Here is a 72,089-nt window from a genome sequence, read left to right as displayed (position 1 = left end):
TAGATATGTACTCAGCAGTGTGATTGCTGGATTGTATGGCAGTTCTATTTTATTTTTTGAGAAACCTCCACATTGTTTTCTATAATGGTTGTACTAATTTTCATTCCCACCAACAATGTCTAAGAATTCTCTTTTCTACGCATCCTTACCAGCACTGATTTTCTGTATTTTTTATAATAGACCTTCTAACTAGGGTAAGCTGATGCCTCATTGTGATTTTGATTGGCGTTTCCCTGATGATTAGTGATGCTGGACATTGTTCATACATTTGTTAGCCATTTGTATGTATTCTTCTAAGAAATATCTATTCAGATCCTTTGCCCACATTTTAATCAAATTACTTGTTTTCATTTTTGTTTTTGCTGTTGAGGTTGTTTGAGTTATTTGTATATTCTGGATATTAGTCCCTTTTGGATAAATAGTTTGCAAGTATTCTCTACCGTTCTACAGGTTGTCTCTTCACTCTCATAATTGTTTCCTTTGCTGTGCAGCTTTTTAGTTTAATACAGTCCCATTTCTTTTTGTTGTTGTTGTCTGTGCTTTTATTTATTTATTTATTTGTTTATTTATTTTGAGATAGGGTCTCACCCTGCTGCACAGGCTGGAGTGCAGTGGTGTGATTATAGCTCACTGCAACCTCTACCTCCTGGGCTCAAGTGATCCTTCTGCCTCAGCCTCCCGAGCAGCTGGGATTACAGACGCCCACCACCATGCCTGGCTAAATTTTATATCTTTAGTAGTGATGGGGTTTCACCATGTTGCCCAGGCTTGTCTTGAACTGCTATACTCAAGAATCTGCCCACCTCACCCTCCCAAAGTGCTAAGATTACAAGTGTATGCCACTGTGCCTGGCCTGTCTGTGCTTTTTTTTTTTTTTTTTTTTTTTTTTAGATGGAATTTTGCTCTGTTGCCAGATTGGAGTGGATCGGCACAAACTCAGCTCAGTGCAATCTCCGCCTCCGAGGTTCAATCAATTCTCCTGCCTCAGCCTCCCTAGTAGCTGGGATTACAGGTGTGCACCACCATGCCCAGCTAATTTGTGTGTGTGTGTGTGTGTGTGTGTGTGTATTTTTAGTAGAGACAGGGTTTCACCATGTTGGCCTCAATCTCCTGACCTCGTGATCCGCCCACCTCAGCCTCCCAAAGGGCTGGGAGTGAGTCACCACGCCTGGCCCTGTCTGTGCTTTTTTTGGGGGGTGGGGTCAGGATGGAGCCTAGCTCAGTTGCCCAGCCTGGAGTGCAGAGGCTCAATCTCGGTTCACTGCAAGCTCCTCCTCCTGGGTTCACTCCATTCTCCTGCATCACCCTCCTGAGTAGCTGGGACTACAGGTACTCGCCACTACGCCTGGCTAATTTTTTTGTATTTTTAGTAGAGACAGGGTTTCACCATGTTAGCCAGGATAGTCTTGATCTCTTGACCTCGTGATCCACCCGTCTTGGCCTCCCAAAGTGCTGGGATTACAGGCATGAGCCACCGCACCCAGCCCCTGTCTGTGCTTTTTAAGTCTTAGTCATAAAATTTTTGCCTAGACCAATGCCCTGAAGAGTTTTCTTTAGGTTTTCTTCCAGTATGTTTACAGTTTTGGTCTTATGTTCAAGTCTTTAATCCATTTTGAGTTGATTTTTATATATGGTGACAGGTAGGGATCAAGTTTTGTTTTTCTGCAAATGGATATCCAGTTTTCCCAGCACAATTTATTGAACAGGGGGCCTTTTACACAATGTATGTTCTTGGCAAGAACCTCATTTTAATTAAACTTTAAAGGACTTATAATATTGTAATTCCACTTATATGATTTTATAATAATAAAATAAATTATTGTTGATATATGTGCAAGTATGTTTACATCAATCAGGATTCAAATGGTAAAAGAGAGATCACTCAAGTATTACAACTGAGAGAATTTGATGAAGATTATTTAAAGCAGTTGTTTTAATGGTAAAAATGAACACTGAGCTAACACAGGATGACAACATCGGGTAGCAGCTACCTGTCTGGGGCTGGGAAACAATGGAAAAGATTAAGGTCCTCAGAACCCAGAAACTCACCAGAGTGGTCCCAGAGAGCTAGAATTAGACAGACAGTGGAGGCAGGGGCAGTGCCAGGATCACACTGGTACCTCACGTATTCAGAGAAGAGCTTTGCAGAACTGGAATTCAGACCTTCAGAAGGGTGCTGTCCAGTTCCTATCTCGACTTTTAGAAAGGCATATTGAGGCACATTGTGTTCACCTCTGAGAGTCCTTACTGTCCAGCTGGTGCTGGTAGCCAGAGTGGGATCAATGTGGAGAGTTCTGGGAGAGCTAAAAGAAGCTGGAGGGTGATCAAAATGTTCTGGAATTAGATAGTGGTGATGGTTGTGCAACTTTGTGACTATAATTATTATTGAATTACACACTTTTAAGAGAGTAAATTTTGTATGTAAATTTTATCCCAATTTTACAAATACTTTTTTTCTGAGACGGAGTCTAACTCTGTCACTAGGCTGAAGCACAGTGGCATGATCTTCACTCCCTCCAACCTCCACTGAAGAAGGAATTCATGAATTTTACAAGTATAATCAAAGACTACCAAGAAATTTTTACTTTTTCCTTCAAAAGTTAAGTGTAGTGTAGCACCCACCCCCGTAGTCTAAGTTAGAGAAGAATACTAACTGCCTGTTTTCCTTCTGTGCTCAGCACACCTTATCTGTACTTACCAGTTTCACATTCCTTGAGGCTCAGCGAGTTCCTGCGTCACCTCCCTAGCGCAGCTGCAAAGTTACAAGGTTGATAAGCACATGTTACAGAAACATAGTTTCCCAAGGATGTGGAAAATGTAGTATAGATAAATGTAAAAGACTGGTCAACTGCCTTTGTTCTCACTTCTGTAAGTATACTTCCCACATCACATAGCTCCCAGCCACTGACTGCTTAAAAGGTGGCTGCATTCTTTGTCTGGGCTCAGACTTTCCTGGACGCCAGTCCTACTGAGCCAGGTGATCACCTTAATAAAGGCTTTCCTGAATTCTATTCAGTCTCTCCCATCTCTGATTGTCCCATAACATATCTGGGCGCCTCTCTGGGATTGGAGATGGCAGGTTTCTGTCTCCTTTGCCTGTGGGCTAGAGACACAGGACACAGGAGATTTAGGGCCCTTGGTGCCACTAGGTAAGACTTAGCCCAGAAGGAGAACGGCTCTCCCATGCATTGGAGCTTCCCCTGACAGCGCAAACGGAACCAACTCAGGAGTTGCAGGACAGTCACAGGAGCAGCGTGCAGGCAGACTGCTGAACCGCGGTAAGGTTGGGCCCTGGAAAAGCCCATCCCATAAGGATGGAAGGGGAGCTTGATCACGACTACTTATCCAACCCAGAGTGGCTGGTGGGGCAGGAGTGGCCTGCCAATTTGGATGAACCTTGTGTCCCCACTAACAAGTGAAAGTAGTTCACTGGATCTGCAGACAGAAACTGGGAGTGCGTGGGTGTGTGTGAACCTACCTGGGACATGAGAAAGGCTATTTTCATCTGATGAGGAGTCTTGGGGTAGGAGTGGTGTGTGCATGTGTGTGAATGTGGAAGCCTAACTAGGCTTACCCAGGACACAAAAGAGGCTCATTTCATCTGATGAGGAGTCCTGGGGCAGGGGAGGTGTGTAAAAGTGTGCGAAAGAGACGGTCTCAGGAGAGGCCAACACAGGGAGTGAAGTAGGGAGGTGCAGATCTCTTAGTGCAGACTGTGCCCTCCAAGGTGAGTGTGGGACAAGCCAGACCTAGGTCACTGCATAAAACCTACAAGATTCACTTCCTAGCTTCACAGCAGTAGTTGGCTGTGACCTGGTCAAGCAGCATCCAAACCTCCCGTAATAGGACCCCGTCTGGTTAATCTGAGCGCGAAAGTGAGAGTGAAAGTGTGCCATGAGGGAGGAAATAGGAGGAAAAGTCTTGAAGCCAACTCCATTAGAATGTATGTTGAAGAATTTTAAGAAAGGCTTTGATGGTGATTATGGAATGAAGTTAACACTGCTAAGTCTAAGAACCCTTTGTGAAATTGACTGCCTCTCCTTTAAGTAGGGTGCCACCCGAGGGAACCACAGATAGGAAAATAATTGGCCAAGTGTCTTGGGTGGTTACTGGGGTCGGAGAACAGTCTGGGCACCCTGATCAGTTCCCATACATAGACTCCTAGCTGAATGTGATCCAAACCCATCCAAAATGGCTACAGACCTGTTTTGAAAATTATTTTAAGACTCTAGTGGCTTGTACAAACAACGAAGCACAGAAAAGACCACAAAATGTAGGCCCAGGAGAAAAAGCAGCAAGGAAAACAGGAAAAACCTACAGGTCCTGCCAGAAGAGCTAGAGAATCCACCCCCTTATGTTCCAATGTACCAGCTTCTGGCAAAGCTTAGGCAGGAAGTCACTACAGCAGCTGCCTCTGGAGGGTCAGACTCAGAGGATAGTACCCCCCAAATTTCACCATGTAGGGAAGAGCCAGGGCCACTGCCTGATAAATCAAAGGAGGAACTCCAGGATGAGGTTGGCCATCTCCAGTCAGGACACGCCTGAGCCATGCAGATACCCCTCAGAGAAACTAGGGTACAGATCTATTTAGATGCACGAAATGAGGTTCAAGGAGGAGAACAGCTTTATGTTTATCAGCTCTTCTCTACTACAGACATTTTCAACTGGAAACAGCATACTCCCTCCTATACGGAAAAACCCCGGGCTCTTATCGACCTGATGCAGTCCATCTTCTTAACCCACAACCCAACCTGGGCTGACTGCAAGCAGCTCCTTCTGTCACTGTTCAATACAGAAGAACGCCACGGAGTAATACAAGCGGCTCATCAGTGGCTAGAAAGCAATGCTCCAGTAGGCACAAGAGATGTCAGACAGTATGCTCAGCAGACTTTGCCAATAGAAACTGATCCAGGCTGGGACCCAAATCAGGCCCAAGGGCTTCTGAACTTGCTGAGATACCAAGAGGCTCTGATACAAGGAATAAAGGCTGAAGGGAAAAAGGAAACAAACATTGGAAATGTTTCAGAAGTCCATCAGAAACCAGATGAAAGCCCCAGTGAGTTCTATGAGAAACTTGTGAGGCTTACCGACTCTACACACCTTTTGACCCAGAAGTGGCATGGAATCAGTGCATGGTTAATTTGGCATTCGTGAGTCAGGCACAAAATGACATTAAGTGAAAGTTGCAGAAGCCGGAGGGATTTGAAGGTATGAACATTTCCCAGCTTATTCAAGTGGCAACCAAAGTGTTTGTAAATCGAGATGAAGAAGCAAAGTGGGAGGCCAAGTGTAGAGTGAAGGAAAAGACAGAGTTCTTGGCCACAGCCCTGGTTGAAAGAGAGGCTGGATTTGCAAGAGGATGTGGACGTGGTCATGGATGCAGTCACAGTAAAGGACAAGCTAGGCCAAGTCAGGAGACCAGGACAGGTCAGGAAGGTTGGTCTAGACTACAGAAAAATCAGTGTGTGAGATGCAAGCAAAGAGGGCATTGGAAAGATGAATGTCCAGAGAAAGGAAAGGATAAAGGCAACAACCAGGGACGGAATGGCTGAACAAGGCCTCCTTGCACTGCTGAGCAAGGCATAGTAGGATCTGATGTGGATCTAATTGGGCTGGAAGGAGTCAGTGACCACCTTGAAGACTGAGACAGGCCGGGCTTCATCTCATTAGGCCCTGAGGAGTCCACAGTCTCAATGGTAGTAGGGGGCCAAAAAATAGACTTTATGGTAGACACAGGTGCTGAACACTCGGTTGTAACTCAAACAATTGGGCTGTTATCAAAACTCTATGCTAATATTATCAGGGCCACAGGTATCACAGAAAAAAATAAAAGAACCCCTTTTCAAATAAAAGAGATGTATGATTGGAAACCGAGAAGTCCAACACAAGTTCTTATACTTGCCAAACCGCCCAGTGCCCTTGTTGGGGAGAGACTTGTTGCAGAAGCTGCAGACTCAAATTTCCTTCACACTGAGTGGAGATATGACCTTCAGTCTAGGGCAAAAGAAGGCTATGATACTAACTCTTGCAGTACCCAAGGCAGAGGAGTGAAGACTTTATGAAAGTAGTTGCCAGGAGTGTGGAAAGGAGTACAGCACAGCTGAGAAAGAAAAACTGTTCACAGACTTACTCCTTAAGTTACCAGGAGTCTGGACGGAGCACAATTCCCCAGGGTTAGCAGTAAATAAAGCACCTGTCATAGTAGAGCTATTGCAAGGAACCTACCCAGTGTTGATCCATCAGTATGCCATTCTCATAGAGGCTAACCAAGGGATTGCAAAACACTTAAAATGGATCCTTGAGTTTGGAATAATAGATAGATGTGTCTTCTCACGGAATATTCCCCTATTGCCGGTGTTAAAACCTTCCAGTGACTACCGGCCTGTACAACATTTAAGGGCAGTCAACAAGGTAGCTGCTACACTGCATGCTATTGTGCCTAACTCACACACTATGCTTGGACAAATACCTGCTATTGCTGCTTGGTTCATATGCTTGGACATTAAAGATGCATTCTTCTGCATCTGATTAACCCCTGTCAGTCGAGACATTTTTGCCTTTGAGTAGGGCCCATCTCAGTATACCTGGACTAGACTTCCCCAAGGATTTAAAAACTCCCTAACCATCTTTGGAGAAGCACTAGCCTCAGACTTACAGGCTTTCACACCACCAACCGACCTCTGTGTCTTACTGCAATATATAGATGATCTACTGTTAGCCACACTCACAAGAAAAGAATATATCCAAGAAACAGAGAGTCTCCTTCGAGTGCTGTGGGAAGCTGGCTATAAAGTGTCTAAAGGAAAGGCACAGATCTGTGGCCAAGGAGTTCGGTATCCTGGCTTTTACGTCTCCCAAGGGCAGCGTGAGGTTGGGCAGGAGTGAAAAGAGACTGTCTGTAGCATTCCTTGGCCAGACACAAGGCAGCAAGTGCAGGAATTCCTAGGGGCAGCTGGTTTTTGCCACATATGGATTCCTGACTACTCGCTCCTAGCAAAGCCTTTATATGAGGCAACCAATGGAGGGGAAAAGGAGCCCCACCTTTGGGGAAAAGAACAGGACATGGCTTTCAAGGAAATCAAGAAAGCTTTAATCCAGGCCCCAGCACTAGGACTGCCAGACATGACAAAGCCCTTTTACCTGTATGTTCATGAAAGAAAAGGGAAAGAAAAGGAATGGCTACAGGAGTCTAAGTGCCAATGCTAGGGCTGTAGTAGCAGCCTGTAGCGTATTTGTCCAAGCAACTAGACTTGGTGGCTATGGGATGGTCACCCTGTTTCAAGGTGCTGGCTGCCACTGCCTTGTTAGCCAAAGATGCTAACAAGCTCACATTTGGGCAGAAGCTGATAATTTGGGTGCCCCACACAGTTGTCACCTTGACGGAACAGAGAGGACTTCGTTGACTTTCTAACCCTAGCATGCTAAGATACCAAGGACTCCCATGTGAGAATCCATACATCACCTTAGAGCCTGTGAATACCCTAAATCTGGCCACACTGTTACCAATAGAATGTGCAGAACATAGAAAGACCCTGTTATGTGCCCCAGGGTACCACTGCTGCGTAGAAACAGTGGATGAAGTTTTTTCAAGCCAGAAAGACTTAAAGGATCAACCCTTAAAAAACCCAGATGTTGACTATTTTACTGATGGAAGCAGCTTCATATCTGAGGGTATCAGAAAGGCCGGATATGCTGTCATCACATTAAGCTCAGTGGCCGAAGCCCGCCCCCTACTGGTAGGAACCTCAGCGCAGAAGGCAGAACTAATAGCTCTCACCAGAGCACTATTTCTAGCAAAGGGAAAGTCAGTGACTATCTATGCTGACTCAAGATATGCTTTTGCCACCTTGCATGCTCATGGAGCCATTTACAATGAAAGAGGACTGTTAACTGCTGAAGGAAAAGAAATAAAGAACACAAAGGAAATAGAGCAGCTCCTAGAGGCTTTGTGGGCTCCAACGGAAGTAGTAGTCATCCACTGTAAAGGACATCAAACAGGAGGAAGTGATAAGGCTACAGGAAACACAAAAGCAGAAAAGGAAGCAAAAAAGGCTACAATGACAGAAAACACAAAGAAAGAAGAGAATTATGCCATGCTCTTATTAGAGCCTTCCCTTGCAGACACTCCTAACTACTCGTCCAACAAGAAGGTGCGGTTTGCACAGGAAAATGGGAGTTATCAGAAAGGAGTCTGGTGGAAGTTTTCAGATGGGAGGCTTGCCATTCCAGAAGCCATTGCCCCCCGATTTATAAAGCAGTTTCACCAAGGAACACACATGGGGAAGACAGCTTTAGAGATTCTCATAGGGCAGTATTTCTATGTGCCACGCTTAACTGCCATCACTCGAGCTGTCTGCGAGCAGCGTGTTACTTGCACCCAGAATAACCCATGGCAAGGACCTATTTGGCTTCCAGGAATTCAGGAAACAGGAGCGGTGCCATGTGAAAACCTACTTGTAGACCTTAGTGAACTGCCTCAGGCTGGAGGTTATCGGTACATGTTAGTATTTGTCTGCACCTTTTCAGGGTGGGTCGAGGCATTCCCCACCAGGGCAGAAAAGGAATGAGAAGTAACCAGGATATTATTAAAAGACATTATTCCTATATTTGGACTTCCTCTAACCTTAGTCTGGGACAATGGACCAGCTTTTGTGGCAGAAGTAGTACGGCAACTAACTCAGATGTTAAAAATTAAATGGAAACTGCATACAGCCTATCACCTACAAAGCTCTGCAAAGTTTGAAAGGATGAACCGGAAACTGAAACAACCGTTGAAGAAGTTTAGCCAAGAGATTCATTTAAGCGGGGACCAGGTATTGTTTGTGGTCCTTCTCTGAGTCAGGTGTACCCCTACTAAATTAACTGAGTATTCACCCTATGAGATAGTGTATGGTCCACCACCCCCACTTACATCTCAAGTAAAAGGAGATTTAAGGGAAATTGGAGAACTAACCCTAAGAAGACAAATGCAGGCATTAGGTGAATGCAAGAAGTACAAGGGTGGGTAAGAGAAAGAATACCCTGTTAGCCTTACAGATGCAATACATCCCTTTCAACCTGGGGACTCTGAATGGGTTAAATGCTGGAATCCTACCACCCTCAGGCACTTATGGGATGGCCCCCATATTGTGACCATGTCTACCCCTACTGCTGTTAAGGTTGCAGGTATTACACCTTGGAGCCATCACAGCCGACTGAAACCTGCAGCCTTAGTTCAAGACCAGTGGACAAGTCAGCAAGATCCAGATCGTCCAACTCAACTGATCTTGCAGAGAAACCAAGGCACAGCAGGAAAAGATGACCACCCTGTTCCGACCACACCAGAGGCTGGTCTGTCAATGCATGGCTGAAGCTTAAGGAAATGTCAAGCCCTGCTCTAGTCACACAACTGGAAGGTGACTAGTCTACACATGGCTGAAGCTTAAGGAAAAGTCAAGCCCTGCTCTAGTCATACAACCAGAAGCTGACTAGTCTATGCACGGCCAATGCCTGAGGAAGCCAGCACTAGATAAGTAAATGTAGACTGAATTTGCAAGTGTAGTTATACCATTGCTTATACTGATTGTCTTGTTGTCATAGTATCTTTGCAATTGCTATCAAACTTTTTGCCCAGGAGGACGCCCGTGCGTAGTATAAACTTAATTGCACTAATGACAATAATGTTAACAGGCACAGGAGGAAACCAAAATAATTGTCATCATTGTATGATAGAAAGTTGGTCTGGTAAAGGTATAACTAAAACCCTGTTATATCAAACTTATTATAAGTGTACAGGAACTCCCCTGGGGACATGTGTTTATAATCAAAACAGTTACTTCGTCTGTAACCCAGGAAATAGGCAACCTCAAGTATGTTATCACCCAGGTCTCCTACCCTATGACTTCTAGTTTGAAATTCAAATAGGGAAACCTTTATTACCATCATATGCCAATCCTAAAGACGTTAGAACTGGGAAACTCATAAGCAAAACACAGGTATTCCCTTATTCACATAAATGATCTGTTTCTATATATTTTGATGCCTGTCAGGCTGCACACCTCAGCAACCTAAACAATCTAGGTGTAGTCTGCAAAAACTAGGACAAGAAAGAGTCAGCACCAAGGCTGCTAAGATCATTACAGGAAAACCAGAAGAAGAATGTCCTGAGTGTAACATTCAATGGACCACACATGAGTTCAGCCAATGCCTTTATGCAGGGAGAGTACCTCTGCTAACCAGCCAAGAAGCAAAGATGACTTTACCATACTGGAATTTGTTACAAGGTTCAATTCAAGCCAGGTGTCTGGCTATTAAAAACCCCTATCATTGGAAGATACTACATAGCACAGTGGGGAAAAGACTTTCAAACTCAAGTAGGAGATATGACTTGTTTAGGTCAGCAATATTTTGAAGAGACTTAAGAACAAGACACAGTGGAGAAGCTTTATAGGCAATTCCTCTGTATCATATTTTAACCCTCTCTCTCAGTTTTCAGTGTTAAATCAGTCATGGTATCAACTAGATGCTCCAAATGTTTGGAAAGCACCAGCAGGACTATATCGGATCTGCGGGACAAAAGCCTATTAACTATTGCCCAAGAAGTGTACCGGAGCCTGTTTTAGCGACAATAAGGCCATCCTTCTTCTTGCTCCCACTGAAACAAGGGGAAGATTTTAGTTACCCTGTCTATAATGAAGAAAGAAAAAAGACCAGAAGAAATGTCTTTACTCAGATAAGTAATGTAGAAAAGATAAACACAACATAAAGAAGTACATTGAGATAGGTAGCTGGAAAGATAAAGAATGGCCTCCTGAAAGAATTATCAAATACTGTGGGCCAGCTACATGGGCCCAAAATGGATCATGGGGCTACCACACCCCTATTTACATGTTAAACAGATTTATAAGATTGCAAGCAGTACTAGAAATCATAGTCAATGAAACAGCCTGAGCCTTGGATCTGTTAGCCATACAGGCCCCTCAAATGACTGCTATATGCTAAAATAGGCTAGCATTAGACTACCTCCTAGCCTCAGAAGGAAGAGTTTGTGGTAAGCTTAATTTGACCAACTGTTGCTTACAAATCGATGATAATGGAAGAGCTGTATGGAAATTACTGCTAGAATGTGATAGCCCAAGTCCCAGTCCAGACGTGGTCCGGGTAGAGCTCAAACTCACTTTTTAGAAGATGGTTCTCATGGTTTGGAGGCTTTAAAACCTTGATAATTAGTTTTAAAGCTATAGTAGGAGGATGTCTAATACCACCTTGTCTTTTACCTCTCCTTATCAGAAGCATCCAGTCTACTATTGAAGCAATAGTGGACCAAACAACTACCACCAAAATAATGGCATTACAAAAATACCAACCAGTCCCCCTGGAAGAATATGAGCCTACACAGGAAGAGATAAACGATTGTGGTGCTCTTTATTAATCTATATTTATAGTGAGCACCAAAGGTGGGGTATGAAGAAGGAATTCATGAATTTTGCAAGTATAATCAAAGACCACCAAGAAATTTTTACTTTTTACTTCAAAGGGTAAGTGTAGTGTAGCCCCCACACCACCGTAGTCTAAGTTAGAGAAGAATACTAATACCTGTTTTTCCTTCTGTGCTAGGCAAGCCTTATCTGTACTCACCAGTTTCACATTCCTCCTGTGAGTTCCTGCTTCACCTCCCTAGTGCAGCTGCAAAGTTACAAAGTTGATAAGCACATGTTACAGAAACATAGTTTCCCAAGGATGTGGAACATGTAGTATAGACAAATGTAAAAGACTGATCAACTGCCTTTGTTCTCACTTCTGTAAGTACACCTCCCACATCATGTAGCTCCCGGCCACTGATAGCTTAAAAGGTGGCTGCTTTCTTTATCTGGGGCTCAGACTTTCCTTAACAGTAGTCCTACTGAGCCAGGTGATCACCTTAATAAAGGCTTTCCTGAATTTTTTCAGTCTCTGCTATCTCTGATTGTCCCACAACACCACCTCCCGGGTTCAAGTGATTCTCCTGCCTCAGCCTCCCAAGTAGCAGGGATTACAGACACGCACTGCCACACCCAGCTAATTTTTGTATTTTTAGTAGAGAAGGGGTTTCACCATGTTGGCCAGGATGGCCTCAATCTCCTGACCTTATGATCCGCCCACCTTGGCCTCCCAAAGTGCTAGGATTACAGGCATGAGCCCCTGCACCTGGCCCAAATACTTTATTAAAAGAAGAAGCTAGGGACTAGAACTAATGGATAAAGTAAAGAGCTGTTCCTGGGATGAGATTAACAAGAGCATACTGCGAACAGCAAGGAGGAAAGTCCTTAATCTGTTATCTTTCCTACAGTTATCATTATAAAATTAAAAAATTAGGCCAGGTGTGGTGGCTCACACCTGTAATCTCAACACCGTGGGAGGTCGAGGTGGGAAGATCACTTGGGGTCAGGTGTTCAAGACAAGCCTGGCCAACATGGTGAAACCCCATCTCTACTAAAAATACAAAAATTAACCAGGCGTGGTGGCAGGTGCCTCTAATCCCAGCTACTCAGGGAGCTGAGGTGGGAGAATTGCTTGAACCTGGGAGGCAGAGGGTGCAGTGAGCAGAAATCGCACCACTGCACTCTAACCTGAGCAACACAGCGAAACTCTGCTTCAAAAAAATAAAAAATAAAAATTAGGCTGGGCATGGTGACTCACACCTGTAATCCCAGCACTTTGGGAGGCCGAGGCGGGTGGATCACCTGAGGTCAGGAGTTCGAGACCAGCCTGAACAACATGGAGCAACCCCATCCCTACTAAAAATACAAAACTAGCCAGGTGTGGCTAATAGTTACTTGGGAGGCTGAGGTAGGAGAGTCACTTGAACCTGGGAGACAGAGGTTGTGATGAGCCGAGATCACACCATTGTACTCCAGCCTAGGCAACAAGAGCAAAACTCCATCTCAAAAAAAAAATTAGAATGGTATTAAATGTTAAAAACACAATGCTTCATTAGCTCACCCAAAAAAGATTCCAAAGCACATAAGACAAGCCTATGCTTTATTTGTAGGCCCTTGACATAAACGAAGTTAAGGGCACCACCACATAGCTTTCACATAAACATGGGTCACAAGGCACTGCTGACACTGAAATTCTGTAATTCCTATGACTTTCAAAGATTTTGAGGGAATTGAACTATTTCAACTTTTGAGCATAATATGAGACTTTATTTATAAACATAATTTAGAATTCCCTTAAAGTATGACAATTTAAATTGTCTGAAGGATGATGAGTCCATGTTTGGGGACCCAAGAGAGCCAATTGTGTAGTTCCAGGCTGAAGGTCTGCAGGCGTGAGACCCAGGAAGAGCAGATGTTTCAGTTCAAGTCCAAAGGCAGGAAAAAGCTAATGTGTCAGTAAGAAGGCTTGTTTTATTCAATCCTTCAACTGACCACATGAGGCCCGCTCACATCAGTAAGACAGTCTACTCAGCCTACCAATTTTGTTTTCTCTTGTTTTAGTGGGGATTTTTGCTGTTTTTCTTTGAGGGAGGGGGTTATTTTTAGCATAATTAAACTTTCTATGTTTTTAACGTTGTTTGATTTTAGATTCAGGGGTACATGTGCGTGTTTGCTACATGGGCATATTGTGAACTAGTGGGGATTGGACTTTTAGTGTATCCATTACCTAAATAGTGAACATTATCCAAATAGTGAGCCCTCACCCCCTTTCCACCCTCCCTGCTTTTGGAGTCCACAGTTGTCTAGTATTTCCATCTTTGTATCCATATGTACCTATTGTTTAGCTCCCACTTATAAGTGTGAACATGCAAAATTTGGTTTTCTGTTTCTGAGTTACTCTGCTTATAATAATGGCCTCCAGCTCCATCCATATTGATGCAAAGGACATGATTTAATTCTTCTTGAAGGCTGGGTAGTATTCCATGGTGTATATGTACCATATTTTATTTATCCAGTCAACTGTTGATGGACGCTTAGCTTGGTTCCATGATTTTGATACCGTGAATAGTGCTGCTAGGAATATATAAATGCTGGGCTTTGTTTGTTTGTTTGCTTTTTCATTGGTTTTTTTTTTTTTTTTTTTTTTTTTTTGAGACAGGGTCTCACTCTGTCACCCTGGCTGGAGTGCAGTGGTGCATTCCTGGCTCACTGCAGCCTCAAACTCCTGGGTTCAAGGGATCCTTCTGCCTCAGTCTATCAAGTAGCTGGGACTACAGGCACATGCCATCACACATGGCTAATTTTTGTATTTTTTGTACAGATAGGGTTTTCCATGTTACCCACGCTGGTTGTGAACTGCTGAACGGCTGGGCTCAAGGGATCTGCCTGCTTCGGCCTCCCAAAGTGCTGGAATAATAGGCATGAGCTACACTTTTTAATAGGCATGAGCTACACTTTTTTTTTTTTTTTTTTTTTTTTTTTTTTTTTTTTTTTTTTTTTTTTTTTTGAGACGGGGTCTTGCTCTGTCACCCAGGCTGGAGTGCAATGGCTCGATCTCAACTCACTGCAACCTCTGCCTCCCAGGTTCAAGCACTCCTCCTGCCTCAGCCTCCCGAGTAGCTGGGACTACAGGAGCCCGCTACCACACCTGGCTTTTGCTTTTGTTTTTGTTTTTGTTTTTCAGTGGAGATGGGTTTTCACCATGTTAGTCAAGATGGTCTCAATCTTCTGACCTCGTCCTCCATCTGCCTCGGCCTCCCAAAGTGCTGGGATTACAGGCATGAGAGACAGCACCCAGCCTAATTTTTGTATTTCTTTTTGGTACAGACAGGGTTTCACTATGTTGGCCAGTCTCAAACTAGTTCACTAGTCTCAAACTCCTGACTTTGTGATTCACCCACCTTGGCCTCCCAAAGTGCTGGGATTACAGGCATGAGCCACCATGCCTAGCCATCTTTTTTATGTAATGTCTTCTTTTCCTTTAGGTAGATACCCAGTACTGGGATTGCTGGTTCTATTTTTAGTTCTTTGAGAAACCTCCACACTGTGTTCTGTAGAGGTTTATACTCCCACCAACAGTATATAAGTGTTCCCTTTTCTGTGCAACCATGCCAACATCCGTTGTTTTTAACTTTTTTTTTTTTTTTTTTAACACTAGTCAAGTGCAGTAGTGAGAAGGAGAGAAAAAATAGAACAGGGAGTTCAGTCTATAACTGACTGGGAACAATCAATTGAGATAACTCAGTACCTTCAGACCAGTCGTGACTTTTTAATAATAGCCATTCTGCCAGTCTACTGGTTTAAATGTTAATCTCATTCAGAAACTCCCTTACAGACACATCTAGAATATCTGGGCACACTGTGACCAAGTTAACACATAAAATTAATCATCACAAATATTAACCCTCATTGTTGTACATAGGAGGAATCTGAGCCCAGAAAAGCAAAGTGAGATCACAAACTGGAACTAGTACCCCAGTTCCCTAATGAGGCCTCATTCATTACTCCACAGGGACAACCTCCCAACATGTGAAGGCTAATCCAAGTAGCCATGCAGAGACCTGGAATCCAATTCCTACAAACCCTGGCCCCACTCCCATCTGTGACTCCATTTGGGATCCTTAATTCATTGACCATCTTTTCTGTCACCTGGAGTATGTCCTAGAGCCATGTTGGTGCCAGCCATGTCTACATCAGTGTTTTGAGCTGTAACAACCTGAATATGTATCCTGAGCCCCCTCCCTGCTGCTTGGAGATCTTGAGTGCCTTATAGGAGGAAAAAGGGATGACTTGGTGATAAAATTCTTAGAATATGCTTGAGGTTATAACCCCTCATCCAGCTGTGGGATGACTTTGAAAGGTGGGATGCTAAGAACAAAGTTGTTAATGACAGATCCAGAGTCTGAAAGGTGGGTAGCAAAAATTGCCTCCCAACTCCCTCAAATAAAAGAACTGCAGGCCTCATCCCTGGAGAGGCCCTTTAGTCCCAGGAGAAGCAACCCCTCTTACCAGGATCTCCTTCATACCTATTCCCCCTGAGAAAAAGGGCTTGCTGGCTGCTGCAATCTGCCTTGCTCCCACAAACACATTGGTAGAGCCCCAGAGGACTTGCAGCCTCAGAAGAGGGACTGGAAAGACTAGGGGACTATGGCAGCCTCAGAACAGCCACAAACACTAACTCCTGAACATGTCGGTGGTGGGAGCAACAGGTTCAGTGTGGACAGTGGTACAATACAGTAACATACAATGATCATGCCTTTGCTTCTCTTTTTTCTGGAATATATAAATGGCTATGGGACTTACGCTTTTAGCCAAGATGCAGTAACAGGAACCAAATTTATCCTCCCTTCTGAAAGAACTTGAACAGCAGACAAAATATAGGAAATGGCGGCACACCAGACCATGGACATCAGGCAGTTGAAGGACAGCATTCCTGAGGGACAGGGATCAAGTGAGGTGAGCCCCTGATTGCCCTAGCTTGCAGCCTGAGACATTCTAGGCAGTGGCATGGGGAGGGGAGCCCCAGACAGAGTCCAGCACTCTCCCTGGTTGAAGGAAATGAAGTTGGAGCCAGGTGTGATGGCTCACGCCTGTAATCCCAACATTTTGGGAGGCCGAGGGGGGTGGATTGCTTGAGGTCAGGCATTCAAGACCAGCCTGGCCAACATGATGAAACCCTATCTCTACTGAAAATACAAAAATTAGCTGGGTGGTAGTGGTGTGTGCCTGTAATCCCAGCTACTAGGGAGGCTGAGCAAGAGAATTACTTGAGCCTGGGAGGTAGAGGTTGCAGTGAGCCAAGATTGCACCACTGCACTCCAACCTGGGTGACAGAGCAAGACTCCGTCTCAAAATATAAAATAAAAATAAAGGAAATGGAGCTGGCATTTGCAGGACTGAGTCTGCAGGGGAGGGAGCTGCACCAAGAGGAAGCTCCAGAGATGATAATCAGAGCAAAAAACCAACCAGAAGAACTTAAGGGAACAGTGTCAAGCTTTAAACTCTAGCTTTTTAAATATACTACCCCCATCATTCTGTCCTTTCCAGCTGGGCTCACTTAGCACTTCCAAGTTCCCAGGGAAGTTCTGGAGTGAGTGTGGCATTGGAACTTGCCAAATACAAGTTATCTTTCTGTGATTTGCTCCTTCAGAACCCTGGGACTTACACCTTAGTCCAGTGTTCCTCTGTGCTGGGAGAGAAGGGTCCGTTACTCTGTGAAAAGGAAGTCCCCAGGCAAGCAGACAGATTCCCTTGGACTTCTCTCTGGAAGCCACCACACAGTCATAGCCCTGATGACACCCAAGGGTGCGTAGAGCACAGGACTCCAGATGGAGCTCTGAGAGCAAATCTACCCTCTTACTTTCAAAATCATGGAAGTGAGGTTTGTGGATAGGTCAGAATTTGAATCTCCTTTGGAAAGTGACTCGTTTGGGGAAAGGGGGCACAGGTTAAGAATCTGATGTGTGCTATGAGCTGTTTCTTTAGAAACATGAACTTACTCAAACAGTGACACCATTTTGCTCATTCAGTAAAGTTCATTAATTTCCTGCATCTCCTTAGCAGGCACCAGCTCAACAACTGCCGGAGACAAAGATGTCAGTTTCCTGCTTATCTGCATATGGAATCTGTGACTGTTCTTCCAAGCGGGGACTTGAGGAGCCTGAGCCTGATAAAGAGAGCCAGCTGGTCACCCCGGGCCATTCCCTTCCATCTGGGTTAGGTGTATATGGCCCCCTGCCGGCCATACTGATCCTAAGGCCAGAGAAAGGGTCGATGGTGGTCATTTAGCCACTTAGTTATGCAGGTGCTCGGTGAAGTCTGTACGTGGTCTAGATTTTAAGGCTTTGTTGGTCAGAGCCAGGCAAGCAAGAGGGGTTTGGCAAGGATCAACTCATCAAGCCAAAGTTTCCCACACGCAGCAGTGTGATAACCTCTGTGCACAGATCCCCTCCCTCTGTGATGGGCTGAACTGCATCCCCTTCAAAATTCCCATGTTGAAGTCCTAACACCCAGTACCTCAGAATCTCACATTTCAAGACAAGACCTTGGAAAATGTAATTAAGTTAAAAGAGAATCATAATCCAACATGAATGGTGTCTTTATAAAAAGAAGAGATTAGAACACAGACACATACACTGGGATGACCATGAGACAGACATGGGGAAAAGATGGCTATTTACAAACCAAGGAGAGGCCTCAGGAGAAATCGACCTGCTCCTTGATCTTGGCCTTCCAGCCTCCACACAGTAAGACCATAGATTTCCACTGCCTTTGCTGCCCAGGCTGCAGTGCTTTGTTATGGCAGCTGCAGCCACCCTGCCACAGCACGCTGAAGATGCTTTAGCATGGGTGTCCAAGGGAGAGAATACAGTCATGAGTTCTTAGTTTCTGTTTCTGGTTGGGCCAGCAAAGCGCATTCCTCATCCCTCTTTTCCACTTATCACTAGATACAGAAACTAAAAACCTGGCTACAGGCTGCTAAAATCCTGAAAAAAAAACCAAAACAAAACAGGACAACAACAACAAATAGGGTAGGTTGGACAAATTTCGGAGAGTAGACAGAAAGTCTGACTCCTCCTGAGAGTCCAAATGAGACTTCCGTTTGCTGAATGAAAGACAGAGACTTGGCTAGGTACAGTGGCTCGTGCCTGTAATCCCAGCGCTTTGGGAGGCTGAGGAAGGAGGATCACTTGAGCTCAGGACTTCAAGACCAGCCTGGGCAACATAGTGAGACTCAGTCTCCACTAAATATTAGAAAAAAAAAAAAATTGGCCAGGCACGGTGGCTCACACCTGTAATCCCAGCACTTTGGGAGGCTAAGGCAGGAGGATCACTTGAGGTCAGGAGTTGAAGACCAGCCTGGCCAACATGGTAAAACCCAGTCTCTACCAAATGATATGAAAATTAGCCAGGCATAATGGCACATACCTGTAGCTACTCAAGAGGCTGAGCTGGGAGAATCACTTGAACCTGGGAGGGGGAGCTTGCAGTGAAATGAAATCACGCCACTGTACTCCCTTCTGGCTGACAGAGAGAGACCCTGTCTCAAAAGAAAAAAAAATATTAGGCATGATGGGGCATGCCTGCAGTCCCTGCTACTCAGGAGGCTGAGGTGGGTGGATCGCTTGAGGCCCAGAGGCAAAGGCTGCAGTGAGCCAAGATTATGCCACTGCACTCCTGCCTGAGTGACAGAGCAAGACACTTGTCAAAAAAAAAAAAAAAAAAAAAAAAAAAAGACAGCAACTTGATAAGGAGGAGGAAGGAGACCCAGTCAGGGAAAGATGGCACTCACGACCATGGCCCAGAGAGCCCTCTTCAGAAGACAATGTGGGGTGGGGCATGAACAGAAGGAGAGAGGAAATGGGGAAGGGCAATTGTTGCTCAAGGCCCTAACCACTGGCTCTGTCTCCTTCATGGACTGATTCTAGCAAGCTGGTTCTATCCATTTGAATGAAAATTGAGTCCAAATCTTAAAAATTCCATCCCTGAAGAAAAGGTGGGTGTCAAATAGATTCTAAGAATTCTAATACATTCTACAATATATTTAAAAATATTAAAGTCGGCCAGGTGCAGTGGCTCATACCTGTGATCCCAGTGTAATGTAATGGGGAGCCGAGCAAGAAGACAGGAGGCAGATGAGAACAGAGGTAGCCTTTATTGGGCTCTCAAGCGAGGTTCACCAGTCCTCTAGGAGGAGGGCCAAGGAAGTCACGTGCAGGGCAGGTATCAGGGGCCTTTTTTAGGGCGAGGTAGGCGGAGTCTGTAGGTTTCAGTTTCCTGAGTTAGGTTTCGGTTTCTGAGGAATGATGTGTCCAGGAGTTTGCTCGCAGAGCGGGGGGTTTTTGGTAGGTGCCGGCTTTTTTCACGCGCTGAAAGTCTTAGCAGGAAGTGAAGGGTGGGAAGTCCTAACAAAGGACCTGCCATATCGGGTGATACCGCCATGTTGGGTCTAGGTTCCTGCCTAACATTCCGACCTCTTTCTAATAAGAAAAAGGGGCAATGTGTTCATCTGGCTGCTTCCTGCTGGTATAGGTCATTGTGGGGTTTTTCGGAGGTCGGAACTTGGGTATAAGGGTGGAGTAGCATCTGATTGACAGTGACCCAGGAGACTTCCTTTATGCGGTCCCAGACGAAGCGGATGAGGCAGGGAGCTATGAGTAGCAAGAAGCCAATGATTAGTAAGGGGCTTAGAAAGGGTAGGACCCAACCGCCTATAGACGACTGCCACCACCCAAGTGAGGGCCCTGGTCCGAGGTTTTTCTGGTGGAGCCCTTCCCGAATCATCTCTAGAGTGAGAAGATTAGTTTCTACTAGTCCTGACTCATTGATGTAGTAGTGACATTCTTCATTGAGGAACATGCAGGTGCTGCCCTTATTGGCCATAAGGAGGTCGAGTGCCCGATGGTTTTGGGCTGCCACCTGGGCAACCAAGGTGATCTGTCATTGGAGGGAGGTCAAGGACTCCGCAGATGCTTTGATTGCTACCTCTAATCGGGCTGAAAGGTCTTGAGAGGTCTGGACAGAATGAGTTAGGGCTCCGGTTCCTAGGCTGGAGGCTATGAGGGATGAGGCTAAAGAGACCCCGAGCATCAATGGAAGGAATACTGCCCTTGCCTGGCAGAAGGGAGGATCGCTTGGCCTCACTGTACAGGGTGAGGCTGGGGACTAGGGAGATGGGAACGCATAGGGTAGTGTTGGAAGCCTTGAGAGTCTTTGACAGGGTGGAATTGCACCAAAAATACCCACCTGGGGGGCAGTTAGATTTGGAGGTGCAGATCCTGTCCTGTTGCACCAGGAAGCATTGGGGGTGGCATAGCAAAAGGGGAGTTGTTATCTAAGCAGGTCTTGGAACAAGGGGACTTCCCCCAGGGTTCGGCCGGGAAGGGGAAAGGAGAGGGTTAGGCTAGAGGAGTTAAAAGGGCTGGGTAAGGGTACCGCAACCAGTGGGAGTTTACCTAAGACTGCACACAGGAAACAGTGAGAGATGTTGTGTACCCCAGCCACGTGTACTACTTGAGCCCCTTCTCTGACTAAGGTTAGCCAGGAAAAAGGGTTGCTGCTGTCCTGGGGCTTGCTGCCTGGGTCGACTATAGCTGAGATGGCTTTTTCCTGTTGTGTGATGTCAGAGGCCAGGCTGACAAGGCTGCTTACGACCCTGATGTAGGCCCTAAAGATCCTGAGTCAGGCCATGGGATAGGAGCCATACCCTGCTCGGTAGAGGCGGGCCTCCACCCCTGCTGCCCACCTTGAGTCCCAAGGGTCAGGGATGGTGAGGAAAAAGGTAGACTTAAGGTTCATAGTCAGCCACACGGAGGAAGTGGGCTGCTGCCAGAGGGTTTCTTTGGTGTCCTGTATGGCCTTGTGCATGTTGCAGTAGTTATAAGGGCAGCCCCCATTGGTTTCAACCCAAGTAGATCGACAAGCATCATATGTCTGATCATATGTGAAACAGATATACGGGTGCCTCCACTCACGGGACACACTGTTGGAGGAGAAATTAAAGGTTACTTGACTTTGGCACCCTTGGGGTTGGCAATCTACTGTGGCTATGGTGAGGGAGCTCATGCAATTTCCTTGGGTCCAGGTCTCGGAAAGGTAGAACCTCCACTGGAATGGGTTAGTGGGAGAAGCTTGGACAGGAGACTTACCTAGACTTGGGAGGACTAGGTGGCCAAGGAAGGTCAGGCAGAGGGTCGTTACCTGCACACGTGAGTTGTAACTTGGTAGGGGTAACAACCTGAGTGGTCCAATTGGAATCATGTTGGGTGGACACCTTTTTCAGCTGGGACAGGTGGTACCAGGAGGGAAGACCAAGGAGCTTGGCAGTGGTGGGGGTGGCTGGGATTACAGTGTATGGTCCTCCTTTTGCAGATGACTGTGGATAGTGGGGAATGTGGAGCTTCTAGGAGAATGGTTGCCGCCTACACCTGCTACCTGGAGCATAACCCTGGGCTCTGCGAGGGTAAGAAGGGTTCCCAAGTCTGGGTCTCTTCAATTTTCGTCGGTGTCGAGGAGCTGGAAACCGCCTCTAGTACCTGGAGGAGGGTCGTCACGTGGAGGTGTAGCGACCGTCCTCAGGTTGGGGCAGTCTGACTTCCAATGGCCCATCTGGCGACAGCTCGGACAGGGGCGAGTTGGCTCCTTAGGGTTAGGGCACTGCTTGGCCCAGTGGCCTTCGTTGCTGCACTTGAAGCAGGCACCAGGTGGCGATCTGGGAGTACCTCCTCTCTGAGAGCTCCTGGAGCCAGCCGGCCTCAGGGTGGCTACCAAGGCCTGGGTTTGGAGTTGTACCTTCTCTTTTAGCCTGGCCTGTCGCTGGGCCTCAGCTGCTTCCTCCCTGGAGTTGTAGACATTGAAGGCCAGTTTGACTAAATCCTGGATGGGAGTTTGAGGACCATCCTCCACCTTTTTTAACTTTTTCCAGATATCCGGAGCCGACTGAGAAATAAAGTACGTAGCCAAGATGGTTCCTCCTGCAGGGAAGGCAGGGTCAAGGCAGGTGTACTGAATGAGTGCCTCAATCAGTCGGTTAAAAAAAAATGGCTGAAATTCTCATCTGAGCCTTGGACTACCTCCTTTAATTTATCAAAGTTGACTGACTTATTGGAGGCTGCCTGCATCCCGGCAAGAAGGCACTGGACCATCATGTCTTGGCGGTGGCAGCCTGCCTGCCCAACCTGGTAGTCCCAGTTGGGCTCGGCCGAGGGCACTGCCTCGGTGCCTGTAGAGGACTGTGTGCTCGCAAACGAGAAGTTCCCGATAAGCCCTGCTCTTGCAAACAAAGCAGGACATTCCTTCTCTGCAAACAAGAAGGATAAAGGAGCCAGCTGTAAGCAGCGGGCTCTGGGAACTGGTCAATGTTTTACTGATCTTGCGAGTCAAGGAAAGGTCAGAGAAGCAACACATGTCCCGTGACTTGGCAACATTCCACAAATGGCTGGATAAAATAAAGCAGTGTGTGCCGTTTGGCGCGGCCGCCATGTATGTCTTGTCCTGTGTTGTCTTGTGTGTTCATTCCTTTGTTTAGGAAACACGCGGACCCCAACAGGTGCTGACTGGCATGATGGGGTCAGTTAAATGAACCTGGTCAGCATGCTGCCTGGCTGCCACTAGGATACGTTCCCATTCCTCAGAGGACAGGGTTGAGGTCATAACAACATAGAGATCATGCCAGGTGAGGTCATATGCCTGGCATAGGTATCTGAACTCTTTGATATACAGAGTGGGGTTGGCCGAGAAAGAGCCTACATGCTCTTCAATCTTAGGTCTGCCAGCGAAAGTGGCACATGGACCCAGACCACTCCTTTGGCACCTGCCACTTCCCACAAGGGGCACAGGAGGTCGGTCCTGGACCAGGTATGGGCTGAGACAGGTGAGGAGGAGGAGGAGGTAGGAGAGACAGGGTCTGTCAGGTTTGGTGGGGACACAGAAGGAGTGGAGAGAAGAGGTGGCGCCAATGAGGATGGAGACGATGATGGGTCAGAGTAAGGGGGAGGTTGAGTGGGGAACCGAAGTGGGGGCAGGGAAAGAGTATCAGGGGGCTCAGAGAAAGAGGGAAGATTGTTCTTCTTCTGGCCTGAGGAAGAAGATGTCGCGAGCAAGACCTAGGCCAACAAACATTGGGCACAGAGGTCTGGGCGGGAGCGCAAGTCCCAAAAGGCCTGAAAGTAGGGTACCTTGGACCATTTGCCTAGTCTCTTGCAGAAGTTGGTCAGGTCTGTGAGGATGTTAAAGTCTAGAGTGTCCTCTGCAGGCCACTGAGACTGATTATCTAATTTATACTGCGGCCATGCCACTGTGCAGAAGAAAATAAGACGCTTTCGTTTTAGGTCTTGGCTGAGACCTAAAGTCTGGAAATTAGCCAAGAGGCACCCCAGAGGGTATTTTCAGTCTGGTTTGGACTGGGCAGCCCCCATGATCCTGAGGCAGGCAGTCCGGAGGCAACGGGAGCGTCCTCCCACTGCCAAGCGGAGTGCGGGGTATGGCGGCTTCCAGGGAGGTTGGACATCTCCTAGTTCCTGGTGCTGAGGTCACAATTGACAGATGGGGGAAGCCCTGACGTGGCCACGTTTTCAGGCAGGGACTCCCGGAGCCTGCAGGATGGGGGAAAACTTACCCAGCAGTGATCAAATTGAGTCTTGGATTTGTTGAAAGGGCTCCTGGCTCGGAGAGGAGGTCCTGGCTTGGGGAGAGGAGAGCCTGCCCGAACCAGCAGGGGTCCGGGTAGGGGTCTCCTCCCAGGTTTCGGCACCAATGTAATGTAATGGGGACCCGAGCAAGAAGACACGAGGCACATGAGAACAGAGGTAGCCTTTATTGGGCTCACGGGCGAGGTTCACCGGTCCTCTAGGAGGAGGGCCAAGGAAGTCACACGTGGGGCAGGTATCAGGGGCCTTTTATAGGGCGAGGTAGGCAGAGTCTGTAGGTTTCGGTTTCCTGAGGTAGGTTTCTATTTCTGACGAATGATGTGTCCAGGAGTTTGTGCAGAGCACAGGGTTTTTGGCCGGCATGGGCTTTTTTCACACACTGAAAGTCTTAGCAGGAAGTAAAGGGTGGGAAGTCCTAACAAAGGACCTGCCATATCGGGTGATACCGCCATGTTGGGTCTACGTTCCTAACTAACACCCAGCACTTTGGATCACCTGAGGTCAGGAGTTTGAGCCCAGCCTGACTAACATGGTGAAACCCCATCTCTACTAAAAATACAAAATTAGCCGGGTATGGTGGCACATGCCTGTAATCCCAGCTACTTGGGAGGCTGAGGCAGGTTAATTGCTTGAACCTGGGAGGCGGAGGCTGTGGCGAGCCAAGATCATGCCATTGCACTCCAGCCTGGACAAAAAGAGTGAAACTGCATCTCAAAAATAAATAAATAAATAAATAAATAAATAAAGTCATAGTAATTAAAATATGTTTAGCATAGTATCGATGAATAACTGATTGCAGCAGAACTCAGAAAAGATGATGGTAAATGGAAAATAGTGATATGTACATATGTATTAAGTATTTAGAAACAGGGTCCTGCTCTGTCACACACATTGGAGTGCAGTGGTGCGATCACAGCTCACTGTAAACTTGAACACGTGGACTCAAGCAACCTGCCACCTCAATCTCACAAACAGCTGGGATGACAGATGCACATCACCCCACACAGCTGATTTTCTTTTATTCTTTTCAGAGATGGGGTCTCATTATGTTGCTGAGGTTGGTTTCCAACTCCTGGCTTCAAGCAATCCTCCTAAAGCACTGGGATTTGAGGTGTGAGTCACACATGCCCAGCTATATATTGGTAGTTATTGGCTTCACGAAGAAGCCACAGCAGAGTTATGGTGTGGGTCTTTGAGCTGAAGAATCAACAGCTCAAACACTGCTTGAGCCTGTTCACCATCATGCTTCTCTTGCTTTCCTACATTTCCACACATTTTTTTCTCTTATTGAAAATGCATTCCAGTCACCAAGTAATTGGAACATAAACACCTCCAGTTATGAAAATCTTAGGATAAGCTCTCAGTGGTTCAACTTAATCAAAAACTCATCAATGAAATCTTCAATGTGAGACTAAGAGGGTGAAGTCCTGTGACTGGCCCATCTGGATTAAGCACCAGCAGTAGAAAACTGTGAAAAATAAAACTAGCCGGGCGAGGTGGCAGGCGCCTGTAGTCCCAGCTACTCGGGAGGCTGAGGCAGGAGAATGGCGTAAACCCGGGAGGCGGAGCTTGCAGTGAGCTGAGATCCGGCCACTGCACTCCAGCCTGGGCGACAGAGCAAGACTCCGTCTCAAAAAAAAAAAAAAAAAAAAAAAAAGCACAAAAAAAGCAAAAAAGAAAACTGTGAAAAGTAATGCAGAGCCTACAAATGCAATAGCCACTCCAAAGGATAATTTTGCATACAATAAAAAAGAAATTTCAATTCCATGAAATAATAGTGAATGAATTTAACATGAAAGATCAACTGGCTATTCATTTAGAAGAAAACAAAGTCAGCTTCTTAGTTCACACCATATTTAATCAAGTAATAACAGACAGGGCTCAAGAGAGTATTCTATTTTTTTAAAAAAGAGAGAGTATTCTATTTAAATTAAACACAGTTGTTTCATATGTTTTAAACAGAAGGAAAACCTGAAAAAAAAAAAGCAAATTCTAAAAAGAATCTCAGCCAGGCATGGTGGCTTATGCCTGTAATCCCAGCACTTTGAGAGGCTGAAGCAGGTGGATTACCTGAGGTCAGGAGTTCAAGACCAGCCTAGTCAACATGGTGAAAACCCTTCTCTACTAAAACTACAAAAATTAGCTGGGTGTGGTGGTGTGTGCCTATAGTTCCAACTATTTGGGAGGCTGAGACAGGAGAATCACTTGAACCTGGGAGGTGGAGGTTGCAATGAGCTGAGATCACACCACTGCACTCCAACCTGGGCAACTAAGTGAGACTCCATCTCAAATAAATAAATAAAATAAAATAAAATATAATAAATAAAAAGAATCTCATATTAGCAAAGAAGAAGAAACTTCTTTCGTATAATGGAATGACCACCAATTTTATTTCTAATATTTAAATTCTGAACTTACATGCCTTTATTTCTAATAACAGAAAAACACCATGTCAGACTGTTCAGTATCTGTGAGATAGGAAATATTATCTTCACTCTGAAGATGAGATAACCGAGGTATAGAAAGATTAAACCACCACATAGGTCACACAAATAATAATTGGCAGAGACAGAATAGCTTGTCTGGGAAAACTGTACTGTGGCGCGTACTCCTAGGAAGGAAAATATGGCATTCCATCACAATACATACAAATGCAGAATGTTCTTGGTTTATATCCAATCTTGGCTTCAGACAAATCGAAATAGGCACATCATTTAAACATATCACAAGTATAAAGTAGGAGTACTTTCTTCAAATAATATGCTTTTAATCTGCACAGTGTAATAAGTATTAGTGTCCAAAGCCACTTTTGAAAATTAACTCAGATATGTGTTATAAACAATTATGTGCCTGATATTTGCGTATTTAAGTAAATTCTGGTTTTATTAAACATTGTTTGGCTTATCTGCCGAAAGGAGAGTTCTGTAACAATGTCTGTACACATTAATATACAATAAGAAAGAGAAGATAACACATATGACAGGTGGTACTTTGTATGTTCAAATGTTTCTTTTTTTTTTTTTTTTTTTTTTTTTTTTTTGAGACAGAGTTTCACTCTTGTTGCCTTGGCTGGAGTGCAGTGTCATGATCTCAGCTCACCATAACATCTACCTCCTGCGTTCAAGTGATTGTCCTGCCTCAGCCTTCCAAGTAGCTGGGATTACAAGCATGCGTCATCACGCCCAGCTAATTTTTGTATTTTTAGTAGAGACAGGATTTCACCATGTTGGCCAGGTTGGTCTCAAACTACCAACCTCAGGTGATCCACCCACCTTGGCCTCCCAAAATGCTGGGATTACAGGCAGAAGCCACCGTGCCCGGCCAAAAATGTACTTTAAAAGAAACATTTGAGGCCGGGCATAGTGGCTCATGCCTGTAACCCCAGCATTTTGGGAGGCCAAGATGGGCGGATCACCTGAGGTTGGGAGTTTGAGACCAGCCTGACCAACATGGAGAAACCCCGTCTCTTCTAAAAATACAAATTTAGCCAGGCACGGTGGCTCGTACCTTTAATCCCAGCTACTCAGGAGCCTGAGGCAGGAGAATCGCTTGAATCCAGGAGGTGGAAGTTGTGGTGAGCTGAGATCGTGCCACTGCATTCCAGCCTGGGCAACGAGAGCAAAACTCCATCTCAAACAAACAACAACAACAACAAACAATTTCCAAAAACATTAAATGGTTGTTTAAAAAAAAATTCACCAAGTAAGGTTTCACTAGAAAGAAGGTTGATGGAAATCATTTTGCCATTCCAGAAGTAAATTACTTCATTTTTATTTTTATTATTGACACAGAGTCTCCCTCTGTTGGTCAAGCTGGAGTGTAGCTGCGTGATCTTGGTGATCTCAGCGCACTGCAACCTCCGCCTCCCAGGTTCAAGCAGTTCTCCTGCCTCAGCCTCCCGAGTAGCTGGGATTACAGGTGGGCACCACCACACCTGACTATTAGTAGAGACGGGGTTTTGCCATGTTGGCCAGGCTGGTCTCAAATTCCTGAAATCAGGTGATCCACCCACCTTGGCCTCCTAAAGTGCTGGGATTACAGGCGTGAGCCACCACGCCTGGCCAGCTACTTTATTTCTTTTCTTTTCTTTTTTTTTGAGACAGAATCTCACTCTGTCACCCAGGCTGGAATGCAATAGTACGATCTTGGCTCCCTGCAACCTCTGCCTCCTGGGTTCAAGTGATTCTCCTGCCTCAACTTCCTGAGTAGCTGGGACTACAAGTGCGTGCCACCATGCCCAGCTAATTTTTGTATTTTTATTAGAGACGGGATTTCACCGTGTTGGTCAGCCTGGTCTCGAACTCCTGACCTTGTGATCTGCCTGCCTCGGCCACCCAAAGGGCTGTGATTACAGGCATGAGCCACTGTGCCTGGCCTACTTTATTTCTTTATCTTGCCTGAATGTACCAGCAGATCCTCCAGAACAACATAGAACAGATGTGGTGTGAGTGGAAATCCTTCCCTTGTTCCCAATCTTGGAGAGATTTTTGTATTTTTAGTAGAGACAGGGTTTCATCATGTTGGCCAGACTAGTCTCAAACTCCTGACCTCAGGTAATCCACCCACCTCAGCCTCCCAAAGTGCTGGGATTACAGGCATGAGCCACGGCACCCAGCCCCTTGCTTAATTTGAATGTCTGTAGAATCTGTACTTTTTTTTTTTTTTTTTTTTTTGAGACAGAGTCTGGCTCTGTCACCCAGGCTGGAGTGCAATGGCATGATCTTGGCTCAGTGCAACCTCTGCCTCCTGGGTTCAAGCAATTCTCCTGCCTCAGCTTCCTGAGCAGCTGGGATTACAGGTGCGAGCCACCACCCCCAGCTAATTTGTGTATTTTTAGTAGAGACGGTTTCACTGTGTTTTTCAGGCTGGTCTTGAACTCCTGACCTCATGATCCACCTGCCTTGACCTTCCAAAGTGTTAGGATTACAGGTGTGAGCCACCCTGCCTGGCCGATGTAACCACTCTTATTCCTGATATTAGTCGTTTGTTTGTTCCCTCTCTTCCTAATCGCTCTTGCTGGAGGCTTGTCAATTTTATTTCTCTTCTCAAAGAGCCAGCTTTTCAGTTCATTTATTTTCTCTATTTTTTTTTTCTGTTTCATTGATTTCCACTCTGATGCTTATTATTTCCTTTCTCCTGCTTACTTTTAGCTATTTTTGCTCTTAAGTGTTTCTGGCTTCTTAAGGTGGGAAGCTGAGGTCATTCAATAGAGACTTCTTTTTTTGAATGTTTAGTGCTATAAATTTTCTTCCAAGTGCAGTTTTAACGGCATCCCACAAATTTTGATGTGTTTTTATTTTCATTCAGTTCAAATTACCTTCTAATTTCCCCCCCCCCCACTTTGATTTTCAATTTGACCCACGCGTTATTTTTTATTTTCTGAGACAGAATCTTGCTCTGTCACCCAGGCTGGAGTGCGGTGGCATGATCTCAGCTCACTGCAACCTCCGCCCCCTGGGTTTAAGCAATTCTCCTGTCTCAGCCTCCTGAGTAGCTGGGACTACAGGCGCATGCCACCACACCCAGCTAATTTTTTGTATTTTAGCAGAGATGGGGTTTCACCATGTTGGCCAGGCTGGTGTCAAACTCCTGACCTCCTGATTTGCCCACCTCAGCCTCCCAAAGTGCTGGGATTACAGGTGTGAACCACTGCGCCCAGCCTGACCCATGGGTTATTTAGAAGTATGTTACTTAAGTTGGGTGCAGTGGGTCATGCCTCTAATCCCAGCATTTGAGAGGCCAAAGCAGGAGAATCGCTTGAGTCCAGGAGTTTGAGACCAGACTGGGCAACACGGTGAGACCCACTTTCTACAAAAAAATAAGAAAAACAGCTGGAGGCATGGTGGCACATGCCAACAGTCCTAGCTACTAGGGAGACTGAGGCCGGAAGATCCCAGGGTGGATGCTGCAGTGAGCTATGATCACACTACTGCACTCCTATCTAGGCAACAATAAAGAAAAGAAAGAAGAATAAGGAGAAGGAAAATGAGGAAGAAGGAGAAGAAGAAAGAAGAAAGAGAAGGAGGAGGCGAAGGAGGAGGGAGAGAAGGAGGAGGAGAGAAGAGGAAAAGGAAGAGGAGGAGAAAGAAGAAGAAATGAGTTTGGTATTTAGTTTCCAAATATTTGATTATTATCCAAATATAATTAGGTATTAATTTATAATTTAATTCCATTATGGCCGAAGAATGTATTTTGAATGACTTGAATTATTTTAAATTTATTAGAAATCTTTTAAGGCCCAAATTATAGTCATTTTTGGTAAATATTCCATGTGGACTTGAAAAGAATGTATACTTTGTTGTTGGAAAATGGAATTTTTTTTCTTTTCTTTTTTTTTTAGACCGAGTTTCACTCTTGTTACCCAGGCTGGAGTACAATGACATGACCTTGGCCCACCACAACCTCTGTCTCCTGGCTTCAAGTAGTTCTCCTGCCTTAGCCTCCTGAGTAGCTGGGATTACAGGCATGCACCACCATGCGTGGCTAATTTTTTATTTTTAGTAGAGATGGGGTTTCTCCATGTTGGACAGGCTTGTCTCGAAGTTCCAACCTCAGGTGATCCACTCACCTCAGCCTCCCAAAGTGCTGGGATTACAGGCGTGAGCCACCACGCTCAGCCAGGAAAATGGAATATTTTATAAATGTTAGGTCAATAACCTAACATGGTTGATAGTGTTGTTTAGGTTTTTGACATCCTTGTTGGTTTTCTATTCCACCAAATATTGAGAAGGAGTATGAGATCTCAAACTATAATTGCAGATTGTAGTTTATCAAGTTTCTTGTTTCTCCCAACTAGGGTTTTCATAAAATCTATAAAATTTCTGACCATTAATGTTTCAAATAAAAATTTTATCGTCCTCTTCTCCACCCTTTTCTCCTTGTGGATTTCAATTACATATATGTCAGACAGCTTAAAGTTGTCCCACAGCTCACTGATGCTTCTTTCTTATTTTTTATATTTTCTTATTGTTTCATTTTGAAGTTTCTACTCCTATCTTAAAATGCACCAATCTTCTCTTCAGTTTCTAATCTGCTATTAATCCCATTCAGTGTATTTTTCATCACCGGCATTGTAGGTTCCATCTCTACATGTTTGGTTTGATTTTTTAATATCTTCCATGTCAGCTGTGCATGGTGGCTTATGCTTGTAATCCCAGCACTTTGGGAGGCTGAGGTGGGTGGATCACTAGGTCAGGAGTTCAAGACCTGCCTGGCAAACATGGTGGAAACCCCATCTCTACTGAAAATACAAAAATTAGCTGGGCATGGTGGCATGTGCCTGTAATCCCAGCTACTCGGGAGGCTGAGGCAAGAGAATCGCTTGAACCCAGGAGGCAGAGGCTGCAGTGAGCTGAGATTGTGCCACTGCACTACAGCCTGGGTGACAGAGCAAGACTCTGTCTCAAAAAAAAAAAAAGAAGAAAAGAAAAAAGAAAAAAAATCTTCCATGTCTCTGCTTGTCTCTGAACATTTAGAGCACAGTTATGGAAACTTGTTTAATGTCCTTGTCTGCTAAATCTGACATGTGTATCAGTTCTGGGTCAGTTTTGCACAGTTGGTTTTTCTCCTCATAGTGAGTTGTTATTTTTCTGTTTCTTTGCAAACCTGCTGATCTGCCTTTTTTTTTTTTTTTTTTTTTTTTTTTTTTTTTTGAGACAGAGTCTCACTCTGTTGCCCAGGCTGGAGTGCGATTGTGTGATCTCAACGTACTGCAACCTCCAACTCCTTGGTTCAAGCAGTTCTCCTGCCTCAGCCTCCCGAGTTGCTGAGACTACAGGTGCCCACCATCATGCCCAGCTAATTTTTGTATTTTTAGTAGAGACAGGGTTTCACCATGCTGGCCAGGCTGGTCTCGACCTCCTAACCTCAGGTGATCCGCCCACCTTGGTCTCCCAAAGTGCTGGGATTACAGGCATGAGCCACTCCTGGCCAAGCCTGCTAATCTTTGAATGAGATTAGCAGATATTACAAATTTTATGATGCTTTTAGCCCCATAAAATGTTTTCGTATTTCTCTAAATATTCTTGAGGCCCCTTCTGGGGTGTAGTTAACTGATAGTGTTGGCTCTTGCTTTTAACATTTGTAGTATTTATTCTAGGGCTCATTATTCTTTGTTGCTGAGATGAGACCATTCTGAGTACTCTACCCAATGCTCATGAATCATGATTTTCTCACCCTGGCTGGTGACAGCAGGCACTTTTCCCAGCATCACTGGGCTCTATTCTCTTCAATCTTTTTGGATGATTCCCCAGCCTCAGGTGATTTCCTCATACGCATGTTCCACACAGCACTCTGCTGAGTTATCAAGGGGACCTTCTGAAGATCACCAGAGCTGTCTCTCTGTGCAGCTCTCTTCCTTGGTAATATGTCCTACAAACTCTAGCTGCCTTGGTCTCTCTGGACTCTCAGCTGTGTCTCCTCAATTCAAGGAGTCTACAATGCTCAGCATGGGATACCCCTCCTTGTGCTACAGCCTGCAAACTCTTTTAAGGCAGTAAGCTGTGGCAAATGTAGAGCTTACTTATTTCAAGTTTCATGGGTCGCTGTGCTCACTGCCTGATATCCAGTGACTTGAAATCATTGTTTCATATATTTTATCTGGTTTCTTTGGTTGTTTTAGGCAGGAGGGTAAATTCAGTCCCTCTACTCTACTCTACTCTACTCTGGCCAGAAATGGCTTTTGTTTTGGTTTGTTTGTTTGTTTACACAGAGTCTCCCTCTATTGCCCAGGCTGGCGTGCAGTGGTGTGATCTTGGCTCATTGCAACCTCTGCCTCCTGGGTTCAAGGGATTCTGCCACCTCAGCCTCCTGAGTAGCTGGGACTACAGACATGGGCCGCCACACCTGTGTTGCAGGAAGTCAGGCATCCCAAACAGAGGGACCAGCTGGAGCCGTGGCAGAGGAATATAAATTGTGAAGATTTAATGGACATTTACCAGTTCCCGAATAATACTTTCATAATTTCTTTCTCCTGTCTTACTTTAATCTCTTAATCCTGTTATCTTCATAAGCTGAGGATGTATGTCACCTCAGGACCACTCTTGTGTTAACCATACAAATTGATTGTAAAACATGTGTGTTTGAACAATATGAAATCAGTGCACCTTGAAAAAGAACAGAATAACAGCGATTTTCAGGGAACAAGGGAAGACAACCATAAGGTCTGACTGCCTGCAGGGTCAGGCCAAATGGAGCCACATTTTTCTTCTTGCAGAGAGCCTATAAATGGATGTGCAAGTAGGGAAGATATCGCTAAATTATTTTCCTAGCAAGGATTAATACTCTGGGAAAGGAATGCATTCCTTGGGGGAGGTCTATAAACGGCCTCTCTGGGAGTGTCTGTCTTACGCGGTTGAGATAAGGACTGAAATATGACCTGGTCTCCTGCAGTACCCTCAGGCTTACTAGGGTGGGGATAAAACCCCACCCTGGTAAATTTGAGGAGAGACTGGTTCTCTGCTCTCGAACCCTGTTTTCTGTTGTTTAAGATGTTTGTCAAGACAATATGTGCACCTCTAAACATAGACCCTTACCAGTAGTTCTGCTTTTGCCCATTGCCTTGTGATCTTGTTTTTGCCCTTTGCTTTGTGATCTTTGCTTTTGTCTTTTACCTTGTGATCTTTGTTGGACCCTTATTAGGAGTTTCTGATTTTGCCCTTAGAAGCATGTGATCTTTGTTTAGCTTTTTGCCATTTGAAGCATGTGATCTTTGTGACTCACTCCCTGTTCTCGCATCCACTCCCCTTTTGAAATCCTTAAAAAAACTTGCTGGCTTTAAGACTCAGGTGGGCATCATGGTCCTACTGATATGTGATGTGACCCCCAGAGGCCCAGCTGTAAAATTCCTCTCTTTGTACGCTTTCTCTTTACTTCTCAGCAGGCCGACACTTATGGAAAATAGAAAGAACCCACGTTGAAATATTGGGGGTGGGTTCCCGTGACACACCCGGATGGCTTTTGTATTTTTTGTACAGATGGGGTTGTACCATGTTGGCCAGGCTGGTCTCAAACTCTTGACCTCAAGTGATCACCAGCCTCAGCCTCCCAAAGTACTGGGATTACAGGCATGAGTCACCATGCTGGGCCCAGAAACAGTTTTTGAATTGGATGTTGAATCAGAAAAACAATTATCTATAAAAGTCTTAATTGAAGGCTGGGCATGGTGGCTCAGGCTTGTAATCTCAGCACTTTGGGAGGATGAGGTGGGCAGATCACGAGGTCAAGAGACCGAGATCATCCTGGATAACATGGTGAAACCCCGTCTCTACTTGAAAAAAAACACAAAAATTACCCGGGCATGGTGGTGCATGCCTGTAGTCCCATCTACTCGGGAGGTTGAGGTAGGACAATTGCTTGAACCCCGGAAGGGCAAATTATAGTGAGCTGAGATCACACCACAGCACTCCAGTCTGGGTGGCAGAGTAAGACTCTGTCTCAAGAAAAAAAAAAAAAAAAAAAAAAAAGACTTAATTGAGACAATCAGTGAAATTTGAACATGGACTGTACATTATAGATTAGATATTATATCTTTGTTAAATTTTTCTGATTTTGAGCACCATACCATGGTTATCTAAGAATTTTATCCTTGCTGATAGGAAATATACAGTTAAGAACTTAGGAGTAAAGTGGAATGATTCCTACAACTGACTCTCAGATGATTACAAAAAATGAATACATAATATACACAAAGAGCAAAAATTATGAAGCAAATGTGCCAAAATATTAATGATGGAAATATCTTGGTGAAGGACATATGATAATTCAATTTTTTTTTTTTTTTTTTTTTTTTTTTTTTTCTGAGGTGGAGTTTCAGTCTGTCACCCAGGCTGGAGTACAATGGCATGATCTTGGCTCACTGTAAGCCCCGCCTCCCAGGTTCAAGCAATCCTCCTGCCTCAGCCTCCTGAGTAGCTGAGATTACAGGTGTGCACCACCACACCCAGCTAATTTTTCTATTTTTAGTAGAGACGGGGTTTCACTATGTTGGCCAGGCTGGTATCAAACTCCTGACCTCATGATCCACCTGCCTTGGCCTCTCAAAGTGCTGGGATTACAGGTGTGTGTGAGCAACCATGCCCAGCCTATATGAGAATTCTTTATCTTACTTTTGTAATTTAGTTGTAAGTTAAAGATTACTTCAGGTCAGGCACAGTGGCTCACGTCTGTAATCCCAGTACTTTGGGAGGTGGAAGCGGACGGATCATCTGAAGTGAGGATTTCAAGACCAGTCTGGCCAACATGGTGAAACCCCAACTCTACTAAAAATAGAAAACATTAGCTGGGTATGGTGGCAAACACCTGTAATCCCAGCTACTTGGGAAGCTGAGGCACAACAATAGCTTGAACCTGGGAGATGGAGGTTGCAGTGAGCCGAGATTGCACCACTGCACTTCAGTCTGGGAGATAGAGTGAGATTCTGTCTAAAAAAAATTTAAAAATAAGATTATCTCAAAATAAATGAGTAAAAGAAATTGCAATAATAAATTGCAAAACTGGTCTTTACTGTTAGAAGTGAGGATGGGGGCTGGGCACGGTGGCTCACGCCTGTAATCTCAGCATTTTCGAAGGCTGAGGTGGGTGGATCATCTGAGGTCAGGAGTTCCAGACCAGCCTGGCCAACATGGTGAAACCCTGTCTCTTCTAAAAATACAAAAATTTAGCCAGGCATGGTGGCGCATGCCTGTAATCCCAGCTACTCAGGAGGCTGAAGCAGGAGAATTGCTTGAACCAAGGAAGCAGAGGTTGCAGTGAGCTGAGATCATGCCATTGCACTCCAGTCTGGGCAACAAGAGAGAAACTCTGTCTCAAAAAAAAACCCAGAAATCAGGATGGGGCTACTTTTGAGAAGCAGAGTAATAATAGAGAATGGGTCCTTCAGGGAGACTTCAGGCACTGGTAATATTGTCTTTGAACTCTTTGGTGTTTACATGGTTGTGTTCACCTGTCTTCGTCATTCACTTATCAATTATACAGTGATACACATGCCATTGCATACTTTTGTATTTTTTTAAACTTCAATAAAAAAATTTTAAGTAAAATTAAATTATTCAGATATAACCCTTAAGGACTGCTTTCTTTCTGTGTCTTCTTTCCTGAATCCCTACTGAAGTCCTCAGGTCAGGGTGATAGTCTCCTAGGTGGTTCTCTTCTTCATTTCAAAAGAACGGTTTTATTCCTTATGCTGTGGAGAAACCGAACGTAAAAATTCACCTTGTGTGAAGCCTTCACCAGTGACCTCAAATTGCTACTTCTCTTGGAACTTACTGACTTCTAAAAATTAAGGGTGGACTTTCAGTAAATTTGAAATGAAACTTTTAACATATGGCACACCAAATATCCATGACACCAAATCCCAGGAGCCCCACAGGGATAGTTTATAGTCACCCTCAGGAGAAAGAGACCTCAAGACCAAATTAGAAAGGAAAGAAAAAAATGGTTATATATATATAACAAACAAAAGTGTGGAGAGATATATATATTTCTTTTGTTTTCAATGAAAAGTTTAATATATACTAAGTTCTCATGTATATTTGGATCTTTCTGTGCTTTTTCAAAACTAGCATCAAACTTAAATTACTTTTTATTTCATTTATTTATTTTTTGAGACTGAGACTCCCTCTGTTGCCAGGCTAGAGTGCAGTGGCATGATCTCAGCCCACTGTAACCTCTGCCTCCCAGATTCAAGGGATTCTCCTGCCTCAGCCTCCCGAGTAGCTGGGACTGCAGACACGCACCACCACGCCCAGCTAATTTTTGTATTTTTAGTAGAGGCAGGGTTTCACCATGTTGGCCAGGCTGGTCTCTGTCTTAATTTAATTTAATGTAACTTAATTTAGGAGAGCTAAGTAATTAAACATGAGGCCAAAGTACATAAGAAAACGGCAGCCCTTTATTGCAAATATGCACACACTCTTGGGTGAGGTTCTCCAGTCCACAAATGCGGGGGCCGAAGAAGTCACGCTGGCTCCTGCAGGCAGCGGAATTTTACGCATTGGTACTGGAAGGGGGAGGGCAGTGGGCAGGATAAGGGTGTGATAGGGGCGTCTCCATAGGCGTGGCCGAGTAAGTTTCGATCTCTTCGGATTGACGTCCCGCGACGCCTGCTCAGTTGATCTGCATTTTCCCGCGCGTGGGTAAGTTGGTGATGAAGAACCTGGAAGCAACGGGGGGGGGGTGCCTTCTTGTTTACCTTCCTCCATCTTGTCCCTTCTCCCTCACCCAAACAGTCTCCATCTCTTGACCTCGTGATCCACCCACCTCGGCCTCCCAAAGTCCTGGGATTACAGGTGTGAGCTACCACACCCAGCCTTCAATTACTTTTTAAATTTGCATTTTCAGAAAAAGTTCTGTCAATGAAAAAAGTCAACTCTGTAAAATATTTAAAGAGATTTATTCTGAGCCAAATGTGAGTGACCATGGCCCGTGACACAGCCCTCAGGAGGTCCTGAGAACATGCGCCCAAGGTGGTTGGGGGTGCAGCTTGGTTTTATACATTGTAGGAAAGCATGAGACATCAATCAAATACATTTAAGGAATACATTGGTTTGTTCAAGAAAAGCGGGACAACTTGAAGGGTGGGGGTGTTTCCAGGCTACAGGTAAATTTAACCATTTTCTAGTTGACAATTGGTTGAGTTTTTGTCTAAGGATCTGGGATCAATAGAAAGGAAATGTTCAGGTTAAGATAAAAGATTGTGGAGACCAAGGTTCCTTTGAAATCTCATAGTGGCTGTCCTTAGAAACAAGAGATGACAAATGTTTTCTATTCTGACCCTTAAAAAGGTGCTAGACGCTCAGTCAATCTATTCAGAATTGGAAGGGCCTGGAAGGAAAAGGTCTAGCTATGTTAATAGAGATTATTTAGAGATGCGAATTTCCCCCCACAAAGGTCAGCTTGCAAGGCCATTTCAAAATGTGACAAAGAAACATGTTTTTGGGGTAAAATATTTTTATTTTCTTCCTTGTCTCGTAATGTTTTGCCAGAGTCAGGTTGGGAAGTAAGTCACATTATATAGGGTTAAATAAAACCCATCTGATGTGAATTTATGGTTTGTAGGGCATAACTCCTCAGATCCCTTAGATAGAAATTTGGGTAAGATAAAAATATCAGAGTTTAGTCCTCAGTTCCTTGCTATTCCCTGCGGTTGTTTCCTGAGGAAGTTAAAAATTAGTTTATCAAGTAAGATAAAACTAAGCTCCCCATTAAGATTTTTTATTTAAATTTTGATTGAAATTGTGTAAAATTTTATAGTTTTCTGTAAGGGTAAATATAAATATAAAAATTTGGGCCGGGCATGGTGACTCAGGCCTGTAATCCCAGCACTTTGGTAGGCCGAGGTGGGTGGATCATGAAGTCAGGACTTCAAGACCAGCTTGGAAAAGATGGTGAAATCCCGTCTCTACTGAAAATACAAAAAAAAAAATTAGCCAGGCATGGTGGTGGGCGCCTGTAGTCCCAGCTACTCAGCAGGCTGAGGCAGAGAATTGCTTGAACCTGGGAGGCGGAGGAGCTTGCAGTGAGCCGAGATCAAGCCACTGCATCCAAGCCTGGAGGACAGAGCCAGACTCTGTCTCAAAGAAACAAACAAACTGAATTTTCCTTCTTTCAAAAAGGCCCCTTTCCTCCTCTCTTTTCTTACAGCATTTCCTTAAGAAAACTTGTAATTGTAAATCCCTTCTCTGTCCCTGTGAGATTTAGCAAGACTTTTTAAAAAGTAAATAAGCTTCTTGCTAGTTTAACAACCCAGGAAGGTCTTTCTTAATGGCCTTGGGTCATGTCTCTGAAATGTAAGCATCAAGGAAGATTGCACCCCATCTCCCTGCCTCTGTGGTAAACTCCTAGGCTTCTGGCTACCTGCTGTTAACTACCTGCCTGTCATAGAGACACCAGAAACTTTACTTTTCATTTGCATAACAGCAATTAACTAACACTGACGGCTACCCTAATTATCAGGTGAATTTCAGATGAATTATGCATAGCAAATGGTGTCATACAGTCGTCTTGAGGACAAGTTATCTTTTACCTTGAGAAAATGGAATGCGTTGTACCAGACCTGCTAATATAAAAAATGATAGTTCTTCTTGTCTTCATAAAATCATTAGTGGGTTGCCTGTGACGCACATTGCAGTCTGGTTTAATGTCTATTCAATAATGTAACTGTTTTGTTCTTTTCTCCATCTGTGGAGATAATTTTCTGGGTTGGCAAGAGGCTTTATTTTAAATTATTTCCTCAATACCTCCCAACCAGAAAAGTGGGGTGTGTGTGTGTGTGTGTGTGTGTGTGTATTATGTGTGCATATTTTGTATATGTATATACATTTGTGTTTATACACATGACAATATATGGTTTTTTCCCTAGATGATTCTACTTGTTTTAATGTAATAAAGTTATTGACCAGGAAATACATAATTTGTTTTACATATACAGCCAAGTCCTCTCTCTGTATCAGTAGGTGATTAGTTCCAGGACCTCCCTGGATTACTCAAATCCAGGGATGTTCAAGTCTCTGGTAGAAAATAACCTGGTATTTGCATAACTTACACACCTCCTCCAGTATACTTTAAATTATGTGTAGATTAATTGTAAACCTAACACAATGCAAATACTATGTAAAGTTGTATTGTATTGTTTAGGGTATAACGACAAGGGGAAAAGTTTGTACATCCTCAGTAAGATTGAATTTTTAAGTATTTTCATTCCGAGCTTAGTTGAATCCATAGATAAGGACCCCCGGGATAAGGAGGGATGGTTATATATATTCCTTAGTGAAATGATAGTCATGATACTCTATACCATTAGGTTAAAATTTGTGTAAATTCATGAGGATGTACACCTAACACTAAGCAATTTTGCTTTTGGGAAGTGGTACACTCGTTTTATTTTAGCTTATACATATTTTGTAGTTTATTACGTTTTGCGTATCGTTTGCACAATTGTGAAAGCTAGCATTCCTAAGAAGAAGCGGTTACACGGCATTATCCTTCATTACTCCATGTACTTTTGTACCCACGGAGTTCAATCACTTTAACAAAACTGCCCATCAGTGTTCCTTGGGGCACCTCACGGTAGCCTTCTGTCTTCAAGCGCGGACGTGCGAAGCTTCAGCTCTCCGCCATCACCGAGCGAAGCCAGCGCCAGCCCCAGGAAACCCGACCGCAAACACTCAGGACCCTGGAGGAGGCCGCGCCTCACGACGTCATCCAAGATGGAGTCGCAGCCGGGCCTTCTGGGAAGCGTAGTTCTGGAGCAGGGCTCGGGAAACGTTCTGCGCATGTGCAGTGTCGTCTCCTTTCTGGCGTTGGCGTTTTTGTCTTACGCCCTAGGGTGGGGAGAGGACTCCGCTGCCTCCGGGTCTCGGCTGGGCCGCAAAGGGCGGGGCCTGGGCCCGGCGCTGGCCAGGAGCAGAGGCCGAGACCCTGCAGGTGTGTCGAAGGCTTTTGCGGGCGGGCAGGGCCCGGGAGGCGGGGTCTCGAGCCTGGAAGCCGCCTCCTGGCCCCGGAGCGGCCTCCGCGGAGGGTCCCGGGTGGGAGCGGCCTGGCGGGGAGGTTGGCCATCTGCGCTGGCGCTCCTGCCCGGAATGGCGTTTGCGCGACCTGCTTGAGGGGTGGCCAGAGAAGGCCTGCGGTGGCCGGGCACCGGGCGCCCGGAGTAGCCACATTGTGTGACGTGACCGGAGCTGCCACGTCAGGCGCGCTGGCCGCTGCAGACTCGGCGCTCGAAAGCCACAGGGACGTGGGCTCCGGTACAGCCTCTGTAGGTGGTCCCGCTGCGGCTGGACGCCCATTTGGCAAATGATGGGGGCCTTTGCGTACTGAATAGGGTAGTAGATGTAAAGTATGATACAGGACTCAATAAAGGTGAGCTGCTTCTATTATTACAAGACATGTTGTTTTCATTATTGGCTCATTTAATCATCGTAACCATCCTTTCGACTGAACCACCTCCATTTAAATAAATGTGACTACTAAAGATTCAGAGAGAGAAATTATTTTACCCACAGTATTAGCAGGTGGGTTGTAAATCCTCACTTTTTCCTCTGAATTCATGCGCCTTCCCACACTAAAATCCAGTCTTGGCTTGTATTTAGCACAACATTTGTCCCTTGAGCACCACCAGAACGTAGCTGTGGAGTGTACTTGAACCCAGTCTTAACCACGTAGTGTTGTGTTTCCAAAAATGCTTGGGGGAATCTTCAGAGCCCTTGAGTCAAAAGGTTAATTATTTAAGGCCTTCCTGCATCCTCCAACCTTAGTGTCTTCTCAGAGGACTGTGAAACGTGTAAATTGAAACCACAATTTGAGGGCTCAATTTTGCATTTTACAGGAGAAGCGGGGAATCCCATCCAGCCCAGAGGCTAGTTTCTAAAGACAGGAAATGGGACAAAGAATTTTTTTAAAGATGAAAACTGCAGTTCATCAGTTCCCCCATTTTATGGTGGTGATATGATAATGCCTTTCATTGGCTGATAACTGAGCTTAGGCATTTTGTAAGCACCATGCTAGCTGGAAGTGGTTTTTGCTGCTTATTTTAGTTTTTTTTTTTTTTTGGTACATAATATACATATTTATGGGGTACGTGTGATATTTTGATATATGCATACAATATGTCATGATAAAATCAGGGTAATTATAATATCCACCACCTCATTTATCATTTCCTTGTGTTGTGAATATTCCAAATCTTGTAGCTATTCTGATATACACAATAAATTATTGTTAACACTTGTCACCATACTGTGCTACTGAACACTAGGACTTATTCCTTCTACCTAACAGTATTTTTGTACCCATTAACCAACCTCTTTTCATTCCTCACTCCCTGCTTCTCCTCGTAGCCTCTGGTAACCAACATTCTACTTTCTACCTTCATGAGGTCAACTATTTTAGCTCCTGTGTATGAGTGAGAACATTATATTTGTCTTTCTGTGCCTGGCTTATTTCGTGTAACATAATGTCCTCCAGTTCCATCTTTGTTGCTGCAATGACAAAATTTCCTTCTTTTTATGGCTGAAAAATACTCTATTGTGTATATATACCACAATTTTCATTATCTATTCATGCATTGATGGGTACTTAGGTTGATTCTATACCTTGACTATTGTGAGTAGTGCTGCGATAAAAATGGGAGTGCAGAGATCTCTTCAATATACTGATTTCCTTTCTTTTGGATATATACATAGCAGTGAGATTGCTGGATCATATGGTAATTCTGTTCTTAATTTTTTGAGGAACATCCACAGTGTTTTCCACAGTGGCTGTACTAGTTTACATTGCCACCAAGAGTGTGTGAGGGTTCTCCTTTCTCCATGTCCCAGCATTTTTTTTTTTTTTGCCTTTTTTATAATAGCTCTTTTAAGAGGTAAAATGATATCCCATTATGGTTTTGATTTGCGTTTGTCTGATGATTAGTGATGTTGAACATTTTATCATATACCTATTGGCCATTTGTATGTCTTCTATTGTGAAATGTCTGTTCAGATCATTTGCTCAATTTTTTAAAATCATTTCTTTTGTTTTCTGGCTGTTGAGTTCCTTATATATTCTGGTTATTAATTCCTTTTCAGATGGGTAGTTTGCAAATATTTTCTCCTATTCTTTAGGTGTCTTTTCACCGTGATTGCTTACTTTGCTGTGCCAAAGCTTTTTAGTTTGATGTAATCCCGTTTGTCTATTTTTGTCTTTGTTGCTTGTGCTTTTGAGGTCTTACCAAAAAATTTTTGTCCAGAACAATGTTCTGAAGCATTTCTAAATGTTTTCTTCAAGTAGTTTCATAGTTTCCGGTCATACATTTAAGTCTTTAATCCACTATCATTTGATTTTTGCGTATGGTTAGAGACAGGGTCTAGTTTCATTCTTCTGCATATGGATATCCAGTTTTCTCAGCACCATTTATTGAAGAAACTGTCATTTCTCCAATGTATGTTCTTGGTGCCTTTGTCAAAAATGAAATTGGCTATAAATGCATGTATTTATTTCTCAATTCTCTTTTCCATTGGTCTATGTGTCTATTTTTATGTCAGTAACCTACTGTTTTGTTTATATAGCTTTATAGTATATTTTGAAGTCTGGTAGTGCAATGCCTCCAGCTTTGTTCTTTTTGCACAAAATTGCTTTGGCTATTCGGGGTCTTTGGTGGTTCCATATAAATTTTAGGATTTTTTTTTCCTATTTCTGTGAAGAATGTCATTGGTATTTGGATATGGATTGCATTGAATCTGTAGACTGCTTTTAGTACTATGGACATTTTAACAATATTAATTCTGCCAGTCCATGAGCATAGGATATTTTTCCATTTTAATATAATTCATCAGTGTTTTATACTCTTTTTGAGACAAGATCTCAGTTTGGTGCAATCTTGGCTCACTGCAGCCTCTGCCTCCCGGGTTCAAGCAATTCTCCTGCCTCAGCCTCCTGAGTAACTGGAATTACAGGAGTGAGCCACCACACCTGTCTAATTTTTTTTGTAGTTTTAGTGGAGACAGGGTTTTGCCATGTTGGCCAGTCTGATTTTAAACTCCTGACCTCAGGCGATCCACCTGCTTCCACCTCCCAAAGTGTTGGGATTACAGGTGTCAGCCACGGTGCCCAGCCTGTTTTATACTTTTAATTATAAGATCTTTTACTTTTTTGTTAAATGTATTCCTAGGTATTGGAGTTTTTTTGGTAGCTATTGTAAATGGGATTGCTTTCTTGATTTCGTTTTCAGATTGTTCACTGTTGGTGTATGGAAATGCTGCTTTTTTTTTTTTTTTTGAGATGGAGTTTTGCTCTTGTTACCTAGGCTGGAGTGCAATGGCATGATCTTGGCTCACTGCAACCTCCGCCTCCTGGGTTCAAGCAATTCTCCTGCCTCAGCCTCCTGAGTAGCTGGGATTGCAGGCATGCACCACCACACCTGGCTAATTTTGTACTTTTAGTAGAGACTGGTTTTCTCTTTGTTGGTCAGGCTGGTCTCGATCTCCCGACCTCGGGTGATTCACCCACCTTGGCCTCCCAAAATGCTGGGATTACAGGCATGAGCCACCGTGCCTGGCCTGCTACTGATTTTTTAATGTTGATTTCGTATGCTGCAACTTTACTGAATTCATGTATCAGTTCTACCAGTGTTTTTGGTGGAGTCTTTATGTTTTTCTAAATATAGGGTCATGTCATCTGTGAACAAAGATCCAATTTGGGTGCCCTGTATGATTTCTGCTGCTTATGACAAGGACCTTAGGATTATGACATGTAGTTGCCTTTTACTATATATATATGAAGTGCTTGTTTGAGAATTGTGATGCCTAACTGTTATTTTAGAAGCTAGATTTGTATCACTGTCAGCAGATTAGATTCTCAGGTCAGAGTTCATCAGGGCCTAATTAAATTTTGCCTTAGGCCCAGCCCAAGTTTTGAGGGTGCAGTGCATTGCAGGTACTGTCTGTTTTGGTGATCCTGAGTGAAGACTTATAGAATCAGAATGGTACATGAAGGGTTGTTCAAGATTATCTAATTCCTACTCATTTTAAAGACAAAAGCATTGAAACTAAGGCAATCACTAAGTTTATTAATAGCAGAGCCTAGCGTAGGACTGAGTCTTTAAGTTCATTATATCATATTTACATCAAAAGAAGTTTCTTGGAAAAGTAGTTTTTGAGAAACTGCAATTAAGGAAGAAGAAATGTCTTATTTTTGAGAACTTTGAAAAGACTTTCTAACCTTGGGTTTATAATAGAAAAAAATGCTTATGATATGTAGCTTGATTACCTTTTATGTACCAATAAATATATCTCTTCAACATCATTTCTAGTGTCAGCAAAGGGCTCCATACTTTTGGATATATTATACATGTTATTTAATCAGTCATGATTGGATATTTAAGTTTTTGATTCTTTTGTGTTATTCAGAAAACAGAAACATAATTTTCAAAACAGTCAGTAGGAAAGAAATGTATAGATTCATTCAAAAATGTCACAGGCTCATCAAGATTAATATCAGAGTCAGAAGTGGACAGGCGGATGCCACTTCATCGTGGTCCTTACTATGCTTTCTAATGGGTCAAAGATACGTTTTCTCAAAGGTATATATTTTACTAAAATGTTGTATGGAAATTTCTCACAGGTGATTCCTGGGGCTGCCAGATAAGGTCCCTTATGATTTCTGCTCTGGCTTTGTAGTTTTCAGCCTTTCCCAAGAGCAGCAGAAAATGAACAAGTTCCAGGTGAGTCATTTATTTAGCCCTTACTTTGTTTCGCTGTGTGTCTGTGTGTGTGTTTAATGAGTTTTACGAACGAGAGCCCATATACTAAATTAGAAACGTAGAAATAGTTAAAAATCACCTTCAGGCAAAATACTATTAGAATAAAACAGCAATTCTTGAAATGTGGTCTGCAGATCCCTGGGAGCTCCAAGACCTTCTCAAGGGGTCTATGAGGTTGAGACTCAGAGTGCTAAGATATAGATTGCCTTTTACACTGTTGATACTTGCACTGATGGCATGAAAGCAATGCTAAATAGGTTATTGCCTGTTTGGCATAAAGTAGACAATGGTATTGATACTAACAAATGTGTGTTTTTTGTTTTTTTTTTTTAAGATGGAGTCTTGCTCTGTTGCCCAAGCTGGAGTGCAGTGGCATAATCTCAGCTCACTGCAGCCTGTCTCCCAGATTCAAGTGATTCTCCTGCCTCAGCCTCACGAGTAGCTGGGATTACAGGCACCTGCCACCACACCCTGCTAATTTTTGTATTTTTAGTAGAGAAGGGGTTTCCCCATGTTGGCCAGGCTGGTCTCAAATTCTTGACCTTAAATGATCCTCCCACCTTAGCCTCCCAAGGTGCTGGGATTACAGGCATGAGCTACTGTGCCAGGCCACAAATGTGATTTTAAAAATATACCTTATAACAATGTGTCAACATTTGAGTAATATTTCGGAGGTGTATGTTCAGAGACAAACTCAAGCAATTTAGGAGGACAAAGTGATACCGAGAAGTGAGGAACGAGTTGTAGGTTGATTGGGACAATATTACCCTAAAAGACAATATTTGAGGAAAGTCTAGAATTAAATGAGATAGAGAGTCAAGTAGAAATCGGAGGGAGCAGCATTGTGGGTAAGAAAAACAGCAATACAGACACCCCAAAACATGTTCCAGAAACAGTATGTAGGATATTGAAGCTAGAGAGATATGACTTAGGGTAAGAATGGTAAGAGGTAACATCAAAAAGGTAGAGGAAGCTAGAATATGTACGGCCCTTGTAGGCTGTAGAAAACAATGAATTTTGGTTTTTTGTTTTTTTGTGGTTTTTTTTGCTCATTTAAAAATCACCTTTTATATAATCAAAGGAACGTACATAATGAAACCTGACCTTAGGGGGGAAAGAATTTAGCCATTCAATAATAAGGATGGTATAAGCTATAGATTTTATATAAATGCCTTTTATCCGATGAAGGAAGTTCCCTTCTTTTCCTAGTTTGTTCAGAATTTTTATCATGAATGGATCTTGAATTTTGTCAAATGTTCTTTTCCTTTTTCTGGGATAATCATGTTGTTTTCTTTTTTAGTTTGTTAGCATAGTGAACGACATTGATTGATGTTCAAATGTGGAATCAAACTTGCATTGCCAGGATAAGTTGGTCATAACATGTATATTTTAATATATTGCTGAATTAGATTTCCTAACATTTTGTTGAGGATTTTTGCATCTGTCACCATTAAGAATATTGATCAGTGATCAGTATACCAGTAAATGTTTAATAATCAGATTTTAGGGGTTGGGAAAGAAATCTGGTTTATACTGTTTACCAGTTTCTGTGATATAAATACTCCCACCATGCCAAATTTCAAGCTATAACATGCCAGCCAATTCCTGAAAACTAGCTCTTCTGAGCTGATACAAACTGGTGCCAGCAACCACTGTAGTTGTCATTTCTGGTAATGTTATTGTTAGATTTAGGTCTCGGGGTCATGTGAGCCTTATAAAATGAGTTGAGAATGGTTATTTTTTCTTGGTTTTATGGAAGAAATTACATATAATTGGTATTGTTTCTGATTTATTGTTTGATTGAATTCACCAATGAAACCATTTAGGCCTCAGGTTGTCTTTGTTCAAAGGTTTTGTTTACTTGTTTTAATTGAAGTGAAATTCACATACTATTCATCATTTAAAATTATACAATTGTGAGGTATTAATATTTAGTACATTCACAGTGTTGTGTAACACCACCTCTACCTACTTTCAAAACATTTTCACCATCCCAAAAGAAAACCCCATACCCGTTAAGCAGTCATTCCCTGTTCTCTCTCCCTCTTTCCCTTGGCAACCACTAATGTTTTCTGTCTCTATAGATCTACCTATTCTAGATATTTCATGTAAGTGAGGTCATACATTATGTGACCTTTTATGTCTGCCTTCTTTCACTTAGCGTGTTTTCCAGGTTCATCCACCTTGAAGCATGTATCAGTACATCATTCCTTTTTATGGCTAAAATGCCATTGTGTATATACTCCACAATGAATATATAATCCATTCATCCATTGACAGACATTTGGGTGGTTTCCACTTTTTGGTTATTATGAATAGTACTGTTAGGCAAATTCATCTATAAGTATTTGATACCTGTTTTCAATCCTTTTGGGTATATACCTAAAAATGGAATTGCTGGGATGTATGACAATTCTATGTTTAACTTTTTGAGGAACTGCCAAACTTCCACAGCAACTGCACCATTTTACAGTCCCATTAGCAATGTACAAGGGTTTCAGTTTCTCCATATACCCCCAAAACCTGTTCTCCATTTTTAAAATTATGCCTATTATAATTGGGGTGGGAGAGTGAAGTGTTATCGTTGTGGTTTTGCATTGCATTTCTTTAGAGATGAATGATGTTGAACATCTTCTTGTGTGCTATTTTTTTAAATTATTTTTCTAGTGTGCTTTTTAGCCATTTGGATATACTGTCATCATTTGGTATATGCAGGTGATTGGTTCCAGGACCCATACATGTACTAAAATCCACAGATACTCAAGTCCTACAGTCAGCCCTTCAGAACCCATGTGTGCAAAAAATTGGCCCTCCATATGTGTGGTTTCCAATCTTGCAAATACTACATTTTCAATCTATGTTTGGTTGAAAATAATCTACATCCAAGCCTGTGTTGTTCAAGGGTGAGTTGTGTTATTTGGAGAAATGTACACTCAAGTTCTTTGCCTATTTCCTAACTGGGCCGTTTATCTTTTTGTTGTTGAATTATAAGAACATTTTATGGCCAGGCCCAGTGGCTCATGCCTGTAATCTCAGCGTTTTGGGAGGTCACGGTGGGCAGATCACTCGACGTCAGGAGTTCAGACCAGCCTGGTCAACATGGTGAAACCCTGTCTCTACTAAAAATACAAAAATTAGCTGGGCTTGGTGGTGCATGCCTGTAGTCCCAGCTACTTGGGAGGCTGAGGCAGGAGAATCACTTGAACCTGGGAGGTGCAGGTTACAGTGAGTCGAGATGGACCTGTAGTCCCAGCTACTTGGGAGGCTGAGGCAGGAGAATCACTTGAACCTGGGAGGTGCAGGTTGCAGTGAGTCGAGATGGCACCACTGCACTCCAGCCTGGGCGCCAGAGCAAGACTGTCTCAAGAAAAAAAAAAAAAGATTGGCCAGGTGCAGTGGCTCATGGCTGTAATCCCAACACTTTGGGAGGCTGAGGCCTGCGGATCACGAGGTCAGGAGTTTGAGACTGGCCTGGCCAACATGGTGAAACCCCGTGTCTATTAAAAATACAAAGATTAGTTAGGCATGGTGGCGCATGCCTGTAGTCCCAGCTACTTGGGAGGCTGAGGCAGGAGAATTGCTTGAACCTGGGAAGCAGAGGTTGTGGTGAGCTGAGATGGCGTCACTGCATTCCAGCCTGGGCAACAGAGGGAGACTCTGTCTCAGATGATTTGCAAATATTTTCCACACTGTGAGTTGTCTTTTCAACATTGTGACAGAGTTCTATAATGCACGAACACTTTAAATTATGATGAATTCAAATTTATTTTTCTTTTGTTTGTGCTTTTGGTGTCATATAGAAGAATCCATTGCCAAATTCAAGGTAGGCTATGTTTTCTTATGAGAGTTCTACATGTTTAACTCATATATTTAGGTCATTGATCTGTTTTGAATGATTTTTGCATATGATGTGAGGTAGAGGTCCCATTTAACTCAAGCGTGTGGGTATTGAGTTTTCCCAGTATTATTTGGTGAAGAGACTATTCTTTTCCCACTGAATGGTCTTGACAGCCTCGTTGAAAATCAGTTGGGGCTGGACGTGGTCCCCCATGCCTGTAATCCTAACACTTTAGGTGACCAAGGTGGGCAGATCTCTTGAGCCCAGGAATTTGAAACCATCCTGGGCAACATGAAAAGACCCTGTCTCTACAAAATACAAAAATTAGCCAGGTGGGTGGTGTGCACTTTCAGTCCCAGATACTTGGGAGGCTGAGGCAGGGGAATCACCTGAACCTGGGGAGGTCCAGGTTGCAGTAAGCCATGATTGCACCACTGCACTCCAGCCAGTGAGACCCTGTCTTAGAAAAATTAAAAAAAAAAGATGAAGAAAATCATATGATCATAGATATATGCATTTATTTCTGGACTCAGTTCTATCCCATTAGACTGTATGTCTATCCTTATGCCAGTACCTCACTGTTTTGATAACTAACTTTTCAGTAAGTTTTGAAATTTTGAAGTGAATCCTCTGACTTTATTCTTCTTTCCCAATGTTGTTTTGGTTATTGAGGACCCCTCGCAATTTCATATGAATTGGAGGATATTTGAACCTGTAGATTTCTTTGGGTAGTATTATCATTTGAACCATATTAAGTTTCCCAGTCCATGAAAACAGGATGCCGTCTCATTTATTTAGGTCTTATCTTAGTATAGCCAGCCAGCTCTCTTTTGGTTACTACTATTTTCGTGAGATGCCTTTTTCCATCCTTTCTTTTCAGCCTACTTGTGTCTTTGGATCTAAATTTAATTTTAGAAGGCATATATTTGAATCATGTTTTTGATATCCATTCAGTCAATCTCTGCCTTTAACTGGCGAGTCTAATCTGTTTAAAATGATGTTTGATAAAGACTTCTGCAACTTGGCATTTTTCTTCAACATAGTTTATATCTTTTCCTTTAATTCCTCCGTGATATGGTTTGGCTCTGTGTCCCCACCCAAATCTCATGTCAAATTATAACCCTCAATGTTGCAGGAGGGGCCTGGTGGGAGGTGATTGGATCATGGGGGCAGACTTCTCCCTTGCTGTTCTTGTGATAGTGAGTGAGTTCTAACAAGATCTGGTTAAAAGTATGTAGCACTTCCCCCTTTGCCCCCTCTCTCCTGCTCTGCCATGTGAAGATGTGCTAACTTCTCCTTCACCTTCTGCTATGATTTTAAGCTTCCTGAGGCCTCCACTGCCATGCTTCCTGGATAGCCTGTGGACCCATGGGCCAATTAAACCTCTTTTCTTTGTAAATTACCCAGTCTCAGGTGGTTTTTTTTTTTTGTTTCTTTTTTTTTTAATTGAGATGGAGTCCTGCTCTGTCATCCAGGCTGGAATGCAGTGGTGCAATCTCAGCTCACTGCAACCTCCACCTCCCAGGTTCAAGAGATTCTCCTGGCTCAGCCTTCCAAGTAGCTGGGATTACAGGTGCATGCCACCATGCCTGGCTAATTTTTGTATTTTTAGTAAAGACGAGGTTTCGCCATGTTGGCCATGTTGAACTCCTGGCCTCAAGTGATGTGCTCGCCTCAGCCTCCCAAAGTGCTGGGATTACAGAAGTCAGCCACCGTGCACAGCCTCAGGTAGTTCTTTATAGCAATGTGATAATACACTAATACCCTCCAATACTGCCTTCTTTTTAAATTTTTTCTAATGTACCATTTTGCTTTCCTCCTCATTTCCTTTTGTGAATATTTTAAGGTGTTTTTAGTGGTTACTCTTAACATTACAATTTTTTTCTAATTTTTTACAATCTAGTTTGAATTGATACCAACTTAGCTTCAGTACTGTATAAAAATTGCTGATATATAGCTCTGTTTCTCCCCCTTTTATGTTGTTACTGTCACAGATTATATTTTTGTATGTTGTATGACCATTAACATATATTTATAATTACTATTTTATGCATTTGTCTTTTTAAATCCTATAGGAAACAAAAAGAGATAAAATTTAAAACATACCACAATACCAGCTTTTATATGTACCTATATAGTTACCATTACCTGTGTTCTTTATAGCTTCATATGGCCCTGAATTACTGTCCAATGTCCTTTCATTTCAGACTGAAGGACTTCTTGTAGCATTTCTTATAAGGCAGGTCTACTAGAAACAGAGTCCTTTAGCTTTTGTTTATCTTGGAATACCTTAATTTAATCTGCATTATTGATGGATAGTCTTGATGGAAAAGAATTCTTGAAATAGAATTCTTTTCTTTCAGCACTTTAATATGTCATCACACTGCCTTTTGGCTTTCATAGTTTCTGTTAAGAAATCTGCTTTAATCTTAATGGATTAATGGATTAATCTTAATGGCTGGAGTTGACTGCTTTCAACTTTTCCATGCTGAGGTTGTAAGTGGCTAGTGGCTCTAGCATTCCAAAGTATGGAGGCCAGTGGCCCCCTTCCTACAGCTCTATTAGGCAGTACCCCAACCACACATTTCCCTCAACATTGCCCTAGTAGTTTCTCTGCGGGGCCTCCATCTCTGTGGCAGACTTTTGCCTGGACACCCAGGCTTTCCAATACATCCTCTGAAATCTAGGGGGAAGCTGCCAAGCCTCCTTTATGCTTGCATTCTGAGCACCTGCAGACTTAACACTAGATGGAAACCATGAGAGATTACAGATTGTGCCCTCCTGAGCTGGGGCTAAAGCTGTACCTGGGCCCCCTTGAGCTGAAGCTGGAACCAGAGCAGCTGAGATGTGGGGAGCAGTGTCACAAGCCTGCACAGGGCTGCATTGCCCTAGGCCTGGCCCCTGAAACTATTCATTCCTCCTAGGCCTCTGGGCCTGTGATGGAAGGCTCAGTCCTGAAGATCTCTGAAATGCCTTTAAGGCATTTTCCCCATTGTGTTGGATTGTTACTTGGCTCCATTTTGAGTCATGCTAATCTCTCTAGCAGTGGTTGCTTCACAGCCTGCTTGGGCTTGGATTCTTTCTGTACCACAGGACCAGGCTGCAAACTTTCCAGACTTTATGCTTTGATTCCCTTTTAAATATCGGTTCCAACTTTAAGTCATTTCTTTGCTCCTGTATTTGATCATAGGCTGTTAGGAGCAGTCAGGCCACATCTTGAATGCTTTGCTGCTTAGAAATTTCTTCTGCCAGATACCCTAGGTCGTCATTCTTAAGTTTAGTCTTCCACAGATCCCTGAGACATGCAGCCAAGCTCTGTGCCAGGATAAAACATGGGAGACCTATACTCCGGTTTCCAATAAATTCCTCATTTTCTTCTGAGACCTCATCAGCTTAGCCTTCACTGTCCATATCCCTATCAGCATTTTGGTCACAACCATTTAACCAGTCTCTTAGAAGTTTCAAACTTTCCCTCATCTTAGTGTCTTCTTCTGAGCCCTCCAAATTCTTCCAACCTCTGCTTGTTACTCAGTTTCAAAACTGCTTTTATATCTCCAGGTATCTTTATAGCAATGCTCTACTCAGTACCAATTTTGTGTTAGTTCTTTTTTGCATTGCTACAAAGAAGTACCTGAGGCTGGGTCATTTATAAAGAAAAGAGGTTTACTTGGCTCATGGTTATGCGGGCTGTACAGGAAGCAAGGCACTGGCATCTGCTCAGCTTCTGATGAGGCCTCAGGGAGCTTTTACTCATGACAGAAAGTTGAAACAGGAGCTAGTACATCACATAGTGACAGTGGGAGCAAGAGAGAGAAAAGGGGTAGGTCCTAGACTCTTTAGTTATTCATTTATTTATTTATTTTTTTGAGGTGGAGTCTCACTCTGTTACCCAGGCTGGAGTGCAGTGGCATAGTCTTGGCTCATGGCAACCTCTGCCTCCCAGGTTCAAGCAATTCTCCTTCCTCAGCTTCCCAAGTAGTTGAGACTACAGGCGTGGAACATGACACCCATCTAATTTTTGTATTTTTAGTAGAGACAGGGTTTCGCCATCTTGGCCAGCTGGTCTCAAACTCCTGACCTCAGGTTATCTACCTGCTTTGGCCTCCCAAAGTGCTGGAATTACAAGCGTTAGCCACCACGCCTGGTGCCAGACTCTTTTAAACAACCAGATCTCATGTGAGCCAAATGAGAACTCACTCATTATCAAGGGAATGGTGCTAAACCATCCATAAGAGATACACCCCCATGACCTGGATACCTCCCACCAGTCCCCAACTCCCACACTGGGGATTATATTTCAACATGAAATTTGGAGGGGACACACATCCAAACTATATCAGTAGGCCAGTAAGAAAAAAGTGCCACGCACTTTCTCCCCAAAATTTAGCAGCCTCTTTCTTTATTAAGTACTCCACCGAGGCTGGGCACAGGGGATCATACCTATAATCCCAGCACTTTGGGAGGTTGAGGCGGGTGGGTCACCTAAGGTCAGGAGTTCTAGACCAGCCTGGCCAACATGTGACACCCCATCTCTACTAAAATTAGCTGGGCATGGTGGTGGGCCCCTGTAATCCCAGCTACTTGGGAGGCTGGGGCGGGAGAGCTGCTTGAACCCGGGAGGCAGAGGTTGCAGTTGCAGTGAGCTGAGATCACACAGTTGCACTCCAGCCTGTGTGACAGAGCAAGACTCTGTCTCAAAAAATAAATAAATAAAAAGAAAGAAAAGAAAAAAAAAAAAAGTACTCCACTGGTTGATGGTTAAAAAAGAAAAAAACAGAAAAAAGATTCTACAGTTCCAAAAACTTGATTCTATCAGTTTTTGTCAGCTTTAGTGGTTGCCTCAGTGGAGGGACCAATTCTTAGAGCACCCTAAGTCACCATTTCTCATGAAGTCAGTCATGTTGAAACGTTTTTAACTACAGATTCAGTTTATTTAATGGAATTGATACTAGGTAATATTATTTATCTTAGATATTTCTTCCTGAGTGAGTTTTGGTAGTTATCTTCTTTCAAAGAATTAATCCATTTCATCTTAGTTGTCAAATTTATGCACATAGACTGGTTCTTAGTATTCTCTTATTTTCCTTTTACTGTTTGTAGGGCCTATAGTAACTATTCCCCTTTTCATTTCTGATGTTGTTAACATGTATTTTTTATCTTGGTCATTCTGAATATAGGTTTATCAGCTTTCTTAGTTTTTTCAGAGAACCAAGTTCATTAACCATGTTAACCAATAACATTAAACAAAGTGCTCACCTATTATTTTCAAGTGTTTGATAGCATTCCAGATAAGTTTCTGTTACTGATTTCTAGTTTATGTCTACTGTGTTTAGAGAATGTATTTGGTAGATTTCAATTCTTTTAGTTTAAGATATTTTCCGGCCCAGAAAATGGTCTTTTAGTGAATATTTCATGAAAAGATGTGAGCACTTTGTTAATGTATATTTATAAGTATCTTTGAAGGACAGTTTAGTTTACAAAATAGTCTTTTCCTTCTCACTTCTTCTGTAAGCAGTCCATTTTATTTTATTTTATTTTTTTTTTTTTTTTTGAGACGGAGTCTCGCTCTGTCACCCAGGCTGGAGTGCAGTGGCCGGATTTCAGCTCACTGCAAGCTCCGCCTCCCGGGTTAACGCCATTCTCCTGCCTCAGCCTCCGGAGTAGCTGGGACTACAGGCGCCCGCCACCTCGCCCGGCTAGTTTTTTGTATTTTTTAGTAGAGACGGGGTTTCACCGGGTTAGCCAGGATGGTCTCGATCTCCTGACCTTGTGATCCGCCCGTCTCGGCCTCCCAAAGTGCTGGGATTACAGGCTTGAGCCACCGCGCCCGGCCAGCAGTCCATTTTAAATTTTATAGTTTCCTGTTATGGCTATATGAGAAATAGTTATTCTTACATAACTGTTAGCTTTTTTTTTTGAAACAGAGTTTTGCTCTCTTGCCCAGGCTGGAGTGCAATGCCACAATCTTGGCTCGCTGCAACCTCCGCCTCCTGGGTTCAAGCAATTCTCTGCCTCAGCCTCCCGATTAGCTGGGATTAAACGCACCCGCTACCACGTCTGGCTAATTTTTTGTATTTTTAGTAGAGATGGGTTTTGCAATCTTGACCCGGCTGGTCTTGAGCTCCTGACCTCATGATCCATGTGCCTTAGCCTCCCAAAGTGCTGGGATTACAGGCATCAGCCATTGCACCTGGCCATCTGTTAGCCTTTTTTTTTTTTTTTTTTTTTTTTTGAGATGGAGTTTCAATCTTTGTTGCCCAGGCTAGAATGCAATGCCATGATCTCGGCTCACCACAACCTCCATATCCCAGGTTTAAGCGATTCTCCTGCCTCAGCCTCCCGAGTAGCTGGGATTACAGGCATGAGCCACGATGCCCGGCTAATTTTGTATTTTTAATAGAGACAAGGTTTTTCCATGTTGGTCAGGCTGGTCTCAAACTCCCAACCTCAGGTGATCCGCCCGCCTTGGCCTCCCGAAGAGCTGGGATTACAGGCGTGAGCCACCGTGCCCGGCCCCCACAGCTTCTTTTTTGGACTCTTCTAGAACTCTGTTTTTTATATATTTGAAAATTCTGTCTGAGGAAACTTACTCATATGTGTATCTGCCAAAACGGACAATTCCATTTTTATGTTCCATAGTCACTTTAAGCACAGAATGAACAAAATTCAACTCATTAACTCCTGCCCAACTTATTCTTTTCCTTGTATTCCTGTTTTCATTTACAGACTTCCTGGTTGCCACATAATAATGTTAGTTTGTACAAAATTAGCCGGGCGAGGTAGCGGGCGCCTATAGTCCCAGCTACTCGGGAGGCTGAGGCAGGAGAATGGCGTGAACCCAGGAGGCGGAGCTTGCAGTGAGCTGAGTTCAAGCCCCTGCACTCCAGCCTGGGTGACAGAGCGAGACTCTGTGTCAAAAAAAAAAAAAAAAACGGACCGGCTGGGCTGGTGGCTCAGGCCCATAATCCCAGCACTTTGGGAGGCCAAGGCGGGTAGATTACCTGAGGTCAGGAGTTCGAGACCAGCCTGGCCAATATGCTGAAACCCCGTCTCTACTGAAAATACAAAAATTAGCTGGGTGTGGTGGCAGGCGCCTGTAATCCCAGCTACTTGGGAGGCTGATGTAGAAGAATCATTTGAACCTGGGAGGCAGAGGTTGCAGTGAGCCGAGATTGCGCCACCCAGCCTGGGAGACGGAGCCAGACTCCATCTCAAAAGAAGAAGAAAAAGAAATGAACCAAGAATTTATATCCAGCTAAGATGTTCTGCAAGTAAAAATACTGCCTTTCAGATTTCATAGAGTATAAATAAAGCAATGATTAGAGGAAATTTCATAGCCTTTAACAGTTCTACCAATAAAAGTGAAGGAATGAAAATAATTGGCACTATGACTGTACCCACAAGCAAGGCATACAGACATTATGGGTGCTGCCCTCCCCCCTTTCTCCTAGTGATTATTAACTAATGTCCAATTAATCACAAAGTCACATTATACTTCTTTCCCCCACTGCTGTTGCTTTTATATAATTGTTTTTCTGATTTTTCTAATGTGCCATTTGCCACTTTTACATTAAAGTTTTCTCCTAAGCCACTCATTTACCCCTGTAACTCCAGTGCTTACTTGACACGTCTCTTCAGTGGCTCCTGGTGTCTGTATTTTCATCTACACAGTGAATGGTGAGCATCCCAGAGATATATAAGACATTTCACATAGTATGAAATAGCAGAATATCTCTTTATGTTTTCTCTTATATGAACAAAAACAAACTTGTTAAATTTATTATTATTATTATTTTGAGATGGAGTCTTGCTCTGTCACCCAAGCTGGAGTTCAGTGGCACAATCTTGGCTCACTGCAACCTCTGCCTCCCAGGTTCAAGCCATTCTCTTGGCTCAGCCTCCTGAGTAGCTGGGACTACAGGTGTGTGCCACCATGCGCGGCTAATTTTTGTATTTTTTAGTAGAGATGGGGTTTTGCCATGTTGGCCATGCAGATCTCAAACTCCTGCCTTCAGGTTATCCACCGGCTTCGGCCTCCGAAAGCGGTGGGATTACAGGCGTGGGCCACTGTGCCCAGCCTACTTTTTTTTTTTTTTTTTTTTAGATAGAGTCTCGCTGTCTTTAGATAGAGTCTTACTGCAGCCTTGACTTCCCAGGTTCATCTGATTCTCCCATATCACCCTCTCAAGTAGCTGGTGTTACAGGCCTGAGTCACCACACCCACCGCCTTAATAAACATTAATACAAGCAAATGTATGTATTAAGCAGAGATTTGTTAAGTGTGTATGCAAAGTATATTTTACTAGTCCAAAAGACAGATTCAGAATTTCTTCTTGTCCTGTCCCTTGACTCTACACTGTAACCTTCTAACTAATCTTGGTCCTATGCCCTACCATAGGTATATAACTAGCAACCTATGGTATATACTTACCATTGGTATATACCCACCATAGGTATCATACCTACCAAGTTATATGTGGTTTCCTAAACTTGCCATTTCTCATGAATCCATGCCTTTTCCAATTGTGTTTTCTTTATTCCTAAAGTTAGTTTGACCACCTAATAAAATCTAACATGACAATATGAAATGCAAATAATTACCCCCATTTGTGGCCATCTCATATTGTGTACTTGTTTCTGTCATGGCATCTGCTTCACATACTATAATTTAGCATTTTCACCTTTGTCTCCCTCGCAAAATATAAGCTCCTCGTTAACAGGAATAGAGTCCTGTGTCACTTAGTGATGGGGATATGTTCTGAGAAACGTATCAGTAGGTGACTTCGTCATGCAAACATCATAGAGTGTCCTTACACAAGCCTAGATAGTACAGCTGACTGCACACCTAGGCTATGTGGTGTCGCCCATTGCTCCTAGGCTACAAACCTCTATAGTATGTTACTGTACTGAACACTGTAGGCAGTTTGTAACACAATGGTAAGAATTTGTGTATCTAAACATAGAAAACAGACAATAAAAATACTATATTTTCTTATAGGATCGTCATCATATATGGATTCTATCATTAACTGAAATGTCATTATGTGGCACATGACACTCATTTTTTTCTTCATCTTTGTATCTTCAGCAGAGTTCCAGGCATGGAGTGGGAATTCAGTAAATATGTACTGAACAAATATTCCTTCTATGAATAAAGCAGGGTACAGCATGGCACATATTCTAACTCTCCAGAGTGAACTTTGCAGTTAGTACACTAAGAGCTAGCTCACATGTCTTTTCAATGGTATGCTATCTATTCTGGTTACTTTAGATTGAACTGAAGTTTGTTATTCCAGGGACCCGTGACATTAAAGGATGTTATTGTGGAATTCACTAAGGAGGAATGGAAGTTACTGACCCCTGCTCAGAGGACTCTGTATAAGGATGTGATGCTGGAAAACTATAGTCACCTGGTCTCAGTGGGTGAGGAAAACTTCCCCAGGTGTAAATCCCGGTAGTTTGCATCTCCCTTCTTGGCTGCTGGAATATAAAAGGTCCCTATAGGGTTGAATGATTGACATTAGTTATGATTCAGAGTTTGAAGTTAATAAATGCATTTTGGGTACTAGAAAAAATATTTGTGTCCCTGTCTCCCCACTGAAAGAATCTAAATTTGCCAAGCCTAACTGCAACCTTCATCATTCTCCTGAAATTCCACTTCCTCATCTTTCACAGTCCCTAAATTCCAAGCAATTTGTATCATTTCCTTGATATTTTCCATTCATAGGTTACCATGTGAATAAGCCAAATGCAGTCTTCAAGTTGAAGCAAGGAAGAGAGCCGTGGATATTAGAAGTAGAATATCCACATCGGGGTTTCCCTGGTGAGTTAGAAGAAATTATATCCCATGTTACTGGTGAGTGGTTGGTGCCTCTTGCCTTCTGAAATATTTTTCGGCAATCTCTCACTTTTTTTTTTTGAAACAGAGTTTTGCTCTTGTTGTCCAGGCTGGAGTCCAATGTTGCCATCTCAGCTCACCTCAACCTCCACCTCCCAGGTTCAAGCAATTCTCCTGCCTCAGCCTCCTGAGTAGCTGGGATTACAGGCATGCGCCACCATGCCTGGCTAATTTGGTACTTTTAGTAGAGACGGAGTTTCTCCATGTTGGTCAGGCTGGTCTCCAACTCCCGACCTCAGGTGATTCACCCACCTCAGCCTCCCAAAGTGCTGGGATTACAGGCATGAGCTGCCGTGCCCAGCCTAGGTAGTCTCTTTATAAATGCCCTATAGTTTTGGAAGCGATTAAGGACACTTTATTTGCACATGTGAAAAAACCTAATTCACACCTCCAATTTTTGTTCTCTCCACTTAAATTCTCTCCTTTGCTAGACATGGTTTAAATAGATTTACTTCTCTTTCCTATATACAAACTCTAATCCCTCCTTACCTTGTATTTTGTCTTTTTCTCTAGCATCGCCAGTTACTCCCTGCCATTAGAGTATGCAACTATAAAGTGTTTGTAAATCTGACTTACAACTTTTTTAAATGGCATCTCCCTCCTTTTATTAACAATAAAATACCTCAGTTATTTTAGCACCAATTTTAACTTCCCATATTTTCTTTAAACTTTGAACTCAGATTAAAAATCGTTATGCGGCTCAACAATTCTTTCATTTCAGAGTTGCTACTTCCTGCTATACAGTGTTTATCCTTCCCACAAAGCACTCCTTATCCCCCCTAAAATCTACTGTATCTTATTTGGATAACACTGAGGCAATCAATCTCATCCTGCCTCCTTAAATGTTTATGATGTATTTTCTAACTTGTGCACAGATGTGTTGCCAGTATCAGGAACAATGCCTATTACATATTAGTTGCTCACTAGATATTTGTTGAAAGAATGAATATTAATTAACAAGAGACTGGTTGGGCGTCGTGGCTCACGCCTATAATCCCAGCACTTTGGGAAGCCAAAGCGGGTGGATCACTTGAGGGCACCAGTTCGAGACCAGCCTGGCCAACATGGTGAAACCCTGTCTCTACTAAAAATACAAAAATTAGCCGGGCATGGTGATGCAGACCTGTAGTCCCAGCTACCTGGGAGACCGAGGCTTAGACACAAGAATTGCTTGAACCCAGGAATCAGTGGTTACAATGAGCCAAGATCGCCCCACTGCACTCCAGCCTGGGCAATAGTGAGACTCATGTTCATGAAAAAAAGAAATAAAAAATATATAAAATAATTGACAACAGACAGACACTCTCTACTTTCTGCTCTGTGCTTTTTTTATTAACTCCTATAAGAGCTCATCCATTCTTAAGGCTAATGCATTGGTTTTTATGATAAGGACTCCTAAAATTGACCTCTCCAGCATCTTTGCCCTATTTATATTCTGATCCCATATTTTTACCTTCTTGTAAGATAGTTCTGCTCATTCCACTTCCTTCCTTGTTAGGATCAAAACAAAAATTGTTGATCTAAATTCCCACAGTAGCTGTGTAATGCAGCATATGTACATTGCCAGAAGCCTGCATGGTATGACTAATACTGACTCAGTATTGAGTCATTTAGACAAAATAAAAAACCTACAAGGGTAAGGAGGTATTAGTAATATTCATTTAAATGAATTTTGTCAAGAACTAGTCTTTCCCTCTCTTGCCTATGCAACTTATTTCTCCTTGTGGCCCCAAAACACCTGTTAACTTCCATTTTACTATGCTCTTAAATGTTTTCCAAACATAAGATTTTTTTTGAGATGGAGTCTCACTCTATTGCCCAGGCTTGAGTGCAGTGGCGCGATCTTGGCTCACTGCAACTTCCACCTCCCCGATTCAAGTGATTCTCCTGCCTCAGCCTCTTGAGTAGCTGGGATTACAGGTGCCTGCAACCTGGCCCAGCTAATTTTTGTATTTTTAGTTGAGGCGGGGTTTCACCATGTTGGTCAGGCTGGTCTCGAGCTACTGAGCTCAGGTGATCCACCCACCTCAGCCTCTCAAAGTGCTGGGATTACAGGCATGAGCCACCATTCCCGGCCCATTCATATAATCTTATTTCATGTGTGCCTGAGTTAACATTGCATAATTCCTTATCAAGTGACTTTTCTTATGTATTCCCCACCATTGCTATGAAATTCCAACCCCAAGCCTCTACTGATAACCTTTCACTTGCTTTCATGCATTTAAAGATGCATAAATATGAAGGTCACTAAAGATTCTAGAATGATGTTCAATAATTTGACCGTTAAAGATCCTGTAGTAAATTGGAAGCAGAGATGGAAGAAGCGAGATATGAAAATGAAATTCAAGACTAGTGCTGAGTCATAAGTAACAAGTGCTTTAGAAGTGCAGGATTTGGTGGTCAGGATGAGTTGAGGATTGAAAATCTCTGGTGTTAGAACTAGGAATTCATCCTTGTATAGATGGCTTATCCTGATGCTTTTAAGAAAATCCTTCCTTTTGGATATATGTGGTCCTCCATCTTCCTGTCCTGAAAACAAAGCCAGCTAGACGGAGAGTGAAAGTCTAAGCTACAGGACTCTTCCTCTAAGCCTGAGGAAACTGATGTTCTGAGAAAGTCCCTTTAGTATTGACACCTAGATTGCTGTGGATGGATGAAGAGGAAATAAAGTAGAAGTTTGTCTGCTAAATACTAGCAATCCTAGCACAGTAATCTAGGTTTGAGGCAATAAAGACCTATACTTCAGTATACTTCAGCTCCTTCTTCCAGTTTAATCTTTTCCATGTAATTCCAGGGAACACTGTTGTCCAGTAGTTTTTCTTATCCTGCTTACTGTTCATGGTACTTAAGGGGCTCACAGCATTCTCTATACTTCCCACACTCTTGTTCAGCAACACTTCTAATGTCTTGCGTTCTCCTCTCCCGGATCTTTTTTTTTCTTTAACTTTCGCCTCCAAGCTCTTAAGGTCATATTTGTAAAAATGTCAGAGTACATGGGTCTACTACAACTAGGCTCCTTCTTCTGTGTGTGACAGCAGTTTTTAGTGTTCGTTTTTGTTTATTTTTCCAAAACAATGGGCTAGAGGAAATTTGCATTTGAGGTTCTTCCATTATGAGAAATTGGCCTGAAGCCTAAGAATCAATGCTATGACAATATTAATGTGTTAATATTTATAAAGTATTAAATTTTTGATTCCCTTGTAGAAGACCTATGGAGTATTCATGATCTAGAAGCAAGATACCGGGAAAGCCAAGCTGGAAATTCAAGGCAAGTTCAAGAATTAATGTTTAAGATTAAAGATTTGTAAGCAAGAGTCTTGAAGGAGTTACTGGAAATGGGAGGACACTAGTTAATACTAAACATGAGAAAACTAACACTGCAGAGCAAATCCCGAGGAATATAATCCAAATGGGAATGCCCCTTTTCATAGAGACCTTGTGCAGGATCAGGAGACTGAAACTTTGAAGTAGTCTTTTTACTCTTCTGAATTAAATAATAAAGGGAGTCTTGATTACACAAAACAGAAAGCAGGCAATTGAGAGACCCTGTGAATAGAATGCAGATGCAGATTCACCTTGCCAAATGTTAAACTACAGTGCAGGTCAGAGAATGTTCACAGTGGAGAAACCCTATGGAACCAATATGGGAACATCTCTAGAAATCAGTCCTCAGAGGTACTTGGAAAATATGCCCAGTGTGGGGGAACAAAAAGCCTTAAAATCTTACACATTAATGAATGTGGAACTTTCTGTCTAGGAATGGAGAACTCACAAAACATCAGAAAACTCGTACCACAGAGAAAGCCTATGAATGTAAGGAATGTGGGAAGTTCTTCTGTCAGAAGTCTGCCCTCATAGTACATCAGCATACTCACTCAAAGGGCAAATCCTATGACTGTGATAAATGTGGGAACTCTTTCTCCAAAAATGAAGACCTCACAAGACATCAGAAAATTCACACGAGAGATAAGACCTATGAGTGTAAAGAATGTAAGAAAATATTTTACCACCTATCATCTCTCAGTAGACATCTGAGAACCCATGCAGGAGAGAAACCCTACGAATGTAATCAGTGTGAGAAATCCTTCTACCAGAAACCACATCTCATAGAACATCAGAAAACACACACAGGGGAGAAACCTTTTGAATGTACTGAATGTGGGAAGTTCTTCTATGTGAAGGCATACCTTATGGTACATCAGAAAACACACACAGGGGAGAAACCCTATGAGTGTAAGGAGTGTGGGAAAGCCTTTTCCCAGAAGTCACACCTCACAGTACATCAGAGAACACACACAGGGGAGAAACCCTATAAATGTAAGGAATGTGGGAAATTCTTCTCTAGGAATTCACACCTCAAAACTCATCAGAGAACTCACACAGGAGAGAAACCCTATGAATGTAAGGAATGTAGGAAATGCTTCTACCAGAAGTCAGCCCTCACAGTACATCAGCGAACTCACACAGGGGAGAAACCCTTTGAATGTAATAAATGTGGGAAAACCTTTTACTATAAATCAGACCTCACTAAACATCAGAGAAAACACACAGGGGAGAAGCCCTATGAATGCACAGAATGTGGCAAATCTTTCTCTGTGAATTCGGTCCTCAGATTACATCAAAGGACTCACACGGGAGAGAAGCCCTATTCATGCAAGGAATGTGGGAAGTCCTTTTCTCAGAAGTCACATTTTATTATACATCAGAGAAAACACACAGGGGAGAAGCCCTATGAGTGTCAGGAGTGTGGGGAAACCTTTATCCAGAAGTCACAACTCACTGCACATCAGAAGACACACACAAAGAAGAGGAAGGCTGAGAAGTAAGATGAGTTGAGAAATTATCTTGACTGAATTCATCCTTCAGAACAATCAGATAATTCACACAAGAGGTACACCTTATGAATCACATCAATATAGGGAAATTTTCAGCTACAATCTTTGCTCTTTCTGTGTATCAGCAAATACATAGATTCTGTACATTTATTTGGGAGAAAATTTTATCATATTGTAGACTTTTCTAAATATTAGATAATATAAATGGCAGAAGTCATGCAAATTATAAAACAGGAGGGAAACCTTTCAGAAGTCATACTTTTGTTTTGCAACATAGAAATCACACAGGAGAGAAATCCTGTGAGTAAAATGAATGTCAAGACATTTTCTGTCAGGGCAGCCAGCTGTAGACATCCAAAAGCTCATAAGTGAGAAGCTCCTTGAGTATCCAGAAATCTCTTTACACAATTGGCGCTCATATAGTAAAGAATTCAAAGGGAGAACTGCAAAGACCGTGGCAGATACAGAAGCCTTTCTTAAGAATTGATGTTTCATTCAATGTCAGATCACTGGTACTTGAATAGATATTTTAAATATTTGGAAGGTGTTCAACAAAAATTCAAATAATTTGTACTGAGGGAAACAGTTATACTAGAAATCATGTCGCAGATCTGATGCCAAGATTGCTCTGTTTTAAAAGGAAACCTGCAAATGTCTACATATATGAAGCTTTTAAAAAGCACAAATTATTAGGCAACATCATTAAACATACATTAAATGTCTTTTGGTATATAGGACTGTGTGTATGTGAGTGTGCTATAACATGTAACTTGTGGATGTTCAATGTGCATGTGGAATCCATCCATAATTGTACATAGGGAAATACGTAACCTTTGTTCGTTCAGTAACTATTATGCCTATGAAGATATCGCACATTAAGTCTCAGTAGTGACTCTTATTGTTAATATTTGTATTGTAAGTGTAATATTTCTTTTAAACTATAAGGCATCTTTTTATCCTATTTATGTGTGTGTGTGTGTTTGCAAATGGATATAGACGGTGGCACTAAACTAATCCTTCAAAAAGCTAAAATGTTTTTGTAAAATTTTTAAATGTCAGCCAAGTTTTGCATTAGGGACACCTTTATATATAGCAAAAGCCTGAGCTATTTTTAAACAGCTAAAAACAGTAATATTTATTACAATCTATACAATGAAAACAAATAGTGCAATGTAAGAAATATTGTGTATCTTACTGTTGATGTATGAGCAGGGAGCAGAGATACCTGCATTTGTATTTTTCTGAGAGTCCTAAATTTCTTCACCAACTTTTTCTTCCTCATAGAAGCAACATGACATAGTTAAAGGTGTGGACTCTGGAATCCTGCCGCCTGGGCCCCAATTCCAGCATGGGGCATGCTACTTAATATCTCTGTGCCTCAATCCCCTTCCCATAAAAGAGTAGTGATAGTGACAACATCTTAGGATTGCTTTGAGGTCTAAATGAGTTGAAATTTTCAAAGCACTTAGAATAGTGTCTGAGACACAAGAGCTATATGTTAGAGGTTATCATCATTATTATTTGTATTTTGTGAATTACGCTGCAAAAAAAAAAAAAAAAGTTGGCTACCCAACATTCATCCCCCACCTTCTTGCTGCCAGTGCCTTGATTTGGTTGTTTGTTGTTTGTTTTCCTAGAAGTGATTTAGGAGCAGATCCTGACTACACTAAGTCAGGGTTTGACAAATGACGGTCCATCAGACAGATCTGGCCCACTACCCATTTTTGTATCCTGCAAGCTAAGAATGGTTTTATATTTCTAAATGGTTAAAAAAAAGAATACTGTGACACATGAAAATTATATAATATTCAAATTTCAGTGTCCATAAATAAAGTGTTGAAAACACAAATACAAACAAAAACATCTGTGTATGTTTGACCTGTGGCTGTCTTTGCACTACCCCAGCAGGGTTGAGTAGTTGTGGCAGACACCTTATGCCCTTGAGCCTATGATCTAGCACTTTACAAAGTAAGTTTTTCTGTTACTTAGAGCTGAAAATAAAAGCAATGTAGAGTTATGCTTTTATAAATATTACCTGTTTCAGAAATGATGCATACAGCAATTTGTAGGTGGGTGGTTTTTTTGCAGTATGTTTATTTTGTGCATTATATTTATATGTTAAGAGCCTGAGTTTAGAAATATTTTTTCAAAGAAATGTGTTTTTTACATGCTGAATTGTCATAACATCAAAATAAGAAATTTCTTGATGTAATGTAGCAGTAAACATATGAAATAAACACTGTCTAAATTAAATCGAATTGTTCATTGATCCCTCCCCATGTAGCAGGACTGGCCGCTGACAAAACCTCTCAGACACCAAGTTGTGGAAGGAAGGGCTTTATTCAGCTGGGAGCATTGGCAAGCTACCGTCTCAAAATCCAAGCTCCCTGAGGGCACAATTTCTGTCCCTTTTCAGGGCTTGCAACACTAAAGATTTCATATGAAAGGGTCGTGATTGATTCAGCAATCTAGGGTATACGTGACAGGGGTTTCAGGCACTGATAGAGAGAAACAGAACAGGGCAGGGAGTTTCACAATGTTCTTCTATACAATGTCTGGAATCTATTAATAACATTGGTTTCTAAGTTACGAGTTGATTTTTAACTACTGGGTTTAGGCCAGGTAGACCCAGGCCTGGTTTTGTGCCTGGCGCCGGGCTGCCTGTCTTTGGTGTTACTTCCTTGTTTTTTTCTTAAAACAGGTACTGAGTATAAAACAATATAAAACAATGTGAGAGGGTCTTTTTCTTTCCTCACCCACAGTATTCCTTTATTTTCTCCCAAATCAATGGCCAGCTTTCCCTGTATCGTTTTATGGTTTTCTCACTATCCCATAAGGTACCATTGGTAAGTCATACTTAGCTAACGTAACCCAATAACGAAAAACTTACGATACCCAATTCCATCAGCTACATTACTAGTAATCTATAAAATTATTTTATTGCCTGCACTGCATGTGATTGTCATATGCTGCTACAATTTAAACCTGCCAGCGTCTTACTTCCCCTTCCTAATAAAGAGACTTTCATTGATGTTCAGCTTCTTTTTGTGTGTGTGGCAGGGTCTTGCTCTGTCACCCAGACTGGAATGCAGTGACGTGATCTCGGCTCACTGCAACTTCCACTTCCCAGGCTCAAGCAATTCTCCCACCTTAGCCTCTTGAGTAGCTGGGACTACAGGCACATACCACCACACCTGGCTAATTTTTGCCTGTTTTTTTTGTTGTAGAGATGGGGGTCTCCCCATGTTGCCCAGGCTGGCCTTGAACTCCTGGGCTCAAGCAATCTGCCTGCTTCAGCCTCCCAAAGTACTGGGATTATAAGCATGAGCCACCACACCCGTCTTATGTTAAGCTTCTTTATCATGCCTCGTTGTGACATTCTGACCTGTCTGATGTTTAGCATTTATGGACCCCTAATATGATATTTACTGATTACTCGTATCTCAAGAAGGTATACTTTGTACCTACATGTTATAACTTCTGAATACTTCATGGGAAAATATCTTTACCAGTATTTCATTCTACTCAGCATTGCCATGAGCATGCCATCTTGATGGAGGTTTGAGGTAACATCTATCTATAAGTAAGCCTTGAGAGTGGTTCTTTATTTTAACCTACTGTGAAAGAAAATACACTTTCTAAATTCCTCACACTTCTCAATAAAAAATTAAAATGAATACTTTCTGGGGATAGTCCAATAACTGTGACAAATCTGTTATCAAGAATAGAGCCAGCTGGGTGCCATGGCTCACGCTGGTAATCCCAGTATTTTGGGAGGCTGAGGCAGGCTGTTCCCTTGCGGTCAGGAGTTTGAGACCAACCTGGCCAGCATGGCAAAACCCCATCTCTACTAAAAATAGAAAATTAGCTGGGTGTGGTAGAATCAGCTACACGGGAGGCCATGGGCAGGAGAATTACTTGAGCCTGGGAGACAGAGGTTACAGTGAGCGAAGATCATGCCACTGCACTCCAGTCTGGGTGCCAGAATGAATGAATGAATATAAATAAAATAAATAAATAAATAAATAAATAAATAAAGCAAGCCTGTATTAACAAGAACACTTTAATATTCCTAATGATGAGAATACTCACGTTCTCCATAGTCAAGCCTGAGACAGTTTCTTGGCCATAGTCTCAAGCCATGAATGGGTAACCACAAAAATTGATGGGAGATAAGCAATCAGACATTGAAAGCAATTAATCAGACAATCTCTCCTCAGTATACACGCTTATGAAAGTCACCCAATCTGACAGCTATGCATTTCTGAAAGCCAGTCAGCACGAGCCTTCACTCTGACCATGCTTTGGAAAGTTAGCTTTTGGCTCAGGCCAGTAACCACGCTTTTACCACCAAAAGAAAGCCAGCAACACTCTTGCTTTCAAAAACTGGCCAATCCCTGAATCCCATGTTTCCTAAAGCTCTGTATCATCTCATACTTTGGCTGTGATTTACAAGTACAGAGTTCCTTTGGTTAGTGAAGGCCACAGATACATTATCAATTCCTTCCTATTTGCCACTCTGGTCACAAGAGGGAGATTCTTTTCCCCATCTTTGAATCTGGGCTGGCCTGGGACTTGCTTTAGCCTAGTACAACATGAAGTTCCAGGCCTGCCCTTTAGGAAGTGTGGCAGCTTGAAGCTAACCATCATGTGAAAAGTTGGACTAGTTTGAGGCCATGTCATGAAGAAACCCAAGCAGCCCATGGTGAAGCCCCTGGTACCAAGCATACCCTTGAAGCTCGCTTAGCTCCTCCAGTCCAGCCCCTCTGCTGCTGAATGTACCAGTGACCTGAATGAGATTCCAGTCACTGCCAACTGAAGCAGAATTCCCAGTACACACAGAAAAGTAATATGTCAGTCATGTTTTAAGCCATTAAGTTTTAGGCATTTCAGAGTGAAACAGAGAGTAAGCAACAAATCAAAGCTTTTCGTTTAAGAAATTGAATGGTTAGTCTCTTGCACAACAATAATTATGCCAACTAAGTGGCCCTTAGAAGTTTGCAGTATTTAAAATGACGGTTGTTTAATCTGATTTCTAAAAAGGACTTACCCAGGCTGAGCGCGATGGCTCACGCCTGTAATCTCAACACTTTGGGAGGCTGAGGCGGGTGGATCTCCTGAGTTCAGGAGTTGGAGACCAGCTTGGCCAACATGGTGAAACCCCGTCTCTACTAGAAGTACAAAAATTAGCTGGCCAGGCACAGTGGCTCACACTGTAATCCCAGCACTTTGGGAGGCCGAGGCGGGTGGATCATGAGGTCAGGAGTTCGAGACCTACCTGGCCAACATAGTGAAACCCTGTCTCTATTTAGAAATACAAAAAATTAGCCGGGAGTGGTGGCAGGCACCTGTCATCCCAGCTACTCGGGAGGCCAAGGCTGGAGACTCACTTGAACCTGAGAGGCGGAAAGCCAAGATCGCGCCATTGAACTCTAGCCGGGCAACAGCGCGAGACTCTGTCTCAGAAAAAAAAAAAAAAAAAAAAAAAAAAATTAGCTGGGTGTGGTGGTGGGTGCCTGTAATCCCAGCTACTCGGGAGGCTGAGTCAGGAGAATTGCTTGAACCCAGGAGGCAGAGGTTGCAGTGAGCAGAGATTGCGCCACTGCACTCCAGCCTGGGGGACAATAGCGAAACTCCATCTCAAAAAATAAAAAGGACTTACCCAAATATAACAATCTGTCCCCATTAAAGAAAGGTAGTGTTGGCTAAATTGGTTTGTCTCATAATGCAAGTTGTCAACCAAAAACCAAAACTATATCCAGACCTTGAAACTTACATAACAAAGAATAATTCCTAATAACAGGAAAAACTTGTCCATTTTTTTAAAATGAAGATTTTATCCAAGATATTTAATAGGCGACCAAATCTTGCCTCATCCATAAAGTTTACAGATGGCTTAAGACACTCTCTCACAGAGCATTTAGATATTTACAAGTGAGTTCATTCAGCTACTTGAAAGCATTAATCCTCTTTAGATAGTTCATATAAATTCTATTTTGATTATACTTTCCCTCGTGAAATAACTCATATTTTGATTAAAAAGTTTTTTTGTTTTTTTGTTTTGTTTTCTCAGATGGAGTCTCGCTCTGTCACCAGGCTGGAGTGCAGTGTCACGATCTTGGCTCGCTGACACCTCTGCCTCCCTGGTTCAAGCGATTCTCCTGCCTCAGCCTCCCAAGTTGCTAGGATTACAGGCAAGCACCACCACACCCAGGTAATTTTTGTATTTTTAGTAGAGACTGGATATCACCATGTTAGATGCACCCACCTCAGCCTCTCAAAATGCTGGAATTACAGATGTGAGCCACCACACCTGGCAATTTTTTTTTTTTTTTTTGAGATGGAGTCTTGCTCTGTTCCCCAGGCTGGAGTGCAGTGGTGAGATCTCGGCTCACTGCAACCTCTGCCTCCCAGGTTCAAGCAATTCTCCTGCCTCAGCCTCCTGAGTAGCTGGGATTCCAAGCATGCATAACTATGCCCGGCTAATTTTCATATATTTTTTAGTAGAGACGGGGTTTTGCCATGTTTGTCAGGCTGGTCTTGAACTCCTCACCTTGTGATCTGCCCACCTCAGCCTCCCAAAGTGCTGGGATTATAGGCATGAGCCACAAGCCTGGCCCAAGAGTTTTTATTTTGTTTCCAACCTTGGTAATCCACTTCACAGTGAAACACTTAAACTCTACAATATTCTCATTAAAAACAAGTTCCATCACCTATATTGTCCTAAAAGCTCGAAGACGATAAAACAAGTGAATTGCTTCAGATTCAAAACTTACGGACAGTCACAGTGGCTCAGGCTGGGTGCAATGGCCCACGCCTGTAATCCCAGCACTTTGGGAGGTCGAGGTGGGTAGATAACTTAAAGTCAGGTGTTCAAGACAAGCCTGGTCAATATGGTGAAACCCCGTCTCTACTAAAAATACAAAAATTAGTCGGGTGTGGTGGTGGACACCTGTAATCCCAGCTACTCAAGAGGCTGAGGCAGGAGAATCACGTTGAACCCGGGAGGCAGAGGTTGCAATGAGCCAAGGTCATGCCACTCCACTTCAACCTGGGTGACAGAGCAAGACTGTCTTTAAAAAAAAAATCAAAACACTTTCTACGTGTTCAAAGAATGTAAATGTTGGATATGGTTTGAAAAAGCTTGTGCAGCTACAGGAGGAAATGAGAACAAGACTTGGAAGTAATAAGTTTCTTACACTCACAGGTCCCAGACAAGGGTCACCGTGTGCCACACAGAGTGGTGGAGCACCAGTGTCCGTCAGGAGGCAGAAGCAAGATCCAGGGGAAAGCCTAGGCTACAGCCTTCATTGGGTTTCTGAGGGAAGGGCAAGGCAGGGCAGGGTGAACAGTTTAGGATGGGCTAGTCTGAATAACGCCAGGGGGCTCTAGGTGTGGTCTCTAGTCATCTGGCACCTGACCCTGGGATGATCTAGGGTAGGAGACAACTGGCTTAGAGAATTAGGTACAGAGATGACTGAGCCTGCGATGGTTGGTTTGCAAATCAAAGATGTGCTCCAGGCTGAGCCCTTTGCTATCTGTAGGAACTGGCTAATCCTGGGAGGGGCAGTCTCTCCCAAGCCAGCAAGATGTCAAAACATTGTAGACAGAAAAAATTTTAAAACATAATTAATACACAATGCTTTTTTAAAAACTTCATATTTCCTAGCCTATAGTTCTACAGCTATCCCTAATGATGACGACAATGTGATCTAAACCTTAAAATACCTGTAAACTCATCATATGAAATTGTTACTGAATAGGCTGGGTGCTATGGCTCACATCTGTAATCCCAGCACTTTTGGAGGCCGAGGCTGGCAGATCACTTGAGGCCAGGAGTTGCAGACCAGCCTGGCCAACATAGTGAAACCCCATCTCTACTAAAAATACAAAACTTAGCCAGACATGGTGGCACACACATGTAATCCCAGCTACTCAAGAGGCTGAGGGAAGAGAATTGCTTGAACCCAGGAGGTGGAGGTTGCAGTGAGCTGAGATCACACCACAGCAGTTCAGCCTGGGCAACAGAGTTAGACTCCATCTTTTAAAAAAAAAAAAAGTTACTGGACAACCTGTAACTTGGCTTGAATTTTCCCCTCACAGATTCTAAATTGAGATTACCAGATATTTCATGTCAGATACACAGTCATATGCCCAACAGGGTAAACACTGCATTTCCAAAGAGGAAGTCACCAGAAACATCTGTACATATTACATAATTAGAAGACTAAGTACAT

General features: G+C 43.1%; 1 protein-coding gene across 4 annotated transcripts; it reads left to right on the top strand.

Moving 5' to 3' along the window:
* The first annotated feature begins 40,318 nt into the window (after positions 1–40,318).
* On the top strand, positions 40,319–66,105 carry ZNF25 (zinc finger protein 25). 4 transcript variants are annotated; one of them, XM_050805074.1, is made up of 6 exons: positions 40,319–40,468; positions 45,143–45,242; positions 58,416–58,542; positions 58,847–58,942; positions 62,222–62,285; positions 62,775–66,105. In XM_050805074.1, exons 2-6 carry the CDS (start codon positions 45,228–45,230, stop codon positions 63,841–63,843), a joined length of 1,371 nt encoding a protein of 456 aa, XP_050661031.1. In that variant the 5' UTR covers positions 40,319–40,468; positions 45,143–45,227; the 3' UTR covers positions 63,844–66,105. The 4 variants fall into 4 exon arrangements, with proteins under 4 accessions (XP_050661031.1, XP_050661029.1, XP_050661030.1 ...); XM_050805072.1 differs by having other exon boundaries at positions 40,346–40,903; XM_050805073.1 differs by lacking the exon at positions 40,319–40,468 and adding an exon at positions 40,910–41,055.
* The last annotated feature ends 5,984 nt before the right edge of the window (positions 66,106–72,089 follow it).

The sequence above is a fragment of the Macaca thibetana genome, chromosome 9, assembly GCF_024542745.1.
Source record: "Macaca thibetana thibetana isolate TM-01 chromosome 9, ASM2454274v1, whole genome shotgun sequence".
NCBI lineage: Eukaryota > Metazoa > Chordata > Mammalia > Primates > Cercopithecidae > Macaca > Macaca thibetana.
This window is presented reverse-complemented; position numbering and strand designations above follow the sequence as displayed.

What these genes read in the sequence shown, in the direction of transcription:
- ZNF25 (XM_050805074.1), top strand. An exon ending in TCCACATCGGGGTTTCCCTG is followed by an intron (nt 58,943 to 62,221) that starts GTGAGTTAGAAG and finishes ATTCCCTTGTAG; the next exon opens with AAGACCTATGGAGTATTCAT. An exon ending in AGCCAAGCTGGAAATTCAAG is followed by an intron (nt 62,286 to 62,774) that starts GCAAGTTCAAGA and finishes CTTTCTGTCTAG; the next exon opens with GAATGGAGAACTCACAAAAC.